The sequence below is a fragment of the Mauremys reevesii genome, linkage group 5 (assembly GCF_016161935.1).
Source record: "Mauremys reevesii isolate NIE-2019 linkage group 5, ASM1616193v1, whole genome shotgun sequence".
Classification (NCBI taxonomy): domain Eukaryota; kingdom Metazoa; phylum Chordata; order Testudines; family Geoemydidae; genus Mauremys; species Mauremys reevesii.
Window position 1 is genome coordinate 88,345,302 of NC_052627.1, and position 72,089 is coordinate 88,417,390.

Here is a 72,089-nt window from a genome sequence, read left to right on the forward strand (position 1 = left end):
CCTTTGTAGTGATAATCAGGATGGCCCATTTCCAACAGTTGACAAGAAGGTGTGAGTAACAGTAGGGGAAAAATTAGCATGGGGAAATAGGTTTTACCTTGTGTAATGACCCATCCACGCCCAGTCTTTATTCAAGCCTAATTTAATGGTGTCAAGTTCGCAAATTAATTCCTATTCTGCAGTTTCTCATTGGAGTCTGTTTTTGAAGTTTTTTTGTTGAAGTATTGCAACTTTGAGGTCTGTAATTGAGTGACACAAGTACTCCTCATTCTTTTTGCTGATACATACTAACATGGCTACCACTCTGAAACCAGAAACAAGGAAGAAAATGCAATGTTTACTTACAGCATTGGTTAGTTCTAATAAAATTAATTTTCACTTTCAGAATTGTCATTTGGATGAAGCTCAATCAGCAGTATGCCATGGCTGATCTATTTACAGTTTCCTTGAGAATTTAAATGGAATTAAAAGCCAATGAGACATGTGCTCCTAAATCACTCAAGCACTTAAGAATCACCCCTATATCATTGCTCTATTATCTATGCAGAAAATATTATTTCTAATAAATATGAACTTCTGCATGTGACTTGTATCAGAATTCAAATCTTTAAAGGCTAGATTGCACCTGAAGGGGCAGCTCTGAGCAAGGGGTGTGTGAGTTGCAGCATCCCAGGTGTAGACATGGGAGTCATTGTGCTTTTAGAGACAACTCTCAGGCACAATTTTTTTGCTTCCGTTTGCTCCAGGGAGAGATTGGTAGGAATTGTCACTGGTCTGTAGCAAATTATGTCCCCCACTCCTTATGCGGGTTCAGTTGTGCAGCTCAGCAGAAGTCATGGCTGTTCCCTTCCCCATCCGTCTTCTCTGACTGAGAATGTGCCTTTTTACTCCTGTATGCCTGGCCTCAATGTCCATGTTAGCCCAGGCAGGAGTTAAGGGTTGGGGTTTTTTTTGTCTTCTGTGTAGGTGTGTAGTACTAGTCACAATCTAGCCCAAAGTCACCACAGTTGAGTCTTCATTAGACAGATATCTATGTTTCCCTCGAGGTATTCATCACTAATATATAAATATACACCTCATTTGACAACCAACCACAGCAGTGGTCTGATATTTAGCAGTCACACCCAGAGATTTCACGATCACTTAGAAGTGCCTCTAACCCCACCTATGGGATAATGAAGATGTCTTTAAAAAAGGCTGCAGATTTCCTGGCCTAACATAATAAAGTGCTGTCAGGAGAATAACAGTACATTTTGTTCGAGTGTTGCTCACTTCACTCTCTTTGATTTATGTGTTTCTTCTTTTACTTGTAATATGTTTCGTTGGATCTGTGTGCAGAAATCAATATAGAAATTTAGCTGCTCTCACGCTGTCTTTCAGTGAGCTGCAGGGGAACAATCTCAATGGAAATTGTATTGATCTCCAAAACCAGTAAAATACAGTAAAACAGCTAGAATTCCTGGCTCATTCACTAATTCCTTTGCTCTGAGTATTACATGCAGATTTGTTAGTAAGTAGACTAATGCAAAAGGTATATGGCTAAAAATTTCCATAAACGTGCATTTGTTTCCCCAAAAGAGGATCTTTTGTAAAAGAATTGCCAACATTTACTTTAATGCAAGTGTATCAATAATCTCTAAAAAATGCTTTTGCTATCACTCCCATTTTGTATTTTATGTATGCAGAAAAACATATTTTAACAGCTTGGAGATGCTTTTCACCACCTGAATATCACTATATCCATAGTCAGTAGTGGACCAAAAACCTGCAAGGCTTATTAAAGACAACCATCCCATTAGTGTCAATGATATTGCTGTCTGAGTAAAAAGAACTTGATTTGGTCATTAGTGAAAATGGGAAATAGTTTAATCTGGCTGGAAATATCACAGTCCTGGTACAATTAATTAAAACATCAGGGATGTACTAGACACATTGAGGAAATACTGAAATTATACCAGATCCAAGAACATATATACTGCCATATGCAGTCAGTAGTGAATAGCGGGACACCTGAACCATAAGAATACACATACATCTAACTATACATATATAGGGGCCACCACCAGCTAAATGTGCTGGAGCTCCTTTGTGAAGTTTTTGATTTAAAGAATCTGCAGGATCAGCCAAATGCTTTAAGAGACCAATGCACCACTCCCAGTTTGAAGGCAGAGGAGGTGAGAGTCGGAGGTGAGGTCCCCCATATAAAAGACCAGCTGAGTGTTACAAGCTGGGAGCGAAGGGCAGGGCTGGGATGCTGCCTTGGGCTTGTCACAAGCAGAATGGACTACACGGGACTGAGCGGACACGTGCGCCCCAGGTCCCCTGTGGGGGCGGAGCCAGGGGAAGGGGGGCGGGTCCGCAGGAGTCTGACTCCTCCCCCTGCACAAAGTAGAGGCGCGGCGGGCTGGCGGGCGGCTGCGATGCTTGGCAAAGCCCCCGGCTCGCACGGAGCGATCGTTCCCGCACCCCGGGCGCAGCAGCGGCTCGCCCCAGTAGCAGCCCTGCCCGCGGGGCTCGGATTACCGCTTGGCGGAGAAGGCACCCGCGTGCAGCCCGGGCAGCAGCCGGAGCCCGTGTCCGGGCGTGGGGACCCCCGGCCCCAGGGCTGCGATGGAGCGCAGGGTGGTGCTGGCGCTGCTGCTGTGGCTGGGGACCCGGCCGGCTCCAGGTAAGGGGCGCTGGGCTGGAGCAGCCGGTGCAGCGGCTCGGGACACCTCCCCTGGGGCGAGGGGCCAGTGGGGCGCAGATGCTGGGACACGAGGCCCCGGGGCAGCTGCTCTGAGGGGGCAGGGCGAGGGCCATCCCCGGAGCCCCCCCGGGATGCGATGGGAGTTTTGTTTCTGCCCCCGAAGCGAGCAGGCTCGGAGGAGCCATACTCCGGACACAGGGGCGGGGGCAGGGGAGAATAATCCTGCCCCTATTGAAGTCAATGGGAGTTTTGCTCTTGACTTCAGTAAGGCAAAGATTTCACCCCGAATCCATGGATTGTGTTTGCTGGTGGCCTGGGGACGATCCTCAGCTGGGGTGAATTGTGATAGGGAAGTCAATGGAAGCTAGCACCATTTACACCTCCAGTTGAGGATCTGCCCCAGAGCTATTTTTGTTGTTAAAGGTGTTAGCCTTGGCCATGCCCTCCTCCTTCCCCTGAGGGCTCCAGAGGAAGGCTGCTCCTTATCACAGTTCAGGTGCTGCAAAGGGCAGGACATCCTGACTGGTCACTCCTCGCATGAGAGAGTAGGCAGGTGCACAGGCTATTGCTTTACAAGGAGAATTTGGAGAGACCACGAAGTCTGATTAGCATATCGGGCGTTGGAGCCATAATTTCACCCCTGAATCTTTTCTAGAAAACACAGGAAGCCAGGGACAGTTCTGCCAAACTTTCCCAGGCCCAAAGCAAATCTTAATGAAAGGAAAGAAACAAGAGAGAAAAAAAAAAGGAGTTGCCTTCTATCTGCGGAGAGTTAATAATATGCTGTGCAAGACACAGCGCAACCAACCCCTGCCTCTACAGCCTCTGCAAGACTAATTCCAGTGGCTGGACACATCCCCAGTTCATTATACCACTGGATGGGGAATAAGTGGTACAAAATCCTTTACATTCAGCCTGATACCTTAGTTCTATCCTCTGTCCTGTTAGTGGAGGTTACAGAAACTGAGAATAAGCCAAGTGAAAACAATCATATTGAGGTTAATATGTTAGCAGAAATTGCATTTTAAATATATAGGGATGAATTTTAAAATTAATTAAAATAATGCCTATGCTTGGAGCAAAAATAAACATTTTGACTATTATAATACAGATATTAATTTAATGTCAGACACTTGGATTTTTATCCAATAAATAATGCTATTTTATTGATCCTAGTGTTAGTACATCATGGGTTTTTAAAATGCATACATAAGTTAATGCATTTTCTTTTGGAATAGCCTCCTTAGAGATATGCATACGAGCAATTGTATTTAATAGCATAATGTTCTACCTTGAAGAAAATAATCTAGACAGAGATTGGTCACAGTTTGATTGAGACTGAACATCCTTGACTAAATGGAGCTTATCTTTAGCTTAGTTTTTAGGTCTAACTAAGCAACACTTAATGAGGGGGAAAAAATCTCAGTTTTAATACAGGCCATATTCTGCTTTTATTTTGTAAGCTAGTCTCGTTGAAGGCATGGGAGCTATAGGCATGCAGATGGGAGCAGGATTTGGTCCAGGAAGATTTAATCCTGTTTACTTGATAGTTAGATTAGATAAGTCATGATTTGCAATGCCTATGATAGAGAATAAGATGCATATCTTGATTTTGATTTGATTTCCCGTCCTAATTAAAGTTTTTACATTAGTGGTGGCTTTCTAGAGTAAAGTGCAACAGAAATCAATTATCTGAAGCCTACTGTCAATAAAGAATCTCCTTAGGAAGGGTTTGATAAAAATATAATGAAATCCTGAAAAATATTGAAGCCCCTACCTAGCTCTAGGATGACTTTACTGTCATTGATACCAACTCTATTGCCATTCATCAGAGCTGTCTCTCTATATAATCATGGACTTTTGAATCGTATCAGAAGCATTGAAACGAGGAAAAAAGGGAAATGAGAAAAGAAGGCTGTAGAAGAAATTCCTGTTCATAATGAAGAAATAATTCTTGCATTTTAAAACATGTTCCTCTTATTAGATGGGCTTGTCTGCTAGGTATAGAAACATTTGTTTAATTTTAGTACTGAGAGATTGCACTATTTATGGCTGTTGTGATGACTGGCAAACATAACAGGCCTAATTCTTTACAACATTATGCCAATGTAACTTCACTAAAGATATTGCACTTACACTGGCATAAAACTGGTGCAACACAATGGAGAATCAGACTCAGTATACATCCTCAGACTTTACAATTACTGTATTAGCTACATTTAGTTATGGAGACTAGTCTGTTTCTTCCAGACAGTTAAAAGATTAATGAAATGTGTCCCGATATGCTAGTACCATCACTGTTCATTTTCTTGTGTAAGTTCACTCACTGACTCCTTGTACATCCGTATTTGCATCAATTCTTCTGTTGTACAAGTGCTCCGCGTTGTCTGGCCAAGGTAATGTTTCAGAACTGACTCAGATCTCTGTACTCATCCTTTATGGACACAGAACTCCCAAAGGGAGTGAGCATAGTAATAAATGCCGAAAACATCTCATTGTGTTCTTTGAAAGTTTGCGCAGACTGCCATACTGAACAGTTACGTCAGAACAAATATTGGAAATGATCTTGCAAGCTTTAACTGACATGAGTATTCTCACTGAATGCAATGGAACCAATCACACAAGTAAAGTTTGATAGGAACAGGTTTTCTTAGGGTTTCAGGCAACAAAGGAAACACATTAGAAAATATGATAAAGGAAAACAAGACTGGGTCAGATGACCTTGAGTTCATGATGCACTATGCAAAATAACTCTTAGCAGAATTTGTTAATCAACAGCCTTGGCAAATTTATTATTTAATTTATTATAAGACCTTTCCCAAGGGAGTGAGATCATCAGATGAAGGTTCACTTTATTTCAATGTCCCATATCCTCTTGTTAGACCTTGAAGTTGGTAATGCAGAACAACAGGAACTCCACCCGAGCTTTATGAATTGCAGAGCTATTCTGCTAGCTCATGACCATCTGCCCATTCTTCCTGTTATGACAGAGCTCTTGAACTTCTACTGGGATATGTGGAAAGCAGTAGAACAGTTTAACACATTAAGCAAATAGGTCAACTTAAAACATGCTACATACATATACATTAATACAGTGCTTTTCTAATTGAATCTGATATGTTTTTGGCACATTCATTTATTGATTTTATTTTTGCAGGCTTGTTCATTTCTCCGGATCAACCAAGTCTTAGCATCCAAAAAGATATTCTTACAATAACTGCAAATGATACTCTAAATATTACTTGCAGGTAAGGGCAACTTTGGCCTGCGTTATGATGATGAGAATGATTTATTAATTTAATTTGGATATAGAGGTGGACCCTTCCTTCTACTCCCTCTTTCCTTGTTCCCCCATCCCCTTCTCCACTGCAGGCCTTGGGCTGAGTATTAGAGGGTTACATCATGAGGGGATTAAAGAACAAAACAAAAGCTATTGGCTAATCAGGGGATGTTCTCAAGAGTCTAGTGTGTCAGGTGTGTTAAGGTAGTCCCTGGGTAGTCCTAGCTACTCCCCTGTGTGGGAAAGATGGGGTGCAAACAGCAGGGATTGGGGAGAGTACTCTGGAACATAGTGGAGTTTGCTAGGGGTTAAGCAGAGCCCTTGTCACCTCGATTACTCCCTTTTTTGAGTCTTTGTGTGGCTTATATTCATCACCTCTTAATATGCAAATGAAGAAACTTTCTTGTAGCTTTGCGGAATTGAGCATCTCACACTCATTTATCAGATTTAGCATGTTTCTTAATGTTAAATAATTAAGTTTGTCTAATAGCTATTTCTCCTGAAGTTAAAATGGACCATTCAAGAATGAGTAGGACTGAGTTTTCCTGGCATGGTGATAGCAAGCCCCATTTGCCCTAATACATCTCCCTCCTTTGTTTTGCTAGTGGTCAAAGAGCTTTGGAGTGGTTGTTGCCTAACAATCAGAGCAGTTCTGAGAAACATGTTGCAGTGACGGACTGCAGAGACGGCCCCTATTGTAAGATGCTCACTCTTACAAAAGTAATAGGGAATGACACTGGGGACTACAAGTGCTTTTACAGGGACACCCAGGCAACTACAAGCATTTATGTCTATGTTCAAGGTAGGTGGTTACAAGATTCTTATGGGATTCCTACCTATCACTACGATTAAAAAGAAACAATGGTGTAACAGGCATTTCAAAAAGCTTTGTTCTGAAGTAATGTTCATTGGATTACCCACACAAAAGCCTATTTGGCAAAGCATATGCCTCAAGATCAACAGTTGTAAGCTGGAGACTATCAGCTTAAGAAGAAAGCAGTTACCAGTCCACTTTTCCTCAAGGTTTTAAGGAAAACAAGAATATAAATATACATCCATTCTATAGGTGCCAGATCCTGCAGTCTCTCCTTTCATTGAACTCCAACTGAAGTTTATGGCCATTCTATATAGTAAATAACTGCAGAAACTGTCCCTTGAAGTGCCGATAAGTGGTTAAAGTAGATTGAATCAGGAGAGGGAACTCTCATCATAACAGTCAAGGAAGAGATCAGGCTTCTTTCATGAGACTTCTAGCATTTCCCATTTGATCAAGCTACAAAGTTTACATAGCAGAATGGCATCTCATGGTTTTTCAATATGTCCATTTCCAGCCGAAATGTGGAAACACAATTTGTGCGCAAAAATATATACAAAAAGCCAGCCAAATGTATTTGACTCTCAAAAAACAACTTTTTCTCAGTTTGTATTTTACATTATCCTTATTAGTTCTATGCAGATCGTATCACAGAGATACATTTGCCTACACCATATAAATTTGTGTGGGTGAAACAGTAAACAGAACAATGGAACAGCAGAAACTTAGCATATATTTTAGCTGTGATGGTAGGAACATTTTTCTATAGTAAACTGTGAGATCTTTGATCACAGCTTTTCTTCTCAGTGGCAGCTTTTGGAGATATTTTTCAGGTATGGTACAAATGATCACCTTAAGTTGTAAGTGAGGCATTTGCATCACATAAAAGATTATTTCATGCTGAGCTTGGCCTCCTGTCTTTCAGCTTCCAAATGTTTACGTGCCTGCAGCTCTTCCTCCTGTCCTGCTGACCAGGCTGACTTTACAATTAAAATTGGGACCAATTTCCTGATATTGGAATTCTTGGCCTTGTGAAATTGACATTCTGTATGCAAATTTTTGTGTGGAATAACTACATGTCAATATGCTACTTACCATAAATAGAAAAGTCCCTGTTCTCATAATTAATAAAATCTATATGTGCAGCAAGTAGCCTAATTTACTTCTCCAGATCCTAGCCCACATATCAATACTGGGATCTGATTTGTTTGCATGCAGAACTACTGTAGACTTCAGTAGGAGTTTCACACATGCAAGGGTTATAGGGTATTTGTATATAGCACTCACATTTGTATTATCTAACAGGACAATGTTCAGATCAAGTCTGAAATTTGGTCTGCCTTACAGCTGTTGAACTCTGATGAGGAAATCCAGATAGACTTCAAGAACTAAGTTTTCAAAACTCATGCTTTCAGTTGTGCCCATATAAAATGCATGTGGATGCAACTGCAAAGCCTTCGGTTATGCATGCAGTTTAGATAGCTACACACACAGAACGGCATTAGACTAAGCCCCTGACTATTTTCACTGCTGATTATCTGACATCAATTATCTGTGCATGCCTGCATGCACTGGTTTGTTACTACAATTTATGGTCAGAATTTTGAAAAGTTGGTCGATAATATATAGGTTTGTTTATAAAGCCGCTTATTTATTGTTGAGAATTTAAAAAAGAATAGCCATTATTTTATTTTATTATTATTTGATTGGCCTCTTACAGTTGGTATGGGTACTTTCACCTTTTCATGTTCTCTGTATGTATAAATACCTTCTGTCTGTGTGGTCCACTCTATGCATCTGAAGAAGTGGGCTGTAGCCCACGAAAGCTTATGCTGAAATAAATTTGTTAGTCTCTAAGGTGCCACAAGTACTCCTGTTCTTTTTGCATTATTTTAGGGGTTGTGAAGCACTTAGCTACTGATAACTAATATTGGAATCCATTCCTATAGTCCTTACACAGGCAGAAGTCACACTGACTTAAACTGGAGTTTTGACTGAGTAAAGACTTCAGGGTCAGGCACCCAGAATTATGTTGACTCCATTAATGTGTATTTGGGCATGATGGTACTGTAAAAAGAGGAGGAGTTAATCTTAATAGTGATGTCAATTTCATCTCCATTCACATACAAGAAAATACAAATGTTTGCCAAATAGAAAAGGACTACATAGATAGGAAAGGAAAGAAAAATAAGAGGGGAAAAACTAGCATGCTGTGTCCTTTCAAATGAAAAGATTATAACAAATGCAAATCAAATATTCTTTTAGATTACAGATCTCCATTTGTGACTTCAGTTAGTGACCAACTTGATGTTATATACATTACTGGGAACAAAACAGTGGTGATTCCATGTCTTGGATCCATATCAAATCTCAATGTATCACTTTATGCGGTAAGAAAAAAGTCAAATATTTCATTACTTATCTCTAGAATTAGCTAAATGTCAATTTACATAAATACAGTGGATTAAAATAGATATCTTAAAAAGAGCTTCTCATCTTTGGAAATTATGAAACTTACGAACAGAATGGGAATGCTATAACTATACTAACAAATGACACTTCTTCTGTAAAGATCTGTTGACTGCAGTGAGAATGTGGCCTGAGTCAGGATGGCAAGTCTGGATCCAGAATGTTGTAGTAAATAGTAGACTTACAATATGCATTTGTTTAGTTTTGGAATTATGCTGAATGTTTTATTGATCTTTTAACAGAGGTATCCAGAAAAGTTATTTGTTCCTGATGGTAAATCAATCTCATGGGATAATAAAAAAGGCTTCACTATACCCAGTAACCTGATCAGCTATGCAGGCATGGTCTTCTGTGAAGCTAAAATAGATGATGAAAGTTACCAGTCTGTGATGTACATAGTTGTGGTTTTAGGTAAGCCAAAGATTACTCTCCATGGTCATTGTTTTAGGCAGTGCTATTTTGCTTGGTGCAACATATTGAGCAGTTACATTTGATTGGACTGTAGATCAGGAATACTGAAAATACAATTAACATAAAATGCATGTTTTAATATGTATTCCTTTGGAAAAAAACAACACTTGAATTTAAAGGGAAAATGTTATTGTGTTCTGTTTCGGGTGGATCACCGGCATCTGTGCTTGGGATTTTACCTGATCTTCCTTGATGCTGCTTTTTTCAATCATGCAGGGTTTTATTTTTCCTAAACGTCTGCTCTTTTGTAATGAATGTCAGCATAGAGTGAACAGGCACCCCAAAGTATCACTAGAAGCTCAGGAAAGAAGACAAAATTCTAGCTTGCTATGAGGAGAAACAGGGGAGCATGTCACACTAGAAATGCAAAACCTGGCCTGACCCCAAGAAATTCTTGTTTCCCTGCACACTAATATCCTGGGCCTAACTGGATGAATACGGCTCTGACACATTGAAGTTACCTGCTCCTCCAGGGTAACGTGAGGACTCCTCTTAGGCCCCCACCCATGCTGAGACTGCAATGACCTCCTCCTGGACTGTTGAGCACACTCCTAGCTCCAGGGTTGGAAGAGGCCAATCCCCCACCTCCCGAGCCTCATTGTGACACTGAGGCTTTGGCAAGGTAGGATCAGCACATTCTCATCTAGACGCGGAGATTCCTAAAGAGAGGAAGAGAAAAATAGGGAGTATTTCACCACCCCATCTCCCTTTAGGGGCAGCAGTTTCCCCACAATTCATCATCTTCTGTCTGGTTTTGAGTCATTTGGGATTTTTGGATATGTTTTGTCATATTTTACATTTTTTATTACAGGTTTTATGCCTTGGACAGTTTTGCTAATGCCAAATTGTTGGTGGTGGCAAAGTTCCAAGCACATAAACTGATGCCCACTTTTGGTCTATCATAATATTTGGGGAGTGGGGTTTGTTTCCATGCTATTGTGAATTTTGTGGTTCACCATTGAGGTTCTCCTCTGAGTATTCTCTAACATTGCAAGGGGCCAAGAAACCCTTCCATAAGAGTTGAGGATGCTTAGCATCTCCCAGGATCTGGTCCAAACATCTCTGTCTGACTCCAGCTTAGAAGTACTGATGTCTCACCATGTCAGCTTCTTTTATCTTACTGTGTCTGACCATGAGGGAGCTTCTGGCAAATGGCCTCACAGTAGCCCACTCACTCTGCATGTGCTAAAATCTGAAAGTAGACTGTACTTGCCTGAGCCCCATTGTGTGTCAGTACAACTTTTGGGCACCCTTACCCTTTTCATCTCCACTTTTGAAATTGGGTGTATCCCCATCTCCCCACTGCACTCAAGCTTCTGGCATTTCTGCTGTGTGGGTGTAACTCCTAAGGGAGAGAGTAAATGCCATTGGGAAAGCAGCATCCTTACGTCATTCAGCAGAATGTTTTTTCAAACTCTGTTCCTTTTGCTTCTTCCAGGATACAGAATTTATGACTTAACTATGAACCCTCATCACCAAATAGAGCTGGCAGCAGGGGAGAAACTAGTTCTAAATTGTACTGTGAGGACGGAGCCAAATGTTGGAATTGATTTCAAGTGGGACTACCCTTCTGTTAAGGTAAAACAATCATTTCCTAATACCGTGCCCTAGAGCCCTGAAAGAAGCAACCTCTTGCTAGAAATACAAAAGGATGCTCCTGTGTTTTAGCTTCCATGGTTATTTTAGCTTCCAAATGGTTGGGGCGTGGGAGCTTGCCCCGCTCTGCCTGCCCAGCGCTACTGCTGGGGAGTGGGGTTGGAGTGTGAGGGCTTCTCCTGCTCCCCGGAAGGAGTTCCAGGTGGAGTGGGTCAGGGTGTAGGGGTGTCCATTTTTCCGGGGGCCCCCAATTGGCTGGGGCCCCTGGGCACGGTCCCCATTGGCCAGTGGCTAATCTGCCACTGGTGTGGAGGATTGGGGGAAGGGTTGGAATGAACTGCTTCTTAGAGCTTTTACTCTGTTACAGGGAAAATGTGCTACAGTCAGAGACTTAAAAACATCATCAGGGAATGAGCCGAAGAAGTTCATAAGCACTCTTACCATAGACCATGTGACCTTAAATGATAGAGGCCGGTACAACTGCACAGCATTCAGTGGCCTTATGACTAAGAAAAACAGCACGTATGTCATTGTCCATGGTATGGAATTCTCTGATTTAATTCTGGATATTTATAGGTGGGGATTGTTGGGATGGAAAATGCATAAGTTGAAAGCAATTAGCTGCACAGTATGTCAATCAAAACGTTTGTCGTATAAACAGGCTGCTTTGAATTGTCAGCCACAGTGTTTCCATTGCTTCTAGTTGTTTTTAGTAGCATTGTTATAGCTCAAGGTTTTTCTATTTTAATGTTAAAGGGTTTTCTCTTAGGACCTTATATGTGATTATCACTGAAAGCTGTTACGTAGTCTAGAGAAAGTGACACTAAAACAAAGAATGGCTGGTGGTCCCTCTATTTAATCTCTCCCTATGTGGTACTGTAATGTTGAAACTGTATATTTCGGGTCAGATTCTGCCACTCTTCCTCATACTGAATAGTACCTGACTCCACAGGTAGTTCCATTGATTCCATTGTGGCTACCTGCAGAGAAAGGTGTTACTTGCATGAGTAAGGGTGGCACAATCCAGCCCTGGGCTTTTTGCATTCTGAAAATTGGATTCAGCTTTACTTTTGGTCATAAGGAAATGACTCAGAGGAAATGACTCTGGCCAAATCGTATCCTTCCTCAGTCCTCAATCAGGCAAAACTCCGTTGGCTACAAAAAGCTGATTTTTTTTTTTTTGAATGAGTGAGAAAGAATTGCAGGATTTGGTCCAATATTAACTAGTGCAGCAGTACTGCTAGTTATGGATGTACAGTATGTCTTACGCAGGAGCATTAAGGCTGACTTGAAGTTGTGACTAAGTCTGACTTTCAGCATCAGCATTTTGATTTTTTCAGTTCAAACTGACCATAGTCCATTCTTCTGCCAGGACAAGAAACAGTTCTGCCTTCTCTGTCACAGCTGTATCAGATATTAAACGGATACTCTATTTGATCTTAGCCAAAAGGCCAATCGTGCTGTTGGGCTGATTACAATTTTGCTTTCTGTGGTTGCAGAAAAGTAGTGTAAATCCTTTCAGAATTGTGGGATTTTTGGCGTTGCAGAACTTCAGATAGATAGCTTCAATCTCTGCCCAATTATGTAATTGTATCACGTGCAGTTTTGAATACTGTTATGTGCTGAAATGGAAAAATTGAGCCCTTTTTGTCTGACTGTGTAAGTGGAAACCTTGGAGAGGTTTAAATGCGATATTGTGTTACCCAACACATACTTTACAGCACTTGGTTTGCATTGCTTCTTTTGTTACACGGCAACAGTGGCTAGGGAGGACAGAGCATTGGGACTGAGAGTTGAGGTGTGGAGCTGAGAGCAAACTCTTGCCTCTAATGCAGTCGAGAGTCCCCTGGTAGTAGAATTAGTCCACTTTTCTGTGCAAGGGGTGAAGGAGAAGGCATGGTCAGAGGAGAGGGGCTACCTACCCTGGGTGGCACAGAGCATCCCTACGGATGTGACATGGGCCAGAGGCAGGTTGGGGCTGGAGGATCCACTGCTATGTATGTTGTCCTGTCCTGTTCTTCCCACACAGGAGTGCTCCATTGCTTCACTGCCTCAGAACCGCTCTGAAGCCTGTGGAGGATTCCCTCCTCCCCTTTGCCCTAGTGGATCTCCCTAGTGCTCAACCCCAGTAGTTATGCTAGGCCCTGGACTGAGGATTTACCTCATGGACTGTAATATTGCAAGTGCCTGTGCAGGTACATGGGCCACTTTGTCATTTACATCTGCTGCCTTTCATCTCCAATTAAACACTAAACCAAATGGGAGACAGTTTACATTTCTGGCAATATGGAAAGGCAATGTTTTGTTTCAAGCCCATCAATTAATTTCTTGCAGAAAAACCTTTTATCCTTTTGGACAGAATGGGGTCTGTGGTGGAGACAAGGGTAGGAGACCAAGTCAAAATCCCTGTGAGATTTACAGGCTATCCTCCACCAGAAGCAAAATGGTAAGAGTCAGAATGTGATGCCTTTAAAACAGATTGTGGTATTATATGTCAAGCTGACTCTCTAAAGTATTCAAGTTACCATGTATTTTGTTTAGGTATAAAAATGGAAAAGCCATCAGCACAAATCATACCATTAAACTTGGTTACACATTAACAATTACTGAGGCAAGTGAAAAGGATGCTGGGAATTACACCATTGTGCTTACAAATCCCGTTAACAAGGAGCAACAGAGACACACATTTCACCTGGTTGTGAATGGTAAGTGAGATATAAACAGTGCCTTTTCCTCTTTTGTTGTATATGTGTGTGTAGAGAGTACTAACTCTTCCTTGACAGAAAGAGCTGGTAGGAGTCCTGTCTCTTAGAGCCGTATGCTCCCCTTAATCTGTGTACTATCCAGATTTAAATTTGGCAAAAAAAAAAATAAGGAGGTGATTCAAAACCACCAAGTCCGGGGAATGCAGGAAAGAAGTCCCATCTCAAACCTTGCCTGGACATTGCTTCAACCATCCACTGAATCTGTCTCCAGCTGGATCCTCATGCTGTATTTTACAACTCAGGAGGTTTCAGGTTTTCCTTGTTGTTGGATAAAAGGATTTTTGTTTTCTATTTTCTGTGTATTATTTCTTTGCCTCTGTGTCTTGCTCTTTTCCTGTCCTCTGTGCTCTCTCCTGCTGCTTTTGTATCATGAGTCTTCCCCGCCATCGTCATCTGCCTTGCCCATCCTTCCTGCCACTGTCAGCTCTGTTCTGGCCTCCCCTTCCTCCCCTCCCCCATCCCCCACCATTCCCCTCTCCCAGGCACCCCTCCTCCACACTGCTCCTCAGGAAACATACTCGTCTAGATGCTTCCAAAATAGTAGGTCTTCAAAAGAACAGCTCTGCTAAGTACAGTGCGGTTTAGGTGGGGGCACAATGGGAAATGGAGGCCAGTCACCTAAGGCTGGAAGTAATATAAATTTCTTGGCTGGGGATGGTGATGGAAGGAAAGGGCTGTCTGAAGGGTAATTTGTAAGGGGTAGTTGTAAGTAAGCAACGGAAGGATTGCTGAACATTCGGCTTGTATTGAAGCTACTCCGTGAAGTCGGCGCACTTCTTCCTTGATTCTTTTGCTCCCTGCTGAGGTCAGTGGGAGTTGTGGGAACTCAGCACCATGCAGGAGACTCAGAATCACACAGGCTCAGACCCTGCAAGGCTTATGGGAGTTACAGTGAGAGAGAAGCCCCCGTGAAAGAGACTTTGTACATTGCAGAACAAACTGTGTTCTTGTTAGCAAGAGACAATGGCACAAGGCAAAGAATGTCGCTCCTTTATGATGGTCTGTGCATGTAACATGCAGGTTTTTCCTACAGTTCCACCTCAGATTGGGGAGAATGCTTTGTTGGCTCCTGTTGATTCCTACAAGTATGCGACTACTCAAGTCCTAACCTGCACAGTCTATGCCATTCCGACCCCAGTCAATATCCAGTGGTACTGGCAGTTAGAGGAACAGTGTACTTTCCGCCCTAAGTAAGTACATGATTTGCCAGTTAATCTGCACCACTTCATTTCTGTAACTAGTCACAGATTTTTTAAAGTGCTGTAGGCTCTTTACAAAAATATAAAAATGCACAAAATCAAACACTAAGCAGCCAAGCCCCTGGGTAGCACTTTGATAGTGCAAAAGGGTTATAAATCCAATTTAATTTGGAGATTCCTCAATGTAAGGGGACTCCCTGGGTGGTGGTGAGTCAGTTTAGTGGCTTTATATCACCCCTCTTGCAGCCCTGCACAGGTGGTGTGATCAAGGGAAAGGGGGAATGGCTGGAGCCATTTCAGTGCTTTGATTATCTCCCCCTCTCCCCCTGCACTGAAACAGCCTCTCTGGGCCATTGGCAGCTGGGCATGGGTTAGAGCAGCTCTAAGGCTGCTCTAACTTCTGCTAGGGTCATCTCTGGGATTGGCGAGCTACAGATGTGGTGTAAAGCCACCTTTCCTTGCACTGATGCGACTCAGCCAGACTGGAGAATGAGGGGCATTTTGTACCCTGATTTTTGTCAGGTGTAAATGACTAAATGAGGTGTCAGCCACAGAACCACGCTCAGTAACTGTTGCTGCTGGACAATGTTTGCAGACAAAATTCCCATTTTGCTTCCATTTAAGTCAAGCTCTTATGTATTACAGCAAATAGGCCCAAACTGCCCTCAGGTTGTCAAACATAGTCAAAATGAGCTAGATGTAGGTAGCATTACATGGAGACCGCCAGACTTGGAGTCTGGTGGGCTGTTGCACGGAGTGAATTCCACAGGCCAGGGCTAACCACGGATGAAACTCTGCCACTGTTGTTTCTTGGGTTTGATGCTTTTTTGGCTGGCATCTTGCCTCGTTGGATTCCAAAGATGTCTGTGGGCCCCGTCAGTCAAACCTTGTTGGGCAGTAGCAAGTACAAACACACAACACCACACACAGGAAATTTGCTGTTTATGCGACTTGCAGTTCTCTGTGGGGTGTTTTGTTTTTTTTTTTTTACACCAATCAGCTGCTGAATACGATGCTGCTTGTTATCTATGTAAAAGTGTATCTCAAAGGAACTGCACTGATTGATGGTAGCCAATGATAGAGAGAGCTCCTGACCAAGATACATGCAGCTTCCCTTATCTGGGCCTAGCACAAGGCCAGACTTCCTTTAAAAAAAAAAAAAAGCGTTCTGCTTTCCTGTTGTTTATAAAATGACTTCCATTAGCTTCTTTTGGTGCCTGGTCACTTCCTACACAAGAGCCACTGTCCTAAAGACATTCTTTTAAGGAGTCCAGTGATTTCTATGTCTCTCTGTCTTCTTTTGAATGAAATTAACTTGAATTGTCAATTTATGACTGGAGGTTTGTTCCCAAAATAGCTGCTTCCCTCCAAGTATCCTGACTGGGCTGACTTACGCAGATTAATTAGGCTATTTACCTCTAGGCCTGGGAATTCCTAGTTTTATAAAGGACAAAGGTCTTGGAAGGTTGTATGTACAATTACACAGAAAAGTTTTCAGGAACATTTCCCAGTTTTATAACATGGCCATTGTTCCATCTCTGATATTTTTTTCTAAACTGAACAGAAATGGTCTCTTGAAGGTTGAGATTTTCCGTACCTAAAATGTATCTCTCTGTCTATTTCTCAGTCAAGTTGGTTTGGGAATCAATCCTTATGCATGTAAGAAATGGAAAGACATCACGGACAGAAAGGGCGGAAATCGGATTGAAAGAATTAAAAATCAGTTTGTTGCTATTGCTGGGAAAATGAAGGTGAGCTAATGTTCCTTTTTCTTAGTTAGGAATGACCAGTTTTTGAGAGTTCCGTTCAGCATTTCATGTATTTGTGAACATTATATCAACTGTGTTTAACTGTAATAGAGAAAGGCCTGGAGATTAATGAGCAGAAAAAAATGTGGGAACCTACTGCTAATTTTAGTATAACACAGTTTAAAAATACTTATATAGAAATCTACATATAGATGGCTGTTAAAAGGAGAGAGAGAGAAAAAAATTTCTTAACCACTGAGGATAGGACAAGAAGCAATGATCTTAAATTGCAGCAAGGGAGGTTTAGGTTGGACATTAGGAAAAACTTTAATATCACATCAACCTCCAGTATGACCTGGGTACCAGAAACACCATTGATTTGTATTGTGCAGGAATTTACAGTGGCAAGGCACCCATCTCTTTTATGGTTTGACTCATTTAAGCCCTTTGGCACTAATGTGGTATGAAATTGCTTGGTTTGTTCTCTTGTAGACTGTCAGCACCCTTGTGATTCAAGCAGCAAACGTGTCAGCTTTGTACAGATGCGTGGCTACTAACAAAGCTGGAGTGGGTGAGAGGGTTATCTCCTTTCATGTTACCAGTAAGTATAGCTTGTTGATTGCATAGCTGCATTAAATTAATCTCATTCCCGCTGCTTCACTAGTGATACCAGCTTCAACACATCATTTGTCTGATTCAAACCCCTCATGATGACCCATCTCTGTTATGCTTACTAAATATGGTCCTTATTCAGCATTGAAACAAATGTCTAACTTTAAACATGACAAGGTGGGTGAGGTAATATCTTTTGTTGGCTCAACTTCTGTTGGTGAGAGAGAGAGACAAGCTTTTGCGCTTACACAGAGCTCAAAAGCGTGTCTCTTTCACCAAGAGAAGTTGATCCCATGAAATATATTACCTCACACAACTTATCTCTCTAACATCCTGGGACCAACAAGGCTACAGCAACACTGCAAATAACTTTATGTATATGAGCAGTTCCATTAAAGTCAATGGAGTTATAGTAGTGTGAAAACTGGTATAAAGTGAGATCCAAATCAGGATCTTTGGTTGCACTGTTGGTTAGGCATTTACAGCTATAAAGACCTACAAACAAGAGAAAAATTAAACAGTATTATGAAATTAACAGAATCCATACAATCAGTTGCACACATACAAAATGAAAAATGACTGCCTAGGAAGGAGTACTGCGGAAAGGGATCTGGGGGTCATAGTGGATCACAAGCTAAATATGAGTCAACAGTGTAACAGCGTTGCAAAAAAAGCAGACATCATTCTGGGATGTATTAGCAGGAGTGTTGTAAGCAAGACACGAGAAGTAATTCTTCTGCTCTACTCCACGCTGATTAGGCCTCAACTGGAGTATTGTGTCCAGTTCTGGGTGCCACATTTCAGGAAAGATGTGGACAAATTGGAGAGAGTCCAGAGAAGAGCAACAAAAATGATTAAAGGTCCAGAAAACATGACCTATGAGGGAAGATTGAAAAAATTGGGTTATTCTAGTCTGGAGAAGAGAAGACTGAGAGGAGACATGATAACAGTTTTCAAGTACATAAAAGGTTATTACAAACAGGAGGGAGAAAAATTGTTCTTCTTAACCTGTGAGGATAGGACAAGAAGCAATGGGCTTAAATTTCAGCAAGCGAGGTTTAGGTTGGACATTAGGAAAAACCTCCTAACTGTCAGAGTGGTTAAGCACTGGAATAAATTGCCTAGGGAAGTTGTGGAATCTCCATCATTGGGGATTTTTAAGAGCAAGTTGAACAAACACCTTTCAGGAATGGTCTAGACAATATTAAGTCCTGCCTTATGTGCAGGGGACTGGACTAGATGACCTCTCAAGGTCTCTTCCAGGTCTATGATTCTATAAAAACTAAGATCCAGATTTTCAAAACTGGGTGACTTCAGTGAGAGCTGCTAGCTTCTCAGGACCCTGGAAAATCAGATCATATATTTATGTGCCTAAATATGGATTTAGGAACTTAGCTTTAGGCATTCATTTTTGAAAATCTTGGTCTAAATGATATTTTTAATCCAGTCACAAAAATTGGCAGTTAATGCTGAGGATAGTGCAAGGTTGCATAGGACAAGTCTATTAATTACATAGACCTTCGTTGGGCTTTGCTTGTGTGTGATTTTGTTGTTGTTGTTGTTAACGTGAATGATGGGCCTGATTCTCCAGTGCCTGGTGAAGTCATTTATGCCTGGGCAAAGTGAGTGTAAAACAAGGTGCAAAGCACTGGAGAGTCAAATCCAATAAGTCTGTGAATGCTGATTTTCAAAATGGCTTTTTCTAATCGATATAAAAGGAAAGAAATTTATTAATATAACAAATGCACTATTTAATGAACTATTTTTAATTTGCAGGGGGTCTTGAAATTAACCTTCAACCTAGAAACCAACCCACTGAAAAGGATAACATGTCCTTGCAGTGCACTGCGGACAAATTCACCTTTGAAAACCTGACCTGGTATAAACTGAGTCCTCGCACCTCACAGAGGCCCCTTGGAGGGTTGCCAATGCCTGTGTGCAAGAACCCGAATGACCTTCTGAAGCTGAATGCCACAGTTTCCAATAGCAATGGTGAAAATGTTACCTTAGAGCTTATCCTCCATAACATTTCTCTTCGAGATCGAGGGGATTACGTTTGCATAGCCCAGGACAAAAAGACTAAAACGCAACACTGTCTTGTCAAGCACCTCACTGTTCAAGGTATGAACCCACTTACATATACCAAAGTAGATGGTTATATGCACAGACTGGGTATAGCCGGAAACAAAGATACTGCAGTCGCAGGAATCCTCAAGTGCTGTAGGACCTAGCGTGTTACCAAATTAAAGGTGTGCTCACTTGAAGAAGGGATTTAAGCAGTTGCTAATAATGAGACTGCCTTTAACGTGTCAAGTGCATGAGGTCAAGTCCAGGCAGAATGTATCTGCTGTGCTGATGAACTGGCTAGGCACACTTAGTATTCCATTATTATGGAACAGCAATGGAAGGGTTAATAGGCCTGGTGTGGAAAAGCAGAGAATTGTGCTGTGCAAGCAAATGAAGTGTCTTTATTGATCGGCACAAACAGTGGCACAAATTGCTAGCTCCACATCTATGATCTCTTTATACTTGTGACTTAAGGTTTGACTGAACCTTTGGGTTTGAAAATGTGGTCATGCTTTAAAATTGTTATAAAAGCAGGGCAGCATTTCAGCACAAACAATGCCGGTGGCTGGCTTTGGATGCAAACACAAGTGATCTTGCATAGAGGTCTTGCAATCCTGGCTTGGCAACTTAGGCCCTGATTCAGGAAAGTACTTTAGCACATGCTTATGGGCAGTCCTGAATACAGATGCTTTCCTGAATCAGCACCTCAAGCACTATTAATATCACCCTTCTTGCAGTGGGGTTGGAGATGGAGACATGAGGGGAGGCAATTCCTGGCAAGTTCCTTCTTCTCCATTAGCCTGGGGGCGAGTCTCTAAATCATAAAACCAGACTCATGTAAAAGACAAAGGACTTCTCCTTATAATGTTTTCTTAGCTATTGTGCTTGTCTCATGTATCATGGAAGATTAAATATGATCTTTCCATGAACACCATGATTGGTGCTATTGCAGTAAGGCCATGGGACTACATTAGTGACTCAAACTTGTAAAGTGGCAGCGAGTGCTAAGGCATCACAAAAATGATTATACTTGGAAACTCTCAATAACTTTATTTTCATGCAAACAGAGCCTGTGGCCCCCACATTGGTAGAGAGCCTGGAGAATCAAACAGCAAACATTGGTGAAACAATAGAAGTATCATGCCCAGCAAATGGAATTCCTCCTCCACACATCACATGGTTTAAAAACAATGAAACCCTTGTCGAAGACTCAGGTGAGGAACTGCTCCTTCAGTATGACTTATTTCACTTGTCATCTGTTTTACGCAGGACTCCCTATTGATTTCACTGCAGAGTTCAAGTGCGGAGTGGGGGCAGAATGTGGCCCTGTGTATTTTATACATTGTGTGAGGGTTGGGTATGCAAAAGTATAGCTAAAATAATTGCAACTATTGAATTCTTAACAACAGCCAGAGCCAACACAAATAGCAGAATTAAGAACAATTCCTTTTTTCAGGTATTGTTGTGAAGGATGGGAACAAAACTCTAACCATACGCAGGATAAGGAAAGAAGATGGAGGTCTCTACACCTGCCTTGCCTGCAACGTCCTTGGATGCAAAAAAGCAGTAACTTTTTTTGCAGTAGAAGGTCAGTACAGATTTGCTTCTCTTATTTATTTGTGCTTGAAATGATAACTGCTAAAAAGGAAGCCTATGCATCATGTCTTGGTCACAGTTTAGAAAATGTACTAGAAGTGCCTTTGCTGAAAGTTTCCTTATGCCAAAGTGGATCAGATTCATTTATTGATAAGGCTCCTAATCAAGCTCGAAATGGGTGAGGTCACACCAAGCTGGCAACCCAGTGGTTTTGGTTTTTGAGGCTGATATCTTGGTCTCCAGAATCACAGCTTTCATTATGAAATCACAGCTGGCCATTGTGGTGGTAGAGAAAAACCTGAAAACGTAGAGTGAGTGCAAATCAAGGCAATAACACCTGCATCTGAGTCTGAGTCTGCAGAGAGCCTAGCACACTTCAGTGGGTATTAATGAGGATACTTAACAATGCTGACAGTTAAATTATTTCACTGCTGTCAAGGCATCTAAGAAAGGGGAGGAAAGGAGGAAGGATCATGCACAATCTCCAGTGAATGGTGTCCCATTTTGGTGGCATGAGTGGATGGCACTTGCAGGTACCCTCCCACATCCCCTCCCTCTACCTGTCCTGTGGAGATAAAAGGACAGAAGGAAAGGGAATAGCCTTGAGGGCCTCCAAGCCTCACCAATGGGGTTTCAATGTATAGCGTTCAGGGGCATCCAAGTTTCACATCCATCCAGCATTCACTACTCTGGTGGTGGGTATGCGGCCACGCAGCTTCCTCCCTGACTCTAGTGGCTGCTGCTCCTCCCTCTACCAGAGGTTGTCTGCAGACTCATTGCAGTGGTTACACGTGGGTCATGTTTTCAAACTCATCTATGCAACCATTAGGGCTGAAAACACCCATGAGTCAAGCATGTGGCGGGAGCTTGGGAGAGGACCACTGTTTCTCTCCTCCCCAGTCGGAACCCTGGGTCATAGTCTTTGACTCAGCAAAGCCCTTAAGCATGTGCTTACCTTTAGGCATTTACTTAAGTTGCAATGAAGTCAATGGGACTTAACCATATGCTTAAAGTTATGTACGTGTTTACATGCTTTGCCAAATAGGTGTGGACTAAAATGTGCTTAAAAGGTAAGTACGCCTGTGAGTTCTTTGCTGAATTAGGGTCTAACTGTTGGGCTTAGTGCCTAGATTGAAGCTACTCCTCGTGATAAGCACTGCGCCCTGGCAGTTAATGTTTGTTCCATTACCGTCATTCCAAAACTGACTACATGGTGTGAAAATTCAACCCTAACAAGTGGTCAAACTATTTTGCGACAAAACCAAACCGCTCTTCGCCTTCCACCAACAGTAAGGATGCTGCCAATTAATGATCAGGTGCTCCTTGCTTTCATTATTAGTATGTTACCTATATATGTGTATGAAAATAGTCACTAAATACTTCAGGAATCTCTGTCTCGTAAATCAGGGCGATCAACACTTTGTTATTCTGAGCTAGTGAAAGCTATCGCCTGTTGTTCTCGAGTTCTCATTAGGTTATGGAGTTGATCTCTTGGGCAACACATTTTTGTTGGGTGCAAATTATCTGTAAATAACCCTAATGTAAATACTTGCTCTCAGCTGGTCTAATAAATGTGATTGTTCAGGGTATGTTCAGGCAAGTCTGTGAAAACTGGAAACACATTTATGACATTGTTTCATGTTAAGGAAGTCATGATGCAGCCCATCGTGGGCCATATAATGGAAAAACCCAGTGTGCTATTGTGTGGGAGAACCTATGTGATGCCAGGGCTAAAATGTACAGGAACACACTTTGAGAAATGGGGGTGGGACAGAACGGAATTCCTCTGGTGCTTGTTATCAAATATTCAAGTGGTACCATGCTTAAACCTGTAATAAGGATTCCAGTTCATGGATATATTGTCTCAGGACCACAAGAACCACAAACAGTCCATATTTTCATATCCCATTTTAAGAAGTTAAAGAAATGTTAGAAATGTTGTTTCATAATACAGGGGCTCATTCTTGCAACATCTTATTTCCTATATAGCATAATCACTTTTTTCTTTGCATGAGAAAAAGTTATTCATTTCTGGGTACTCAACATTCATCTAGATTTTGTGTTTTCGAAAATAGCAATTTCTTTTAAAATATAAGATTTCACCTTTTATTTCTTAATTGCAAAGGGCCAAATTCTTCCCTCGATTATGCACATTCAGCCTCATCAAAACAAGGTTGTCTTCAACCTTGCATGTGTGTAACTAAGGGAAAAAATTGGCCATAAGAGTCTGACTAGTCCTTGCTGCCATTTCATTGTGCACTAATTTGTAGGAATCAGAAGGCTTACGAGAAAACAATGGATCAAATCCTGTGCTGACATATCTCATGCAAAATTCTATTCCTCATTGTCTTGAGTGGGGTTTCACGGTGTGTAATTCAGTATGGAACTTGGCCCAATATTCCCACCTATAAGAAACAAGCGTTGCCTTAGTTGGCTGCTACATGGGGCACTTTTAAAATGAACCTTCGGAACAAGGAATTTTATGCAGTCCTTTAACTGATGACCTAAACCAATAAGCTTTCAGCTATCAATGAGATATTCATTTGTTTCTCCCCAGGCGCCGAAGAGAAAATGAACCTGGAGCTCATTATCCTGGTTGGGACTGCAGTGATTGCCATGTTCTTCTGGTTGCTTCTTGTAATCATTCTCCGGACCGTTAAACGGGTAACGAAACCATTCTTTTACTATCCCACCAGCATTGGTCTTGCATGACAAATGAAAACTGACTATGGCTCTTTTGTGTTGTTTCTTTCCATTGTTCTTAAACCAACAGGCACATTTTTTCTCTCAATACCATAACATTCCTGCCTGGAATTGAGGGCGCAGAAATTTGGTTTTAATTGACCAGGCATTCGGAGGAAAAAATGCTTGAACTGCTTTTGATTATTAAAAGTGCAAGGATCCGTGTTCACACTCATAATGATGTAGTTAGAGGAGACTACAGACTTGAATTTCTGTGAAATTTTAAAACCCTGAGGAGGGAGAAGTTAGTACATGTGACTGCCTCATTCCAGCCAACACGTACCATTTATGTGACTAGAACTGATATTGTTTTCCAGGCCAGTGGAGGGGAACTAAAGACTGGCTACTTGTCAATCATCATGGATCCTGATGAAGTCCCTATGGATGAGCAGTGTGAACGTCTCCCCTATGATGCCAGCAAGTGGGAGTTTCCTAGAGACCGGCTAAAGCTAGGTGTGCTTTCACTATCTTGCATGGGGGCTGAGGAAAGACTACACCGCACAGGGAGCCTGTGGAGGAATTCTGACTGGCACACACAGAATTGCCCCAGAAACTACATCACACTCTGATAGGATGCAGTGGGTGTTCCCTCTGTGATGGCTCAGTCCTTTGGGCCAGTGCAGGAGATGGCTGGATCATGGCCTCTCCTAACCCCACCCTGCAGGAAAAGCTAGCTTGGCCTAGTTATTGTGTTTCCTGACCCCACTTTCCCCCCATACATAGGCTCAGCCCCGTGTGTGTCAAACCATCATTCCCAACATGGGGGTTGATTCAGTTAATGATTGGCCTACCTTTTGTCCACTGCTTTGACAATAAGTCTAAATCTGTTCATCTTTTCATACCAGGTAAACCCCTGGGGCGTGGAGCATTTGGCCAAGTCATAGAAGCAGATGCATTTGGAATTGACAAAACTGCTACCTGCAAAACTGTTGCAGTAAAAATGCTGAAAGGTAAATATGAAGACTAAAAGCCTCCTGAAAAGACATAATGTATTTGTATTTCCAGTCTTGTATCTAGAAGCCAACAAAGCATGTTGAACAATCAGAATTTCTGTACCGATGCCCTAGAAGGGTTTAGTTAACTATTGCTGTGAGAATAATGTAACTTATGTCTAACTGTAAGGAGGATGCTCTTTAGAGCTCCTTTACCATTACTTTATAGAGCTACCAAGATGCAGATGTTAAATTTGCTCCTACAAGTAATCCTACACAAGTGTTGATTTCTGCAGTGTTTACATACTGTACCTGCAGTGTGAGCTTTCTGTCAAACACTAAACAATGACTTAGATGTTATCGGAGGTGGGGGGGAGAAATGATTAAGCTAGCTTACTCCTTGGCTGATTTTAAAGAGCTCTGCAATATTATTGTCAGTGATGTGGATGTTTTGACATTAAAGACAAAGCTGAGATCCCAGAATCGTTCCTCCTTCCCAGGACTCTGAAACAATTGAACAAGGTTCTCTGCACTCAGAGAATCCATCCCAGGTTTCACACTAAGACCAGTGAATAATGGGAAAGGACTTTGGGAGTTTTGTCAGTGCTGCATGAGTAGTCACACAATACAGGTACTGCCAATAAAGCTCATTGTTTATGTGCCATGCTGTCAAGTCTCCTGGTATAAGGACATAACATTAATAGGATGGGTCCCCAAGCAAAATAAGAGAAGACCCCAACCACCTACATAAGTTCCTGGCGGTCACCAAATCTGCTGAATGCTGCCTTCTGCTCACCCGCACCTCCCCTCAGATATTGGCTGCTGCTGCCTCCTCTGCATGTTCAGAATGCTGACAAATCATCCAGTGGCTGTTCTCATTGATTGGGTGAGAGGCTGTGCAGCCCCCAACCCCTGCCCCGTGTCCTCCCTTTCACAGGCCAGTCTAGTGCCACAGGACAAGTGGTAGCCCCTGGCACTCAGACACCACATGGGGTAATGGTTATACCTCTGGTAACTGAAAACGCAACAGACTCTGCTTAAAATGTTGCATAGAGCAGAGAAGATTCCATGCAGTAATACACTGATTATCTCTCCAGTCTGACATTTTACCTTTTGGCAGCATTCAGGAACTGTTTCAAAATAAAGGAAAACCAACTCTGTAACTCTACAGCTCACCAGTGCCAGAGCATAGTGAGGAGGAATGTGTGTTTTGTCTTTCACTTGAGAACCCTAGCCTAGGTTAACCTACAAAAACATTTACTCGATTTGCCGAAATACTAATCGATGTGGTTGGCAAAGGGAAAAACTTTTATTTCTGTTATGCTGATCAGTTATATAATTTTTATCTTGACAGAGGGTGCTACACATAGTGAACACCGAGCACTTATGTCAGAGCTCAAGATCCTCATTCATATTGGCCATCATCTAAATGTTGTCAATTTACTTGGTGCCTGCACAAAACCAGGAGGTGAGTGACTGATTGAGAGTCCTTGTTGCTCTCTGGGTATAGAATGCCTATTCAGTGATTGGACGCACTACCAGAAATTCAGTAAGACCATTTCCGATTAGTGGAGAATTGAGTTTCATCATTAGCAAGACTCTGATTTTCCATTATAGTTATTCCAAGGCTGTTCATTAGAAGAGTCAGCATGATCCAGTGGCTAGATTAGGGGATGGGAAGGCTGGAGTTCAATCTGTCAGGTCTGTCACTGATGTGCTGTGTCACCTTGAGGAAGTCACTTTACCTTTTGTACCTCAGTTCAGCTCCCCCATCCGTAAAATGGGGTAATAATGCTTGCACACTGTTAGCAAAGTTAGCACACTAAGTGCAGGTACAATATTATTTTTCTTTATGGTGTGGACCATTCATATTCCTCACATGAAAGACTCAAACACTGTGTAGTTGTCCAAAGGAGGAGTAAACATAGTTATAATTAGAAATAGGCCTAAAACAGAATTCTGAAAGCAAACACATTTGTGAGGTTTGGAATCCGAATCTATATCCAAATGCCACAGGTAGCCTCTATGTCTCTAATGGACTAAAGCAAAACCACAAATTGTAACACTCTCCTCAGCTCTGGGATAAAAGGTGATTATGAGTCTGGATCCAAATTTGGATGATTAAATCTATCTTACTTATAATTGCAACAATTTTGGTCCAGCAAGCCCAGCATCGTTCACTAGTTTGGAAGATATTTAGAACAGGTAACTTTGTAATAACTTGCCAAAGAAGTTGATTCAGTTGTGAGTTTAGTATTAACACAGTTAGGCTAAGAATTTCCTTCATGCAGTTCCATAACTATAGTACAGTACTGGGAAGAAGAAGAATTCCATAAATCTTTCTAAAGGTAGACATAGGGGCCAATTATTAATTGTAGATGCAGGGGCGGCTCTAGGTATTTTGCCGCCCCAAGCATGGCAAGCAGGCTGCCTTCGGCGGCTTGCCTGTGGGAGTTCCTTGGTCCCGCGGATTCGGCGGCGTGCCTGCGGGAGGTCTACCGAAGCCACGGGACCAGCGGACCCTCCGCAGGCATGCCGCCAAAGACAACCTGCCTGCTGCCCTCGCGGTGACCGGCAGAGTGCCCCCCCCGTGGCTTGCCGCCCCAGGCACGCACTTGGCGTGCTGGTGCCTGGAACCACCCCTTTGTAGATGCCATAATAAGAAGCCAACATCCAATACCTGGACTTTAGATCAGCATTTCCAAATGTCCAAATAACCCAATTTGAGCATCGGCATTCAACATTTGGGCAGCTCATCAGCGTATCTGTGTTTGCAAATTGGGTTTTAAGGACCAAATATTTTAAAACATGGAGATTCAGCTCCATGCACAAAGATGCATGAACAGTTATGTGTACATGAAAGTAGTTTACTGCACTTGGGTGGTTAATTGCATGACTGTGCATGCAAACATCAGTGTAGATGGATATTTGCATACACAGTGAACCAAATTTGCATGTGTTGTCATAGCCACTTGCACATATAAATATAAGCACACAATTTCATACACATTTTCACATGCAAAGTAAGGTCTCTGCTTTTTGAAAAATTTGGCCTGAAATGTTATTTCCTCCCATCCAACATGTTAATCAGAAAAGGTGTCACTTTCCTTCTTTGAACAGATTTTTACTGTCTATATTGTGGATATTCTCTTTAAAATGATTTGGAAAGACAGTGGAATGATTTTTAAAAGAATTCATATTTTTATCTGGGCTGAACTGGGAAATAGATAGCCTTTCTAATTAATTGGTTCTTGTTTTATGCAGGCCCACTTATGGTGATTGTGGAATACTGCAAGTTTGGAAACTTGTCTACTTACTTAAGGAGCAAGAGAAGTGAATTTGTTCCATACAAGGTACAGTCTGCTGCCATCGTCAAAATTAAAAATAGAGGCTAAGGAGTGACGAAACTTTATTTTTAAAACTCTTTTTATGTTCTGAGTGGAAAGCTTGAGAATTATTGGGGATGTATCTTTGTATTAATATTAATTATGATCATCTTTAGCACTTACCACAGAAATTCAATATAGAAAAGGCATTACAGGTCATCTAGTCAATCCCCATGCCCATACAATATAGTTAGTTTCTTATTCTACGCTTTAAATGTGCAAAGAGGAGGCATCTACCATTTCTCTTGGCGGACTATTCTACAGTCTGCCGTATCTGCCAGGGAGTTTTTCCTGATAATCTACCTAATTTTTTTCTTTAATTTCAGCTCTTTCCTCTTAGTTAAACCAGCTTGTACCACCTTAAATCACTTCACTCCCTGCTTATGTTTATACCCTTCTGTAGACTGCTATCATGTCCCCCTTGTTCATTGTTTAGCCAGGCTAGACATATACAGCGCTTTTAATCTTCCCTCTTAAATCAATTTCTCCATCCAATTTATGTCACGCTTTTCATCTTCAAAGCTTTCTCCAAAGATCTAACTAATCCTCACTGCGCCTTTTTGAGATCCCTACTTTAAGGATGGGGAAATGGAGCCAGAGAAATGAAGACTAGCGTCTAAATTTGGGCCCTTATGTCAGTGGCCTGATTTTTCTGAAGAAGTTGGTAGTGTCCATCGCCTTTGAGAATCAGGCCACTTCTGGGGGACATGAATATATATGGCTTTAGGTTCTCCTTGTAGAACATTTTGGCCAAGGAGACTTACCCAGAGCCCCAGAAGGAGCCAATGTTAAGGGGATTAGAAACTCTGGAGAGGTGCCTTGCAGTTTGCAGGTCATATGTCTTTCTTCCTACATCAGAGCCTCCTTTAACAGTATCACTTTCCTGAGGGTTTTTTCCCTGTATCTTTGGGGGCAGGGAAAGGAGAGTTTTATATTGGTGAGTGCAATCTACTGCTCCCTCTCTTGAGAGTTAGGAGGGTTAAATGGGATCAACAGGAATCTGTTGTGTCTGGTTATGGTGCAGAGAGAAAGGAGGATGAAGAAAGGGGATGGGTTTTAAGAGGGTGTTGAACGTTGCAGATAAGCAATGGGGATTATAGGGATGGGAATCTGTGAGGATGGGAAAGCAGTGTTGTTTGGCAAGAATATAGCAAAAGTGAAGCAGGTGAGACTGGATTTGTGTTGGCAGAAGTCTGTGTGGGTTTAGTACAGGGGTTCCCAAACTTGGTTTGCAGCTTGTTCAGGGTAAGCCCCTGGTGGGCCGCGAGATGCTTTGTTTACCTGAGCGTCTGCAGGAACGGCCGCTTGCAGCTCCCAGTGGCCGCGGTTTGCCATTCCCGGCCAATGAGAGCTGCGGGAAGCGGCGCGGGTTTAGGACTATCTCCAGAGGTATTTGGTGGCATAAGAGCAGAAGCAGGTAAATGAGATGCTTGGGTTTGTGGGGGTAGGATGGACTTTGCAGTGGGAGAAGAGGCAAAGGAATGAATAGTGGCATGAGCAGTAAAGTGGAGGGATTCGGTAACAGAGTGAAGGGGAAGTCACATGACAACATACTAGTTCAGCAAGCTACAGAATGTAGTAGCACCTGCTTATAAGTGCTACTGACCGACATATGAAGGTGGAGGGCTGCTGCAGCCCCGTGGAGAGGACCACGAGCAGGTTAAGTGCCTCCTCCATGCCTTCTCTCTCCCTCTGATGCTCAGTGACATCCCTGACTTATACACTGTGAGATATCACTTCGCCTTGGAAAACCTCTGATTATTTTTCCTTTCTAGACTAAAAATGCCAGATTTAGGCAGGGAAAAGAAAACTACGTTGGTGAAATCTCAGAGGACTTGAAGCGCCGCTTAGACAGCATCACAAGCAGCCAGAGCTCGACGAGCTCGGGCTTTGTGGAGGAGAGATCCCTTAGTGACGTAGAGGAAGAAGAAGGTAGGATTTGTGCTCACTTAGTTTTGGGCCATTTGTCATTGGGAGAGGCTGCCTTAAGGCTCAGCACTCTGATCAGGCTCATCTGGAGGGAGGCCACAGTTCAACTATATGTAGGCTTGGCAGAATTCAACTTTATTTGATGTATAATTTCAAGGGAATCAGGGTTTATTTTAAAACTTTTTTTCTATTTTTATTTAAGTTTTGCATAGTTATGAGGGGATTCTGACAATTTAATCACAGACGCTGAGATTCAAAAAGTTAAGCTGTATAACCCTTAAAACACAAGTTGTCAAAACATACAAAGTAAATATCCTTAAATCAAACCCTAGTAAGTACTCAGGCAGCATTTGCTTATTTTGCCTAGCTGTACATTTCTATTATTATTGATGGAAATATGGTTTAGCTGGATTTTGTGTGTATGGTAAAATCAGTGTTTACTGATAAAGTTCTAATCCTTTCAAGCCTAACTATACAGGGGCGGGATTGGAGTTCTAATCAGATCATTCTACCCAGTATAGAAGTTCTTACTCAGCAAATATCCTAATGATGTCAGGACTGAGCAAGAACTGGCTGTTAGTAGGTATGGTTATGGACCGTACCCCTCCAGTTTGCTAGAGGGTGAGATTAAATGTCTCCCTTCTTTAAGTAACAATTTTTCTATGATCCACAAATATTTTTACCTTTGTGCTTTTTTTCCCTAATGGGGGTGGAATCAGAACTCCCTTAGCTCATCCACTGGGATTGCTGAAAGACTTTCCTTTTGCTAGGAACTACATGAGCTGATTTTTGCAACTCTCCCAGCTCTTGTAAACTCTGGAAACAAATAATCAAGCCTGAGAGTTGAACATGGGTCTCGTGTACAGTAATGTAAAGTGCTGACTACAGGTCACGGGATTTGGCAATGTATTTTAAATAATAAACATCCGTGGGTGAAATCTGAAATAGAGAACATGTTTAACTGATGTCATCTTGCTCCTTCCAGCAGCTTCTGAAGACCTTTGCAAGAACCCTCTGAGCATGGAGGACCTTATCTGTTATAGCTTCCAGGTGGCCAGGGGGATGGAATTCTTGGCTTCACGCAAAGTAAGAATCTTTTCAGGGAAATGGCATTTTTCATATGATTAACTATTGTAGAAAATGATGCTACAGGTTTATAGATGGAAGTGATGTGTTTGTCATTGGACTGGCAACCATCCACAGCATTTTTTGATTGCTCCAAAAAACACCAGAGCCATTAATATGACAAAGTTAAACAGCCCATGTGAGGTGCTTTAATATATATGAATGTTAGCAATTTGTATAAGGTTCATTGTTCACTGATTCATAATAGAATGATAAAGTGACTGGAGGGAATGACATTTGAGGAAAGATTAAAAGGAACTAGGGACCAATTCGTGATAAGTGGAGCCAAGTTGGAATAAAAAGGCTTTGCGCTGAAGAAATTGCTATGTAGGGCGATGGGAAGGATGGAAGTCCCTGTTCATAATACTGCACAGAGACATTGTAGAGTAAGAGATGCATGTGTGTGGGCACTGTGAATCTCTCCTTGATGGATCTCCATCTGACCTGCTAACACAAAAGGAACACCACATTTCCCCTGCATTTCAGCCCTGAACAGATGCCCCATCGGGATTTGATCCTAACTTTGTAAAACTGGTCCAAACAATAGCTAATCATTCGCAAATATTCTGAAGGCTGTAAACATCAGAAAGAAAGAGGAATTATTAATGGTGGCTCAGGGCATAAAACAAGGAATACTAGGTAATATGTAAAGGCAGAATTAGGTGGTATCTGTTAGAATGTAGAATAGTCTCCCAAGGAAAGATTGGAGAGTCCCTTTGTTTTAGTCATTTAAAAGTTCATTTGTCAAGGCCTGAAAAATATACTGCAAAGAACAATCCTGCATGTGTAACTTACCGGTCAGGTAGGGTGTGTGTGGTCTCCCTCTCTGTGCCTGATCTACAGAGCATAAGCATTGGCTACAGACCCCAGCTCCAGAGCCTGCAGGTCACGCTTTAGAGAGGCCCGTGAGTTTAGCTCTGGAAATCCCTGGTGCATTGGCCAAGATGGCGGCTGTCATACAGGCAGAGATAGAGAGATGTACTTTTCCATCTTTAATTGTTTCCAGCAGAGAATAATCTCAACATTGGGCCTGTCATATAACATTTTTCACCTAAGTATATTAAAAAGGGTGAAGTGTCATAGATGTGATGGGGAACGTGGATTTGAATATAACCAAAGTAAATCTGTGGTAATCAGATCCGAACGTGTTTTGCATCAGCTTCCTGGGATAATTAATTGGCTAACCTCAAGGGCCATGGCTGCTTATTGGTTAAACAGATGTGTGTTTGGACTTGGCTCAGAAAGACTTTTGTTTTCAGGTCAGTTACAATTATAAAAAAAGCCACTTAAAAATCAGTAACTCTGTTGACGTTGGGATTTATTTTACTTAATAGGATTTAAGAAATATCTGGCTTCTGAGAGTGAGGTCAGCACAGATGTGAAATAGATCAACTCTCTGAGCAGAGTTGCAACAACAGCCAACCTATAAACTTGTTTTCTTCCCTTTGCAGTGCATCCATAGGGACCTGGCTGCTCGTAATATCCTCTTATCACAGAATAACGTGGTCAAAATCTGTGATTTTGGCTTGGCGCGAGACATCTACAAAGACCCAGATTATGTCAGGAAAGGAGATGTAAGTTTTGGAGAATAAATGTTGGAGACCTTTAATTTGAAGTGATACTAACTATTCTATTTTAACATATTGTTTTTGGAAACAGTGTTCTCTTTTTTCTGTCTCGTATTAAGCTTAATTATTTTTTTTAAATGCTTTCAGGCCAGATTACCCCTAAAATGGATGGCACCAGAAACCATTTTTGACAGAGTATATACCATTCAGAGTGATGTATGGTCCTTTGGCATTCTGCTATGGGAGATATTTTCATTAGGTAAGTCACTTTTATTTGCCACTGAACCTCTAAGTTTAACAGTAGAGAGGGTGGAAAAAAACAGTGAAATATTTTTGAAAGTTTTGACTTTGCATGCGCAATTACCCAATTTGCATGCAAACATCTCTAATTGCCTGACTTGTTCATATAACAGCAGTTATTTCATGTACAAATCATTTGGTTGAAAATCAGACCCAGAATTTTAAATGTCTTCTTAAAAAAAGGTGCATCCATTATCATTTTAGGAGCTTCACCATATCCTGGTGTAAAAATTGATGAGGAGTTTTGTAGAAGACTGAAAGAAGGAACAAGGATGAGAGCACCAGACTATACAACACCAGAAATGTAGGAACTTACAAATATGCTTTATGGTAATAGCAATCATCTGAGTAGGTAGAATATGCCCTCCTCATTGCCCTGATATTGTCATGGTTTTATCCCACTAGATATCAGACAATGCTGGACTGCTGGCATGGAGAACCTAAGCAAAGACCTACTTTTTCTGAATTAGTGGAGCACCTGGGAAACTTACTGCAAGCCAATGTTCGTCAGGTATGTGAAATATAGATATTGTACCAATACTACAGTATTCTGAAGTGGTGCCTTGTTGGGCCATCGTTAGACCACATCACCTTGGGGAGTTGAGGCAGATGGCTGAATAGGATGGCCTAGGGTCACAGAGATTTGTGATAGCAAAACCTGGTCCATGGCTACCCCTCCTTCACAGCAAGGCTTCCCACTGCCCCCACAGATTGTCCATATGGAAAGCTTTGGAGTTAGTCCAGGGAGCCAGCTGTATTCTGTACCCCACTTCATTGGTTCAGGCCCCACTGACTGCTTGGTGCTTGGTAACTACACACATGCCAGTGGTACGGGCTTTAGCTTAGAATTCAGGGGACGTGGGTTCAGTTCCCTCCTCTACTGCAGACTTCCTGTGGGACCGTAAGCAAGTCAGTTAGTTTCTCTGTGACTCAGTTCTCCATTTGTAAAATGGGGGTAGTAGCACTTCCCTGCCTCTCAGTGGTGTTGGGAGGAGAAATATATTAAAGACTGTGAGGTGTTCAGATACTGTGATAATGGGACCATATAAGTAACTAAAATAGATAGACAGACAGACACACACTCATTTCTGTGGATTTTCTGCCACTTGCCTTGTGTGTGTGTGTGTGTGTGTGTGTGTGTGTATATATATATATATATATATATATTTATAAATTCAGATGAGAAATCATGAAAGAAAATATTATAATCATCTAGGCCAATTTACTTTAAAGAATATAATCGTTTTTAACACACTGCATATAATTGGTTTATCTTTTGTACTTAAATGAATTATACATTCCTTATCAAAATAATTTGCCATCAGTGAGGAGACTTCAGCAACTAGAAATTCAGCAACTAAAAATTATCTGTGACTATTATTATCTGACGGGTACACTGTCAATAAAATTCATTTTTAAAAATCCTTATTGTTACTTATATCATTTTAGACTATTTAACACTGAAATTTTTTTTTTAATCGCTGCTTATTGTTCACGTTCTGCATTTCACTCAGATTGGATAATTCACATAGATTGGTCAGTTTCCCTTTCAGTTTATGGCCAGTTTTCCTTTCCAGTTCTCATGCTCTAGAACAGTGGTTCTCAACCAGGGGTCCAAGGCCCCCTGGGGGGCTGCGGGCAGGTTTCAGGGGATCTGCCAAGCATGGCCAACTTTAGACATGCTAGGGCCTGGGCAGAAAGCCAAAGCACAATAGGAAGCTTACATTTGTAACTGAAATAAAAAATTAAAAAGTAAACGTTTGATTGCGTACTCAGATATGTAAAACCATTAGAATGTCTACATTTTGGTCTAAAACGCTTTGACACTGTCCCTTTAAGTTAAAATCTTTTGCTATATGCTCTAGCAAATATAATATACTGTTTATAGTCAAAAAGCAGCCCACCATAGCTTTAATTTTCATTGTAAGAATTCTTATTTACAATGTGTATATATATTTTACTCTGACTTTTTTCATTGTATTCTACAGGATGGTAAAGATTACATTGTCCTTCCTCTAACGGTATCACTGAACATGGATGAGGATTCTGGACTCTCTTTGCCAACCTCACCTGTTTCCTGTATGGCGGAAGAGGAAGTCTGCGATCCTAAATTCCATTATGACAACACAGCAGGAATTAGGTATTTTATATGGTGAACATCCCATCGCGGCCTCTAGGCAGTTGTGTTCAGGTTGGGGGAGGAAAAATGAGAGGAAGAGATTTCAGCTGCTCTGGTCCATATTTAACTTTGTCCATAGGGATAAGAATAAAGCCATAGCTATAGTCTCTATAGGAGGATCTGCAAAACACTAGTTTCTTAGCTTCTGAAACACTTGTGATAACCTACATTTCCCCCCGCCACCCTCTAAAGAGTTCAGTCTCTCGTCCAAAAGTGCTGCGATAGTATTGGTAGCCAGCCTTTAGAAAATGTCTAGTCATTCTTTTCTGTTCTGTTCATATTCTTGTAACACACCCTGATGTGGTAAGGGTGATATATCTAGTGATAGATTCATTAACAAAAGCCTAGCTTTAAACAAGCCCCCTGATATTTCTACCCAGAAAATGAGCACATTGTTAGGTGGGTCATGAACTGATGACTAATGGAAGTTTAGTTAAACGGCACTGTTACTGATCATACTTATTTATTATGTATTACTTGTGTTCTGGTATCACCTAGGGGCATGAGTCATGGATCAGGGTTCTGTTGTGTTAGGCACTGTAAAAACATGTACCAAAGAGACGATTCCTGCTGCAGAGCGTGTGCAATCTTATTCAACAGTGTACAGTGGAGGCTTACTTAAGCCCAAACTCCAGAACCTGCACCTAGCTTGTGCATATGGGCTTAGAGAAGGGCTTATCTGCCTAGGTTGTGGGGGAGGAAGGAATTTTCTCACCTAGGCGTCTCTGTGGTTCCTACTGCAGCCTCAAGAGTTCAGGATGCCAGGGATGGTTGCCAGTGTCTTTCTGCTGCCTCAGAGGAAGCAGGGGTGACTTTGAGGGATTTGTTGCAAGAGACAAGAGCAGAGATAGAATCCACTGAAGAATTTCATATAAGAACCAGAAAGCCCTCTTCAGACCACTCTGCCCCAGTTTAATTACTGCAGGGGTACTGATTCTGCATCCATCAAAGTCAATGACAAAGCTCCCCTCCCATTGACTTTGTTGGTGCAGGATCAAGGCCCTACGCTGCTTTTGTATAGGGCTATGGAAAATAATGGATAGGAACAGTGCACTTAGGACTTCAGTTGAAATCAAGGTACTATAACTAGATACCTAAATACCATGTTTTAATAGTGTGATGGTCGATAATATTTACATTTAAAAGATGAAAACATTTGATATCATTGAAAGCGTTGCTCTCATTTTCCATTTGTAACACTTCCTATATGCCTTTCCCAACCCACTCTTCCTGTTATTCAGTAATGACTGAAAGGAAAAAAAACAACATTGGTAATATATGTTTTAAAGGGGCCTTCCACATTTTTTTTTAATCTGTTCTGATGAAACAGCAGTGGGAGCGCTGCCCTAAGAGGCGCAGAGCGGGGAATATGAAACATGACTTTGGATAGATTTATTTTTATGGTCCTGGAGCTGGAAGCATTTTGCAGCCAACAAAGCAGACTAGGATCTCACTGTAGCATACCGAGATGCCTTTTGTCCCATTGACTCCCCCTCTTCCAGAAGTAAAGTTGGTGTGGTCAATTCCTAGGTCCCAGCCAGTATTGCTGCAGCTCTTGTATCAGTTTTAGGTAGGATAGCTTGGAAACAAAGTACATTTCATTACACTTATGTAGAGAGGGAACTCTAAGGTTGCTGCTGATTTGGGCATCTGTGACCTCCATGATAGGCCACTGCTGTTTTCTTTGTCACTGGGTTACTGAACTCCTCCTGCTTGGAGGGCTTCTTTTGGAGAAGAGCCTTCAAGAAAGGGGAGATGTGGAACATGTAGTTCCAACTTCCACATTTTAACAGGAGACAGATTGCTCTGTCTGCTGTTGGTGACTCGGGTCCAAGTAAGAGTCTCAGAAGTACAGTCCAAAGAAAGAGACATACGATTGTGATCCAAGCTTCTCTGTTTTTTAGACTTCTACATGGAGTTTGCAGGAAATGAAACTTGCAGCATCACTCAGAAAAGGAGGTGGTTGCTTTTTAAAAAGGTGTTTCTTAGGATTTGCTTGGGAATCAAGGTTTTAGCAGCTGCAGGTCAGAAACATGCCACTTTCTAGCCAGTTTCCCCTTTTCAGTTGAGGTTTGTATAATATGTTTTGACAAATGATTAACTTTGTTATTGAAAGATAAAGGAGTCTGATATCATCTGTGTCTTTTTCACCCAAACAACGGCTCATGCAAACAAATCCATTCTTCTCTTTACAGTCCGTACCGACAAGGTAGTAAAAGAAAAAGCCGACCTGTGAGTGTGAAAACATTTGAAGATGTGCCCTTGGTACCTGCTGTAAAAGTTGTTCAAGATGTAAGTCTGTCTTTTGTTATATCCCTTCATATTCCTAGTGCTGCTTTTCCATTTTTGTGTGTGTTTCCATCTGATCAATTTCTGGCCTGTCTTTGGCTCTTTAAAGGACAATCAGACAGACAGTGGGATGGTTCTTGCATCTGAAGAGCTGAAGACACTGGAAGACAGAGCTCAGCAAGTGACAGTTCCCTTTAGGTAAGGGCCAGCCAGCAAATATGATGGAATAAGACTATCCAGTTTACAGAAGATGCTTAGGCTATGAGTTGTCTCAAAAGACAGATTCTTCTCTGAATGGCCTCAGTGTGCCATATAAAGTACAGAAAATAACCCACTGCACGCCTGGCTGTCTGTGTCTTGTAATAAGTCCAAGGTCTCCTAGGACTTTGTAGCTGTCACTGTGCTGTACACCACAGCTATTCAGAACGTCAAGCAGCAGCACAGGGAGAACTTGTACTATTTTGCTCCATCTTTACCCTACCAACTAGAGACTGCTGGGCCAATGGCACACATTTGAGTGGTTCTGATTCTAGCCTGTTCATAACAGTTTTAAGGGTTTCTATATTTAAAAGCAGACCCATGATTTTCAATGAGCTGGAAGAACATAAGGGGTAAATTTCAGCGCATTGTACGGGATTTTAGTTATGAGACTCACCTAAAAGTCAGTGGGATTCACACAGCTAAAGCCTCACCTACCCCTGTGAAAACCCCTCTAAGGGTCTTATTTTTCTAGGACAACTTCATTCCAAGCAAAGGTCCACTGTAATTACAATTGCAACCTCACACTGCAATGCACTGCCACATTTCCAAGCTTTCATTCCACTTCACTGTCAGAGGCCACAGTTTAAATCCCACAGTCAGCCTGTACTGCCATAAGAATGCTCCCTGTACAGGATGCATATTACATGTCATAGGGGAGTGAAAGGGAAAACCATCTCTCCTATAATCCGGTGCAAGTTTAAAAAAGCTTTTATATCGGTGTACAAGCCACCCTTGCTAACTACAACTCTGCTCTGCTTCATGCTGGTATTGGAGAAGAGTTGTTTGTATAAGTTGATGTGCCTAATGATGGCCTCCAAAGGAAACTCTCTGAGAAGTTATTTCAATGTTGTTTGTATTTCTCTTGCAGTGTGCTGGTGCCCAGTAAAAGTAATGAATCTGTCATGTCTGAAGCCTCAAACCAGACGAGTGGCTACCAGTCAGGATATCATTCTGATGACATGGACACCACAGTTTACTCTAGTGAAGAGACAGAACTATTGAGCATCAGAGAGGACACACCTCAAACGTGCTGCACACAGACACTTACCTACGACACCAGTGTTCCACTCAGCTCACCTACTGTTTAGAACAAAACAAACAACAGGAAATCATATGGAACGTTCCTGTATTTCTTAGACTGGTTGTATTCAGGGCTTATGCACAGGACACCTGCTTTCACAAGAAGGACACGAGAATCACGTAGCAAATTGAGCAGTGATGAGCCACAAGACGCTTGTTCAAGAGACATCAGTAGCTCATGTTAAGTTGCAGAGTGCTGTCGTTGCCGTGAACATATGTATTTTGTTTCTCTGATTACAAAGTCGGGATGTGGACTTTGAGACCCAAATGAAACACATGTTGACACTAAGTGTCTATCCAATAGTGTAAAGACTACATGCAATGGTATAGCATTCAGCAGGGCACTTTGTGCTTCCAATTATATGAAATAAAGCTCCAGCCATGCCTTTTGTTTTTTCTTGCGGCTGGGCTCCAGGAAGGAAATATCACTGTGCTGGTTTCTTGTTTCAGAATTATTTTTTACTCAGATCTCTACAAAAAAAACAACAACCTTCCGATTTAAGCTAATTGAAGGTTTCTGACTAAATATAGACTGAATTAAACAAAGACAAGGTTGACAGTTGCTCTCCTTGACAGAAAACACATTTGCCTTGGTAAGACCTGATGAGCTGTATTTCTCTGGGTAAGAGTTTCCCAGTGAAGTCAGTAAATTTGGACCTGATCCAACAACTGCCTAAAGTATATGCAAATAATTCTCATGGACTTTAATAGACAATGGATCAGGCCCTGTAACAGGTAGAAATGAAAGAAGAAGTTACCTAAGGCTAATAGGGATCTATAACTTATTTTTAAACTCTTTTTCCTCCCATAGAAGGTCAAATTCTGTGCTGGTATAAACTTACACAACTCCAATGTACAGCAGTTGAGAATTTGACCCATAAACTCTTGAGTATCAATGATTTATTACATGGCAGCTCAAATTTCTATGAGTGGTGATTTTTCAACGTAATTAATTGTTGGAGAGGCTTTTAACTGTGTTCGTGTAGCCCAGAGCTGTAACGATAACACTGTATATGTACAAGATTTTTAAAATGTACAGCTATTTCTACTGAGTTTCTTTATGTATTTTATTTTTTTTAAGGTTGTTTTGTACTATAATGTCAAAAGCTGGGAACCACAAGTATAAGGCAGATATGGCACATATAATATTTATAGCCTGTTTATGTAGAAATAAATATAATATATTAAAATATAAATATATATATTATATATATATATATATACTGAACATTGTTCTATTCACATTTTGTATCAGTATTTTGTAGCATTACAAGGGTCACAAAGTTTTTTATAATAGCTGAAGCATCTCACTTTATTAAAAGGGATTGGAAAACATAAAAGACAAGGGGACTTTGAGTAGATCTCTTTTCTCCTCTTCATGTTCTTATACTCTGCCCCTCATCACACTAGCTGAATGCTGCCAGTTAGTTCTACTACAGAAGAGCAAATCATGGGGAAACAACAGTAAGCTTACTTGTGTTTTACTACAAGTAAACATAGATAAAGGTATATTCTATGTGTCTAGCCATTTATCTATGCACCACTATTGTGTATAAATGTTTGAGTGCATACTGCTGATAGTAAAATATTGGCTATGCTAATAACTGGAAAAACAATAGCGTTCAATGGAATTGTCAGTGGGACAGAATATTAGCGCCTACAGAGTCTTCTGAGAAACTTTCCTTGCAGTTGGGAGGGGAAATAGAAGTCTAAACAGACAAATTAATGTTCCATATAAATGCTGTTTGTAATAAACTGCATTTTCATGCAAGGTGTTTGAAGCTTTCCACACATTTCTCCCACAAATGGAGTACTGTAGTGTTCTCATATTTTCTTTTACCTGTGTGCTCACAAAATGGAAGAAGCAGGCACAGAGGAAGGACTGGGTGTGGAGGGGGCTGTGCCCACTCAGACCAAAGCAGAGCTTGTATGGTTGGTCTAATTTTACTCTGAGGAGAGGATATGTTCTTTAATGTAGCCCACTTTCTCCCATGGTGTCGTATTCCTGTTTTTTCCATGTTGCTTTCTACATCTAGAATGTTGTCCCCATTCTTGTGCACCAAGCATCTCCATGCTCTTCCTTCAAATCCAGCCTCAGAATCTCTCTTTTTTTTTTTTACACCTTTCTTTACACTGCTGACCACCTCTTCTGTTCCATCTGCTCCTCCTCTCTTGCTCATTAGCAAGATTCAAAGATTGGACATTTATAGGGACATCAGGAATATCCAGAGTTAATGCTGAAAAAAGTGTAGGGGGTAGAAAGCCTCATGCTTCAGGTTTTAAGACTATCACTAATTAGTAGAGTTTAGGAGGAATCCTTCAGGGGAGCAAATTAACCCACTTCTACCTGCAGTGGGTTCTTATACTTTCCTCCAAAGCATTTGGTGCTGGCCACTTCCGGATCCTGAAGTCTGATCCAAAATGGCAATTCCTATGTTCCATTTAAAATCTGTTTAAAAATATAAAACTATAGGAGTCCTTCACATAAAAGACACATCATTTGCTTTAACACTAGTCTCTCAGATCCATGCTTCTTCATCTGTTCTCTTCATGTTCTATCACTGCTTAATTTAAGACCAGATCCTGATACCTTTATGCACGCAGAGTAGAACCTTACCACAAGAAGTCTTACTAAATTCAGTGGGACTGCTTGTGGTTTAAGGTATTATTCAGTCTGACTAAGGCTATTGCTGTCTTAGATTGCAAACTCTTTGGGGTAAGGATCATCGTCCTTTTAATCTCAGGAAAGCACCATACATATTTCTGGTGTTCTATAAATGTTAATAGTAACACCACCAGAAAGAATAATAGATAAATAAAGTTGAAAATAATCCCTCCCTGAGACCATGCCAATGGAGCCAAAGTGGTTTTTCACTTAAATCCTATGATGGCTTTCCTTTGAATTATATTGTTGTAATGTATATTTGTTATTTTTTATATAAGGAAGGATTTCACTTTTATATAATGTAGGATTTATATAATGTAGCATTTTGTTTTGACTATGTTCCGAGCCATATTCTGACATAAATGTACATCTGTCAACACACAGAACATCACATTCCTGAATGACAATTTTTACACAATCAGGTGAAGATAGCAAGTGTTGTGTTATAGACCCAGTCATACAATATTGTATCTGACAGGTGCCTAGAATGTACGTTGCTGATCTTTGCATGGAGGAGTCCCTGCAGAAACTAATCTAATGCCCGAGGGGAAATGAGGGTGTACCATCACTGCAGCACCGTCTCCTCCAGATTTAAAATGCTCCAGACAATGGGAGTTTTGAAATCTGGATCTAAATGTTGCAATCTCGGTCCATCCCCAGTTCTGGTCTAATATATATGAACCACAGTGGTGTGTCAGTGGTACTCTTCCAGCATCTGAGGTGCACATATAACAAATAGAGTATTAAATGTATTAATACCCTTTAAAAATGGCAACTTAAATATTTTGGCTAAGGACTTTTGACCAGTAATGATACAGCTCCTTGCCAGCCAATCAGATTGTTCCATGGGTCCAAGTCATTTTATGAATGACTAAGAAATGCAGGAACGAGCCCCCACCTCCTTTAGGACAGGAAATCAGCCTCTTTCTTTATTTTTACATATATTCAGTTTCAGGAACAAGAAAAGCTGTTATAAATGTGTTCGCATATTTGGCACATAGTTCCATAATTCTTTTCTGCAGCCATAGCAATTACATCCTTAAAGACACCTGGGCTTTTTATTATATTCTGAATGCAGCATACTTGGCTAGACATAGTCAGGTCACATCTGCCTTGGCAGATGGTTTACATTCTAAAATACATGTTTTTAAGAGACTCACATCTCAAACAGCCCTGGCAAAGCTATGATGCCCCAGAGGCACAACCCCTCCCTATGCTCATCTAAGTCTCAAAATTGGATCTGCATCCAAATCCTTGAAGTTCAGGAGTGTTTCCATTATGGAGTTTTGGTTCAGTCCCATTGTAAATACTGGGCCAGTTGCAAGGTTCGGGTTTTGAATGCTCCCAGAAGTCAGGAATGTTCAAACACAGGGTCTGGGTCCAGCTCTAGTCAAAAGATTTCTAATTTTGGGGGAAATCTCTTTGAAACACAGTCCATGCATAAGTTTTACCTATGAACTTTTCCTCCCTCAAAAGCAACTACACTTCATGAAGTGATGGGCAGCTCAGTTGGCCAGCTAAGGCTGACCCCTGTATCATGCACTCCGCTCCATTCTCCTGAACTGTACAGCACCATGTTGAGGCCTGCAGGAATTGGGTACTGGAAATAGCAGGCCACTGATTTAGCTAATACCAGATAGTCATTTATTCCTTTGTCCACCCCTCTCCCCCCCAAAAAGGCAAGAAGCTGTACTGCAAGTGATAGTTTTCCCCTGGGTGCTGCTGCTCCAGTGGGAGGCTATTGTCAGGGGCTTAAATCATCTCCATCCTGCTGTAAGACCAGTCTACCGATGGGAAAACTTTACAGCTTTGTTTCTCAGAATTAATTAATGAATTTGTCAGACTGCTTTATAACGGCTAAACTGGTAATAAAGCAGGATAAACACACTCTTAGTTTTCTTTCTAGGCTCCCAAACAGCCACACCCACAAGTGATCAATCACACTTCAGCGACCTACCTGTCACCTATGCAGCTGCACACTATGTCACAAAGAAAAGCCTGTGCAAAAATGTTCTGTTCCCAAAGGAAAACCCAGGTAGCTGAGGAATAGCAATGCTACCTGAAAGTGAGGGCCATCGTGCCCACCACCACAGGGCTGGGGCAGAAAGAGCAGGCATGGCTTGTTGTCTCCTTAGTTTGGGCTTACATCCCAATGGCTTTGTGCAGTACACGTCCGTGCTGTCAGACTTCCCACAATTCCTCCTGTCTGAGTGCAACTGTATGCTACCACATGCAAGTCTCTCTACTGGTCTGCCTCCCATACTTCAGAAACATAACATTTCCACAGCATTTGGGCCCTTCTTCGGGTGCATGGGGTTTTGTCCCTGGAAGTATCATCCTACAGTACTTACTCAGACAATGCTCCCAGTGGTGTAAAAGCTCCAATGTGGGCTTTGGCTGAGCAAAACCAGTAAACGTAGGCCCCAAAGCTTTGGCATTCAGAGGGATTAAGCTGTGGAAGTCTCCCTATGGAGGTGGCAGAACTCCATTACATTGGTCATTTAAAACGAGTATGGAGAAAGCATTAGAAATGTACTCTTGGGACAATCCTGCAATGGCAGGGGGCTGGATTGGCAAACCTAACAGGTCATTTCCAGCTCTTAGGTCAGTGGTTCTATGTATAGTGTGTTCAGAAAGTGTGGATAACCTGAAGAGAAGAAGATGGACTTTGGCATTTTCCTATGACTGAAGCCAAACCATGATTCATTTGAGGTTCACCCATCACTAATATAAAGGATGAATACATGCACTGTATTACATCGCAGCATTGTGTATAGCAATAACAGAGAAAACAAATTTAACAATTGTGAAATTATCTGACAAATTTATTAGGTATAAAAGCTAGATTATGAAGACCTTTTCTTTGGATTTCAGACTTGGGTTTAAACTCTGCTTGGCTGAATGATGTGTTGTAAGTCACGAGCTATGTCCTCAACTCCTGCCCGCCTGACATTTCAGCCAAATTAAATCCTAGAAGGCTTCCCTGGGGTCATCTGGAAACATAGCAGGAGTTCTTAACATATGGTGCTGATAAGCATCGCAACATCTGAGATAAGGAGCTGTTTAATGGAATCTTAGGAAGCTTGGGTTTTGTTACTATAAAACTACAACGTAAACCATAATCCCTACACAGATGTAATTAGCTGTTAAGCATATCAGATTCATGACGAGAGGTGTTCTGGTAGCCCATAAATTATTCACTGACTGCCACCAGTGGGTTAAAATGTGAAGTATCTCAGACTTGCATCTTGTTAGGATGATAGATTATGATGAATGATGAGGTTTGCTTTGGTAGCAGTTTTACTAAGCTTGAAAAATCAAACATATGTACCTGCCACTCCGTCTAAAGTGAAACAGAAACTCTGGTGTCATAACAGTGATCACAGAAAAGTATCAGCGCCATTTGATTTTTTAAAACTAGAATGAATAAAACTATTCAATTTTTCTTTCTGTGAACTATTTTGGTTAGATTTTATGGGCCTAATTTTACTGTTCAGTGGGAGTTGAGGCTACTCAACATCTCACGTGGCTGGCTCCCTAGTTTGTATAGTGCTCTCCAGCTCTGAGGACGTTTTGAGGAAAATTAAAAACATGAATTTTTCATTGAGCTTTGAAACTCAGTTGCTGCCCCACTGTGCAAGATGAAATGGAAATTTGTGCGCCTTTAGTTTTATTTTCTTAGGAACAAATTGTGCCATGATGCGAGTTACCTCCATGTGGATTTTTACTGGAGAATCAGAACTTTGGGGCATACTACACTGAGAAAGACAAGACAACAAAAAGGAGAATTAACTGACACTCCTTCCTACTTGGGGTGTATATAACTCTCTCATCAGCTCTCAAACGTTGCTAGGCAATAGTGTCCTGCTCTCAGGATCACTGATGAACCACTGATGATTTCTTTGGAAGATATAGTGCTTCTGAATTCTGTTCCATTGGCTGAATATGTGCCATTACATCCTGCTGAGGAATGATGTTGGGATGGAATGGAATTAGTGCTTTCTAGCTTCCTTGTGTAATTTTCAATTAAGAGCTGGTGAATTAAACTACTTAATAAACTCAGTGGGTAAAATCCTGGTTTTATTGAGGTCAATGGCAAAACTCCCATAAATTTCACTAGGGCCAGGATGCCACCCAAAGCTTCTAATTTACATCTAGGTTTTCAAATAAATGTTATCACAAACTTCACAAGCAAAATTCACCCTGGGTGAAATGACTCAATATCTGAGTTTTGAACAATTTGATATGAACTTCAAAAGTCAGTCAATTTCACCAGAAAAAGTACTACATTTCAAGAATGAAAAATGTTTTCAAAATTTGAAACTCAAATTTTCACATTTTTGATGCAAAAATAACCTTATTGTCAATTTTCTTTTTAAAATGATACGTAAGCAGCAGGGGCACACCCAAAGCAAAATGGTGAACATTTTCTTGAGACATTTCATGGGCAAGTTTTCAATAATTGTATGTAGGTCTACCCATTTTCAATGCACTAATTTCTATATTAAGTCAGTAATGCCTCTTGACATGCCTCTGAGAAATAATCTTGTCTATGAAGATAGTTGACGGATTGTTAAACCATAGTGAAATGCATTGTTTTATTTTTGCTTCACTGCCGCTTGCTTCACTTAGTAATAGTTTGGTATAAATTTAATTTCTTTGTTAGATACAGCCTAGAATTTTTTGGGGGGAGTTTATGTCCCTTCAGTTCTTAGTCATGCAAAATTTGTACTGAAGTCAATGGGAATTTTGCATATGGTGGGTAGCAGGATAAAAGTCCTTGTTGCATTTTGTTATTGCCAGAACAGTCGTTTTAGAGAATGTATTCCTGTTATGCCTTTGAATAGGTTTGATATGACAGAAGCCAGACAACAAAAGAATATGAGCGTGTTAAACAAAAGGTTATACGGCTGTTACCGTTCTGTAACAGGAGATTGTCTGAACCCACCATTCCCCAGTCGCTATCCAGCACTCCCCTCTGTGATGCAGTTTTTTGGCATTACCAAAGGCTGAAGCATCTGGGGTCTGTATGGGCCACAAGGAGTCCAGGTCAAACCTGTGCCTGCTTCTTTTTTTGCTTTTCAGGTGTCTATTAAAAATATGACTAATTAAAAAAAAATACCCAACGTTGCTGGAACCACGTGCACTTGGCAATATTATAAACTTCAGGTTGGCACTAATGTTTCTGACTGGACGGCAGGTTTTGCTGTTGATTGACACAAGGCTTATATTACTCCTCTGCTTAGATTTAAGAGCCTGCTCCAAAGTCCACTGAAGTTGATGGAAAGGTACTCACTGCCGGCTGACTTCAATGGGGGTTGAGGCCTAGTCAGCACTTTCATTTGGCCACCATGCCAGGATGTAGTTGATTCTGTTTCCATTCATGTCAGTGTAGGGTGACCAGATGTCCCGATTTTATAGGGACAGTCCTGATTTTTGAGTCTTTTTTTTATATAGGCTCCTATTACCCCCCACCCCCGTCCCGATTTTTCACACTTGCTGTCTGTCAGTGCCAAAACTCCCATTGACTTCATGGGAGAAGGACTGTGCCATTGTTTGAATAGGTAAAACAACACACTAGCCAGATATACCCCCAAAGCTTGCAAATACTAGTCAGTGCTAGTATGACCTTTGTACCCGACTCACTGGTTTCACCTCAGCACTGATGCTTCCAGGTTTGAGCTGAGGTTGCTCCCTATGTGTTCATAATAGCCAAGTTTCCTGACAATTTGAGGTGGCTCCTGCCTGGCTGCATGGTGGGATAAGATGTGAAACTACATTGCTGGAATACAGCACAAACAGCAGCACCATTTACTAGGGCAGACCAGCAGAACTGAGTGAAAACATAGCCTATCTTATCAGTTACTTAGTGAGCTAAGACTCAGGGGTATAACAAAATCTATTTAAACTCTGGGTATTACTTATGAACACAGCCCTCGGGAGATAACTTCACAATAGGAACTTTTTGGGTGCACTTATGTGTCGTTTTCAATTACAATCACAAAGACATCTTTATATTTTCTGATAAAGGTCTTAATCTGGCAACAACTATTTAGCATTACAGTTTAGCTAAGTACTAAAGCAGCAGGGAGTGTGTAGATAAAGCAGTACAATTATAAACGTACAGATTGGTAATGTTATAAAAACAATTGCTCTAGACATTTCAAACCATGTTATCATACTAATGCTGCTATTTATTTATGAGGCTAATTCAGTTTTATTATCAATTTGCACCTCAGTATAATTATATTAGAGAAATCAACATTGTATAATGTACATTTTCATGATGACTATACATTAGGCTGGGTCTGTTAGGTGAGGCCAGTTTAAAAGTCGATTTATGCAGAACTGTTCATCATGAAATGGCGACATCATCCCAACCCCTCAGATTTTTGAGAGGGATTGTAAAATCTGGCCCTAACCTTGCATTCCAACTTCACAATGATAATTTGAGGTATATGACATGATAAATTGCAGAATAATGTGATAATTGCATTCATTTTGTACATTTACCCATATCTGTTGTGCTAGGCATTATACAGACATAAGCGAAGAGATTGTCTGTCTTGTCTATTAGATGATAGGCTCTTCAGGACTAAGGATAGGGGATGCAAGTAGAGAAGGACTAGAACATACAGGCAGAGTGAACAATGTGATGCTCTGCAAATGTTATCTCAGTTCCACCATTTTTTGTTGTTTCTGGTTTCTGCGTTAAACTTTTTGTTTTGGGGGAGTGTGATTGTGCTGGGAGAGGATTAGCTAAACATACAGACAAAAGGAGGGAGTGGGGACACTGAGGGAAAATAAGAGGAGCAAATAGGACACATGGAAAGATTGAAGAGGATGTGAGGTGGGTGGGGGGGAAGAGGGAATTGAAGCAAACAGCCCATTGGTAGAAGGTAAAGACAATGCAGAGGGACCACCACTGGCAATAAGGGTATTAGTTATCGTAGGATATTATAGCACTTCTACTGTATACAGTATCTTCCTTCAAGGCCAGTATAGTTGGACTCACGAGGCTAATGCAGCCTGGCTTTACATACGAAATAGTATCAATAAAATTTTTGAAACCTTCTCTTAAAACATTTCTGAGGCCTGGTTTACACTACAGAGTTAGGTCCACATAAGGCAGCTTGTGCTGACCTAATAAGGTCAGCATCTACACTACAAGGCCCCTCCCACCAATGTAACTCACCTGCTATGTCAACTTTATAATGCCAGCTCAGCGAGAGGCGTAGCGCTCAAGTTGATGTAGTTAGGTCAATACAGTGACCTAACTACACTATAAACAGTGTGTTGCTTATGTTGATTCATGGGAGGCAGGTATCAGGGGCGGCTCTAGAAAGTAGGCTGCCCCAGGCAGCGCGGTGTGCTGCGCCGCCCTTCCCCAGTCCCGCGGCGGGTCCCCTCTTCCCGCGGCTCCGGTTGAGCTCCCGCGGCAGGTCCACCGGAGCCCCGGGACGAGCGGACCTGCCGCAGGCATGACTGCGGGAGCTCCACCGGAGCCGCGGGCACGGCTGCGGACGGTTCGCGGGTCCGGCGGCTCCGCTTGAGCTGCCGCAGTCATGCCTGCGGGAGGTCCAGCCGAGCCGCAGGACGAGCGCCCCCTCCGCAGTCATGCCTGCGGCAGGTCCGGTCGTCCGCGGCTCGGCTGGACCTCCCGCAGGCATGACTGCGGCAGGTCCACCGGCCCAGCCTGCCGCCCCCTAGATTTGGCCGCCCTAGGCACCAGCTTGGTTTGCTGGTGCCTAGAGCCGCCCCTGGCAGGTATAATAAGCCAGGGGAAGCTCGCCACTGCCTCTGGACACCTGGTTGCAGGTTTCAGGGGAAGTTTTTCCTTTATTATACCACATGCAGGTTCCAGGGCATTGGAGGAGCTGGTATGTGCTATTCAGTTTCCTGGGTTCATCAATAATCTCCCTGGACTCCAGAGAGATTACTGATGAACCCAGGAAGCTGAGTAACACATACTGCCACCCCAGAACCTGCATGAGACATAGCAAAGCTCAGGTTCTTCTTCTGAAAGAAATGCTATCATGTTGCGGCTTTTCCCAGGTGACTTGGGGTCTGGGGAGGGAAGGCATGACTGGCTTGGGGCTCCTCTGGACACGTGGGGAGGCCCGAGGCCAGCTCTACAGTTTTCGCCGCCCCAAGCAGCGCACCGAATAGCCGCCGTGGGCAGCGGGGACAGTCCGTGTGCCCTTAGGGCGGCAGGTGCATTTCCGCAGCAGCGGCAATTCGACGGCAGCTTCTATGTTTAGTTGAAGCCGCTGTGGACAGCTAAACATAGAAGCTGCTGCCGAATTGCTGCCACCGCGGAGTGCCCTAAGGGCACACGGAGTGCCCCAGCTGTCCATGGCGGCAATTCGGCGCGCTGCTTGGGGGCAAAACAACAGGGACTGCTGCCCCTTGCAGAATGCCGCCCCAAGCACCAGCTTGGAATGCTGGTGCCTGGAGCCGGCCCTGGGGAGGCCTCAGGGCTTTTGCTAGCCTGGGGCTCCTCTGGCCGAGGTGGGGGGCGCTCATTGCTCTGGCCGGGGAGGGACAGGGGGGCTTGGGGCTCTGGACCAGGGGGAGCACGGGCGGAAGGGGTGAAGCCGGGGGCTAGTCTCCCCGAAGTCACTTGCCGCCCATGTGTTGACCTAAGTGACCTCCAAGAGGTGTGCCACAATGCCCACCATTACCGCTCTGGTCACCGTTTTGAACTCCACTGCCCTGCCACCAGGTACACAGGTATGCGCCCCTTCCCTCATATAGCCCCGGGAAGTTTTGAACTTACTCTTCTTGCCTGCTGCCCAGCTGACCATGTCTGCTCCACGCAGCAACCACACTCTGCCTGAAGTACATGGAGGTGGTGGATCTCCTGGGTCTGTGGAGAGAGGAGGCTGTGCAGTCACAGCTCTGCTCCAGCTGCAGGAACTTTGGTATCTATGGCCAGATTGCTCAGGGCATGGAGGAGAAGGGCTACAATAGGGACATGTAAAAATCAAAGAGCTGCAGCAGGCCTACCAGAAGGCAAGGGAGGCAAAGAGTCGCTCTGATGCGGAGCTGCAGACATGTCACTTCTACAAGGAGAGGGCTCGGGTCAGGGTGGTGGTGTATGGGTGGAGGGCTAGTGGAGGGAGCAGTAAGGGTTGGGGTCAGGGTGTTTAGGCTGTAGGAGAAGAGGGAATGGTTTTAAGGAAGAATGAAAAGAAAGAGAATTAAAACTCTCTCTGAACCAGTAAAAAACAGTGGTACAAGTAGGGTGGTACAGTCCAGTATGTCATACCAGTCAGTTATTTATAGCTGTACCGCCCCCAATCCTTCCACGCAGGTGCATGCCTGCATCTCCTGTCTGGGGTCCATACAGCAGCCCCGCTGGAGGACAGGGCTGGGGGCAGAGCTGCCCCACCTGAGGAGCTGCCGGCATGGGGCTGTCCGGTGGTCCCATGTTCTGCTCTTTTTGCAACTGCGATTCAGGGCTCTCCCAGGAATTGCAGTGGCGAAAGGAGCAAAACCCCACGCTGGCTGCTTCTTCAGTGCCTCCAGCCCTGTCCTCTGGCAGGGCTGCTGTACAGACACCAGACAGGAGAGGCAGGCACGCAACTGTGTGGAAGCGCTGGGAACCGTACAGCTGCGCCAGAGGAGCTGCCAGAGTGGGGATCAGTTGCCAGCGTGTCTGAAAAAAAAAATTCTCTGCTGTCAGAGGGAGCTGGGTTGAAGCTCTTCTGCTGGCAATTCCCAAAGCAGGTGTGTCTGTGAACTGGCTATTGTTCCAGAGAGCAAGCTCTCCTCTTCTCTTAGCAGTCCACACAACAGATGTGCTGTGTCCACCGACTGGGAGCGCTCCCCCCTGCCAGGTAAAGTGGGATGGATCATGGGAAGGGGAGAGAGAGAGCGCAGGGCTCCAGGCTGGGAGCGGGGGTCACATGAGGAGTCATGTGGGGAGGTCATGGGACCCCCACTCCCCTTTAGCTGGTACAGCGTACGGATAAGAAATGAATTCTACTTGCACCAGTGGTAAAAACAGATACAGCTGGCATTCACTTTCTCATATCAATGTAAATTGCAGATACAAAGGTAAACATAAGTATGGGCATAGACTAAAAATCTACTAAATGTTTAGATAAACTTAAAAGAAAAGATAAACTAAAAGAAAGATAATTTATCTTTATTATTCGCCATCACATGGTGGCTGCTGCTAACATTCACAGACAATAGCAATAGGTGCATGTGCATTGTTAGAGTCGGGCACGCACAGCAATCATTACAAGATTCATAGCATCCTGCCAACAAACAATGCCAGGCTCAGCACACTACAGCAACACGCATTCCTGGGCTCATTGTTAAAATGCTCCTTCCAGGCCTCCCTCACCCTGAAATACTGCAGGATCTGGCGCACTGAGTTCATAACACACAGCACAATACTGAAGAGCACTGCAGGATCCATGCTTTCTAACAGAGATGGCTGACACGCAGGTTTACCAGGGCAGTTGAAAAACTGCACAAAAGATATACCTTGCAGATATTGAAAACCTCAAGAGTGGGGGTTCTCTGCCCGAAGGGATATCAGGCTTGATTCATTATTATACTGCATAGCATTAATGAAGAAAAATGGTGGGAGAAGTTGGCTAATTCTTCACACAAGCAAAACACCAAGTTAATTTAAACATTATTGTCTAAGCAAAGTAGTTCTTTACTAGCTGAGTCTCAGAGCGTATGTGAAGAATGATAAAAGCCTAGGGGACAGCATTTTAAAACATGCGCTAAAAGTGGAAATGACTTTCACCTGAACTGCATAGCGAAAGTTAATAGTGAGATCTACTAAAATTGCTCCATTTTGGCAAAAGGTTTTTGGAGATCACTGTGCCCCACCATGGAGAAGGTGCAGATATTGCATAAAACACGATTATGCGCTGATGTGAATAGTTCTTCAGCACCATAAATATACTACATACAAGACAGTATTTGGACTGCTTGTACAGTACTTCAGGTGCTTATTTGACAGCCACCCAGGAGATCTCATGGGAGAATTTAGGCCTCGATTTTCAGTCTTTTGGCTGCAAATGAACAATGCATTCCTAACATTTCAAGTATACAGTAAGGACATCACTAGCTATACCATGCCTATGACAAGTGATACAAAGGAAATCTTCTACAGTATCAGGAACTGAGGTATTTCCTACACATTCTGAACGGATTGGAGAATGCTATATATAGATATCCTGCAAATTTCTACTGGCTTGCCAAACAAGACAAGGAAACCTGTTTACTCTGTTTTTTTTTTAACTGAGAGAAAAATAAGAAAATTCCTTTAATGTAAAATGGCTAAAGTGAAAAAATAAACATGCATTTTTTTCATTTTCCATTCTGCATTTGTATTTCCAAACTGTTGACTTTAGTAAATACTAAATCAAGAAAAACCAGGCAGTGCCTACTCTGGGAAAGCTTACTGATGCCACTAAGAAATTTTCTCTGGCATGGGCTTTATAAGGGACATTGTCAAAAGGCCCAAGAGGGCTGGTCAGTGTCTAACACTCATTGAAAGTCAATGGGAGTTGAGCACCTAATTCACTTTTGTGCCTTTAAAAATCTCTGAACCATATTAATATTTGAGAGATGCTCAGATATGATGATGCTAGAAAAGCCCACAAGTAAACAAACAAGCAAGGCTAAAAGCTCAATCCTGTGAGTTGCAGACTGTCTTCTCTGCAAGATCTGTGCACCCTCAACTTCCATGCAAATCAACAAGACACTGAGTCTGATCCTGAATAAGGACTTGTTGATTTGACACTCGTAGATAAAAACAGAATGTGGCTCAGTGACTTTAAGTGACATCTATGCAAAATAAACCCAAGAAAGAAACCAACAGGACTCCACTGGCCATCACATACAGTCCCCAGCTAAAACCCCTCCAGCGCATCATCAGGGATCTACAACCCATCCTGGAGAATGATCCCACACTTTCACAGGCCTTGGGTGGCAGGCCAGTCCTCGCCCACAGACAACCTGCCAACCTGAAGCATATTCTCACCAGTAACTGCACACCGCACCATAGTAACTCTAGCTCAGGAACCAACCCATGCAACAAACCTCGATGCCAACTCTGCCCACATATCTACACCAGCAACACCATCACAGGACCAAACCAGATCAGCCACACCATCACCGGTTCATTCACCTGCACGTCCACCAATGTAATATATGCCATCATATGCCAGCAATGCCCCTCTGCTATGTACATCGGCCAAACTGGACAGTCTCTAAGGAAAAGGATAAATGGACACAAATCAGATATTAGGAATGGCAATATACAAAAACCTGTAGGAGAACACTTCAACTTCCCTGGCCACACAATAGCAGATCTTAAGGTGGCCATCCTGCAGCAAAAAAACTTCAGGACCAGACTTCAAAGAGAAACTGCTGAGCTCCAGTTCATCTGCAAATTTGACACCATCAGCTCAGGATTAAACAAAGACTGTGAATGGCTTGCCAATTACAGAACCAGTTTCTCCTCCCTTGGTTTTCACACCTCAACTGCTAGAACAGGGCCTCATCCTCCCTGATTGAACTAACCTTGTTATCTCTAGCTTGCTTCTTGCTTGCATATATAAACCTGCCCCTGGAAATTTCCACCACTTGCATCCGAAGAAGTGGGTATTCACCCACGAAAGCTCATGCTGCAAAACGTCTGTTAGTCTATAAGGTGCCACAGGATTCTTTGTTGCTTTTACAGATCCAGACTAACACGGCTACCCCTCTGATACTATGCAAAATATGTTCACTTTAGTGAAGCTGCAAGAGTGTAACTGGACAGAATTTGACCCCATGATTTTATAATCCATGCACTGTGCACATTTGTAGTAGATTTCCACAGTGTTATATGGCAGCAGGTAGTCATTGTCTGATCTCTTGCACATTTTTTTAAATAGTACTGAAGGAGCTGACCAGATCTCCTTATAAAATTGCACTCAATAGAGGTCAGTTCTTTGTTTTGATTTAGAGCTCTATTTCTGCTTGTTGCCTTCCTTGTATTTATCATGGTCATTCTGCCTGTTGGTACTCTGCTGAACCCAATTCAGGAAGCTATCCACAAACAGCAGTTCAGTAATAGAGGATATAGACCCTTATCAGGAACGACATCCAATCGATTTTAAAACTGTTTTCCCTGGGTGATTGGCAAATATCAAGTGGTTTGCAAGTTTTCCCAGGGAGCACAAAAAAACCTTGGATGCATACCGGAACTGACTGATCCTATTGGCTGCACAAATCTTGGCTAGAAATCTTGCAAAACCAATATCTCATGAGGTTTCTGCAACTTTCTGCTTTTGACCCTGGGCACAGCTTGACGAGTGTAGGCAATCAAAATGGAAAAATGACAGGAAGAGTTTAAAATTTGTCATTAATCACCTTTTCCTCCACTTCCTCCATCTCCACCTTCAGTATGTTTTGTCTACAGATTGTAGCCTTGACTGTAAGCTCATTGGGGCAGAGACTGTCTTTTTAATAAGTGTTTTTACTATATGGTGCTTGGAACAATGGGGTCTCAATCCTGATGGCGCCCTTAGATGCTATTGCAATACAAATAAATTGTTGTTTATTATTGTTAGTGTTATTAAAACCATTTATAAAAGTATATTTTCAATGCATTGTACAAAGGCTTCCAGATAGCTCATTCATTTCAAATATGCCTCAAAACTTGTGAGCTCATGTGATGAATGTGGGAATTTTCTGTAATCTTTTAATGAACTGTCTGTGTGACTTTGTTCTTATCCCCTTGACATTGCTACTTCACGGGGGGAAAGAATTTATTTTCTCCATGGGACCTGGGTGAGTAGACTAGTTATTTGAGATATATAGCCACTAGGATTATCTGGCCTGGAATCAACACATTTGACTGGAAGACCCTACAGAAACAATGGGAACCCCAGTGACTGAAAATTAGCACCTAGCTGAAGAGGCAGCTGAGCATGAGACCACAACATGGCTGTGTCTGGACAAGAGTCAGGGTTAAGAAAAGCAGGGTATACAGACATGGGGGTGCAGGAAGCTCTCTGGGGATTGGGAGATAAAGAGGACAGAGAACAGAGATGGGGCTCAGAGAAGCAGGCTATGGCAAACTCCTGGCTTCCACCTAGCTTCTGCCTCTCTCATGCTAACACAAGAACTTTCAGATTCTATAGTCCAGGAGACTAATAAATTGTTACCTTGTTTTGGAAGAGGCTGTCTGGTGTCGCTGCAGATACTTATTGGAAGCACTGAAGCCTGAAGGGGTAGAAAAAGTCTCCTGTGGGAGTCTGGCATGGCTGGACTCACTACAGGGAGCCACGGAGCAAGAAGGGGATTGTTGGTGCCCAAAGGCCCAGTTTTGGAGTCGTGGAGGCTATGGGTCTGCCCCTGCAGAACCAGTGGGATCCTTGAAGACCAGCACACTAACAAGGTGCTCCCAAGAGTCGGGTTAAAGGCCAGAGCATAGATTAGACCCCATGAATCCATGACCATTCCTAAATGGTTTCCCATTAAAAATGGCATGCCCTGCTGGCTGGAAATTTGTAAAATATTCAGTGAAGAAGGGCAACATTTTCAAATTATATTTTCCCCATTTTTCAGTCAGCTCTAAGACAACTGGGCAAATGTCTGGAGGGCAATGAAAGATCCCAGCACCCCTCCCAGAAACAATCTTCTATTGCCCCCTGGAACCCAGAGCCTGAAGACAGTTCCTGCCTGCCTCCTGCTGAGACTCAGCCACGCTCTATGTGGCAGTGGGCCATAGAAGCCACCTGTCCTGCATTCAGCAGCTCCAGTCAGTGCTAATTGCCGCCGCAAGTATTATGTTTTCCATACATTTTAATTTTAGATAAAAGAAAATAATAATCATGAAAAGAACATATATACAAATTTCCATGAGCTAGAGACTGAGAGAAGACGAAGTCCCTGCCATAAAAAGATTTCAAATTTTCAGTGGAAGCAGGATCATTCTCTGGGGCAGTGGTCCCCACACTGTGGGGGCACGGTGGACCATTCAGAGGGAGCATGGTGGGGCCTGGCCCAGCCCCCACAAGGGGTGGGAACTGAGTGCCACCCAGCACTGTTCTGCCCCCAACTGTGCTCCAGCCCTGTCCCCAGTCGGGGCCCCAACTCCTGGCTGCATGCCCGGCTTCATCCCCCCATATCAGCCCCTGACTGTGGCCTGGCCACAGCCTCAGCCCCCGGCCGCAGTCCCGCTCCTGGCCCCAGACCAGCCCTGAGTTGCGGCACCAGCCTCGGCCTCCTTATGGCTCTCTGAAGCCCATCCCCTCCCCAGGAACCTTGGCCCCCACTAGGGGCAGGGCTAGAGCACAGCTTTAGAGCTTGATCCAAAGCCCATTAAAGTCAGTGGAAAGGTTTCAATTAACTTCAGAAGGGTTTAGATGGGTTTGTTTAGCTGATAGCTCATTGAAGCTGGAACCATGTCTTTTATCTGTCTGGACAATGCTACTCTCCCTTACTGTGCATCATCATTGTTAGCTTCATTAATAAAGATGGGTCGGTGGCCATATCTACATATTGAATTGCAAGCTCATTGTGCTGTCTTCAGAAAAATATCAGGCATACTTCTGAAAATGTAACGCAAGGCAACAAGGTGAAATAAGCTCAAATGAACGGAAAGCAGTCATGGGGATGCATGCGGCAGCAAAAAAGGATTGTGAATAAAGTGAACAGCATTTCAATATGCAACTTAACACAATTTCATACTTCTATATTTTATTATTTTCACTGTTGTATCTTATGACCAATGAAAAGTTTTGTGTCTTCTGTTCAGTACATCAGATTTTTGCAACATCTACAAATGTTATCTCTGCAGGGACTAATGTCTTGTATTGAATATTGGATGAAATTCTGGCCCTATTTAAGTCAATGGGAGTTTTGCTGTTGACTTAAATGGAGCCAGGATTTCACTCATTGCTTTGATTTCTCTACCGGATCTCACAAACTCCACAGAGAAAAATCACCTTTCAGTGGGTCTCACAGTATTTGAAGCCCGTGGGACATTCTCTGTGGAAAAAACAACAATGCAAATTAGACAATTAGCCAGGCTTCTCTCTACACGTCTTATCCAACTAAAGGAAGCAACAAGCCATATGAGGAAGGTAAACTTGGAATCCAAAAGGAAAGGATTTCTGGTATTTATAAAAATAAGAAGTTCACACGGAAATGTAATTACAACAGTACTCCTCCCAAGTCTATTTTAGGATGCACAGCATCTTGTTGCCTTGCACATACAGGTTTATTCCTGTTTAATGTTGGAATGTCTCTTGGTTTCATCACTCTTAATGTTGAAATCCTCACATTGTCATTTAGTAGTGCTCAGTATCCAAAGATAATAAACTTATAGAATCAAAGAGCCAAATCCTGAAAGTCCACTGAATTGAATGGTAGTTTTGCCTGGGCTTCATTCAGTCACCTTCCCTGTGGTGACTGAATGAAGCAAATTTTTATCAAGCAGATATTTGAGTAATTTTGTTTGCTTTTGTTTTTATTGATTGTTAGTACTAGCAACCTGGAGTATCTTGGCCATAACAGTGCTAAAAGATTGGCAAACAGGATGCTAGAATTAAAATGAGACTGACGGGTCCCTGGAGTGCCACCTGAAACTGAGATACCACTGAGCTCCCTGACCCACCTTTACACCATGTACTACTGTGCAGCCTGCCAAGCCCTCTCCCAGGCTTCAGACTGCACTTTACCAGCACACATATAGGTAGGGAGACACCCAGGTGCAGAAACACCCACGTGCTGAAATCAGCTCTGCAAGGGAAGGCTCAGCTAAGGAACTGCCCAGTATTCAAGTGCACACCCCTGTCTAGAGGGTAAATCCAAAATTATACTGTCTTGCACTGCACAGAGATCTGTACAGCATAAGCTCATGAAATTCACCCCCTCCCTCAATGTGGAGAGGAATATGCACAGCTTTCTGCCCCAAGTTACGATTTTCACAAACACACTGGTCTTAGCCAAAACAAAACAAGTTTATTAACAATAAAGGATAGATTTTAAGTGATTATAAGGAAAGCAAACAGATCAAATCAGATTACTTAGAAAACAAACATGCAATTTAAACTTAATATACTAAAGAAATTGGATTGTGTAGCAAATTCTCACCCTAAATGTTGTTTTAGGCAGATTTCAGAGATTCTTGAAGGCAAGCTGCACTGCTTGCCACTTAAAACTCCATTTATTCCTTTTACAGGCTAGACAACCTTCTAGCCTGGGTTCAGCCCTTCTCCCCTAGTTCAGTCTATTTGTTTCTCAGGTGTTTCCAGCAGTCTTCTTTCTTGGGCAGGGAGTCAGTGAAGAATGAACCACGATGATGTCACTCACCTGCCTTAAGTATCTTTTGCATATGGCGGGAACCTTTTGTCTCCCAGTTTGATTCCCATGCTCAGTCAGTGGAAAAACACTAGTATTATCATGGAATCCAATACAAGGTGACTTGGTCACATGTCCCTGTATGGCCACTGCAACTATGACTCAGAGGCTGTTTGTTTGCAGCAGCCTCTGGAAGGCTTCCCAGGAAGGCTCCCTGGTGGGAGATTAGCATCTTCTAAGACCTATAGTTCTCCCTAATGGCCCTTCCCAGCCAGCCCTCTAGACTGATTGCATTCTTTCTAGTGGGCGTTCCCCAGGTGTAAACACATTTGTAATAGAGGCATAGACAATATTTCTAATATCGGATACCAAAAGATACCTGCATACAAGTAGGATAATCATATTCAGTAAATCATAACCATTCCAATGATATCCCACATGCTTTATCTTACACAAAATACATCATAATTACACCATACTCGTATCATAATAATATTACTATGAAGAACATGGGGCATAATGCCAAGAGAAATATAAACAGACTTTCACTGTGGCAATGAATGATTACAACCTTGATTCTAATAGCCACAAAAACATAACTAAAGTAAAGAGCAATCTCATCATCCTGTAATTTTAACTTCTGAATGTTCTGAATATTGCCCCCCTAACTAGCTGATGCCTAATAATAAAAAATTATTCTCACGTGATTTTGACCATTTTATCCTGAACAAGGTGGGGAGTAATATCACATATACAATCTAGGCTGTTAGTAGGGTAGTTAGTAGTAGTATATTGTTTTTTAGCACTTCCTTGCACTAGCTACCACCTAAAGCTCTGAATGTCCTTGGACCTATTTATGTGAAACTCCATATAGCATCCCATACCCAATCATTAGAGCCAAGACAACTAGCAAGTGATTACTGTCAGAATCTAAATTTGGTCACTCCATTGATCTCACACTGGTTTAAATCAACAGTAACTCCACCAGCAAGTTTGAAGTTTAGAGTCCTGTTAGACTGGATGGCTTAGGTGACAGCCATGGACAAAAGTGCTTCCCGCCCCCAATCTACCTGGTGAAATGATTGCCACTATTTCTTTTGGATGCAACCTTGTTGCCATTTTTAAATGCACAACCTTGTTACCATTATATTAAAGGCACAATGGCAAACCATCCCAATGCAAAGGAAAGACAGGAAGAATAGTAAAAGGCTAATATGGTTCCATCAGCAGCTCTTCAATGACCTGAAAATCCAAAGGGAATCCTACAAAAGTGGAAGAATAGAACAAGCATGCAAAGACAAAATCTGAGGCACAAAATGAGTTACACTTAGCAAGTGACATAAAAGGCAATAAGAAGAGATTCTTTAAATACTTTAGGAGCAAGAGAAATATGAAGCAAAATGTAGGTCCTCTACTTAGTGGGGAAGGAGAGCTAACGACTGAGGACTTCAAGAAGGCTAAAGTGTTTAATGCCTGTTTTGCTTCTATCTTCACCAAAAAGCTTAATGGTGACTCAATATAATTAATATTAACAACAAGGGGGAAGGAATAAAAGCCAAAATAGGGAAACAACAGGTTAAAATATTTAAATAAGTTAGATGTATTAAGTTGGCAGGCCCTGATTAAATTCAGCCTAGTGTATTTAGGGAACTAGCTGAAGCAATCTCAGAACTGTTAGAATAATCTTTGAGAATTCCTGGAGGACAGGTGAGGTGCCAGAGGACTGAAGAAGGGTGAACATAGTACCTAGCTTTAAGAAGAGGAAGAAAGAGGACCCAAGGAATTTAAGACCAGTCAGTCTAACTTGGATACCTGGGAAGACAATGGAACAAATTATTAAAAAATCAGTTTGTAAGCACCTGCAGGATATAGGGTTATAAGGAATAGCAATCATGGATTTGTCAGGAACAAATCATATCAGACCAGCCTAACGTCCTTCTTTGACAGGGTTACTTGGTTAGTGGATGGGGGAAGAAGTAGATGTGCTAGATCTTGATTTTAATAAGGGTGTTGACACATGATAGTCTCATAAGCAAACTAGGGAAATGTGATGTAGTTGAAATTACTATAAAATTGATCTAGAACTGGTTGAAAGAACTTACTCAACCAGTAGTTCTCAGGGGCTTGCTGAGAGGGCATATCTAGTGGGGTTCCAGAGGGGTCAGTCCTGTATCCAGTACCATTCAGTATTTTCATTGATTTGGACAACAGAGTGGAGAGTAAGTTTATAAAATTTGTGGATGACACCAATCTGAGAGAGGTTGCAAGCACTTTGGAGGACAGGATTAGAATTCAAAACAACTTTGACAAATTGGTCTAAATTCAACACGATGAAATCAAAACAACCTTGACAAATTGGTGAATTGGTCTAAATTCAACAAGATGCACTTCAGTAAAGATAAGTGCAAAATACTTCACTTAGGAAGGAAAAATAAAATACACAACTACAAAATGGGGAATAACTGTCTAGGTGGTAGCACTGCTGAAAAGGATCTGGGGATTAGAGTGGATCACATATTGAATACTAGTCAACAATCTGATGCAGTTGGAAAAAAGGCTAATATTATTCTGCGGTGTATTAACAGGAGTATAGTGTGTAAGATACAGGAGGTAACTGTCCTACTCTAGAAGCAGCAAAGACTCCTGTGGCACCTTATAGACTAACAGATGTTTTGTAGCATGAGCTTTCGTGGGTGAACACATCCGAAGAAGTGGGTGTTCACCCACGAAAGCTCATGCTACAAAACATCTGTTAGTCTATAAGGTGCCACAGGATTCTTTGCTGCTTCTACAGAACCAGACTAACACGGCTACCCCTCTGATACTTGTCCTACTCTACTTAGCACTGGTACTCAGCTGGAATATTGTGTGTCTAATTCTGGGCACCATGGTTTAGGAAAGATGTAGACAAATTGGGGATAGTCCAGAGAAGAGCAACAAAACTGATAAAAGGTTTAGAAAACCAGATCTATGAAGAAAGGTTAAAAACACTGGGCTTGTATAGTTTTGATAAAAGAAGACTAAGGGGACACCTGATAACAGTCTTCAAATATGTTAAGGGCTGTTATAAAGAGGACAGTGATCAATTGTCCTCCATGTCCGCTGCACACAGGACAAGTAGTAATGGTCTTAATCTGCAACAAGGGAGATTTAGGTTAGATAGCAGGAAACCTTTCTATCTATATGGGTAGTAAACTTCTGGCACAGGCGTCAAGGGAATTGTGGAATCCCCATCACTGGAGGTTTTTGAGAACAGGCTAGACAAACAACTGTCAGGGATGGTCTAGGTTTACTTGGTCCTACCTCTGTACAGCGGGCTGGTTTTGGTGACTTCTCAAGGTCCCTTCTAGCCCTACATTTCTATAATTATCCATGTCTGTGTGACCTTGAGGTTAGACTGTAATGTGCTCTACATGGTTCCGCATCTTTAGACATCTCAGAAACTGAAGCTAGTGCTGCCTACCGTGCAGCCCATCACACCAGTGCTAAATGAACGGTAATAGCAGTCTTTCAGATTCTGGGTCGAGTTCAAGGCCCATATTTTGACGTTTAGGCCTGGTCTACACTTAAAAATTAGAGTGACCAAGCTACTTACTCCAGGGCTATGAAAAAATTAATGCTCTGGGTGCCATGGTTAGGTCAACTTAACTCCCAATACAGCTGCAGCTAGGTTGGTAGCTACTATCTCTTGGAGAGGTGGATTAACTACATCAATGTAAAAAAACCTTTCCTTTGATGAAAGAAGCGTCTACACTACAATTCTACAGTGACACAAATGCAGCACTGTAGCTATGCTGCTGTAGTGTAGGAACTCAAGCTGTTTTGATTTAAATGTGTGGTAGATCATGTAAATAAATTTAGGGTGGTCATGCATACATGCAGGAGGGCAAATGAAAGTTGGGTGAGTCAAAGGGCGAGTAAGTGCTTGGCCATTATGTAGAGAATTTCCTAACTTTTAATTCTAATCCATAGCTTTGTGTTAAAGTACTTTTTATTATTGTTAATCTTTTTTTTTGGTGGGGGGGCTTGTGGATTGATACAAATTGTTTATTAATTACCCCCAGCACATAGGTTATTCTTGATTGCACAAGTACCTATAACACAGTTGCTAAACCAGTTCTCATGAAACTAGCCAACCCCCTTTCCTTTTCAGAATCCTTCTTAAGCCTGGTTAATATAAGCCCTTCATTTTCCTCCACAAATTACTTTGAACTTTCTAAGCAGAGGTTAAACCTGCTTTTCAGTAACTATCTACATTATCTCACTGATGTCATTCCAGCTCTAAGGATATGCTCCATTCTAAGCAGGATTTTTCAGATTGCTAGTTACACCTGTTTATTATCTGAAATAAGAAAAGATGCATGAACCTCTTTGTAACAGCACTATGTTTATTTGCAAGGCTCAAGCTCTAGATCGTGAGATTCTCAAGAGACTGAATTTCAACTTGCTATCCTGATCCGTGGCCTCTGGGTGTTTGCTTTAAAAACAAAACTGTCACTGATGTCCCTAGAAAACAGAGCTCTGTGCTTTAATTACGTTGTAGCAGTTACCTGATATTACAACTAAAATGAGTGTGCATGTCAGTGTTAATTGAGGTCAGCTTCAGATGTGTTTTATTGGTTTCTAATTGCTATTATTACACCCATTATTACTACTGGTTACCTTTCTATAACCTCCTTTGGTCTAAGTCCATCAAGTGGGTTCCTTTCCATCATGGTAAACAGGGAGTGAGAGAGAGAAAAGAGAGGGCCTGCTCTTGCTCTCTCTGCAGATGAATATAAACAAATGACAAGTATTTAGGTACAAAATTAGAAAGGCCAAGGCACAAAACTAGATAAAACTAGCTAGGGACATAAAGGGTAACAAGAAAACATGCTACAAATACATTAGAAGCTAGTGGAAGACCAAGGACAGGGTAGGCCCGTTAGTCAATGAGCGGGGAAAAACAATAACTGAAAATGTGGAAATGGCAGAGGTGCTTAATGACTTCTTTGTTTCGGTTTAACCTCTGAGGATTGGATATCAAACATAGTGAAAGCCAGTGAAAATGAGGTAGGATCAGAGGCTAAACTAGGGAAAGAACAAGTTAAAAATTACTTAGACAAGTTAGATGTCTTCAAGTCACCACGGCCTGATGAAATGCATCCTAGAATAGTCAAGGAGCTGACTGAGGAGATATCTGAGCCATTAGCAATTATGTTTGAAAAGTCATGGAAGATGGAAGAGATTCCAGAAGACTGGAAAAGTCCAAATATAGTGCCAAATAAAAAGGGAAATAAGGACAACCCAGGGAATTACAGACCACTCAGCTTAACTTCTGCCCTGGAAAGATAATGGAGCAAAAAAATAAGCAATCAATTTGCAAACATCTAGAAGATAATAAGATGATAAGTAACACTCAGCATGGATTTGTCAAGAACAAATCATGGCAAACCAACCTGATAGCTTTCTTTGACAGGAGAACAAGCCTTGGGATGGGGGAGAAGTGGTAGACGAGGTATATCTTGACTTTAGTAAAGCTTTTGATACTGTCTTGCATGACTTTCTTATAAACAAACTAGAGAAATTCAACCTAGATGGAGCTACTATAAGGTGGGTGCAAAACTGGTTGGAAAACCATTCCCAGACAGTAGTTATCAGTGGTTCAGTGTTATGCTGGAAGGGCATATGAGTGGGGTCCCTCAGAGATTAGTTCTGGGTCCGGTTCTGTTCAAGATCTTCATCAATGATTTAGATAATGACATAGAGAGCATACTTATAAAGTTTGCGGATGATACCAAGATGGGAGGGGTGGCAGGTGCTTTGGAGGATAGGATTATCATTCAAAATGATCTGGACAAACTGGAGAAATGGTCGGAAGTAAATAGGATGAAATTCAATTAGGACAAATGCAAAGTACTCCACTTAGAAAGGAACAATTAGTTGCACACATACAAAATGGGAAATGACTGCCTAGGAAAGAGTATTGCAGAAAGGGATCTGGGGGTCATAATGGATCACAAGCTAAATATGCATCAACAGTGTAATACACAAAGCGAACATCCTTCTGGGATGTATTAGCAGGTGTGTTGTAAGCAAGACACGAGAAGTAATTCTTCTGCTCTACTCCGCGCTGATTAGGCCTCAACTGGAGTACTGTGTCCAGTTCTGGGTGCCACATTTCAGGAAAGATGTGGACAAATTGGAGAAAGTCCAGCGAAGAGCAACAAAAAATATTATAAGTCTAGAAAACATGACCTATGAGAGAATATTGAAAAAAATTGGGTTTGTTTAGTCTGGAAAAGTAATAACTAACAGTTTTCAAGTACATAAAGGGTTGTTACAAGGAGGAGAGAGAAAAAATTGTTCTTCTTAACCTCTGAGGATAGGACAAGAAGCAATGGGCTTAAATTGCAGAAAGGGAAGTTTAGGTTGGACGTTAGGAAAAACTTCCTAACTGTCAGGGTGGTTAAGCACTGGAATAAATTGCCTAGGGAGGTTGTGGAATCTCCGATATTGGATATTTTTAAGAGAAGGTTAGACAAACCCCTGTCAGGGATGATCTAGATAATACTTACTCCTGCCATGAGTTCAGGGGACTGAACTAGATGACCTCTCGAGATCCTTTCCAGTCCCCAGATTCTATGATGCTAAGTCAATGGGAGTTTTTCTATTTAACCAGAGTAGGACCAGGTGGATAGTGCTCTAAAGAGGTATCATAATGCTCATATGATAAAAAGGTCACACCAGAGCCAGTCTACATTCATGAGATGCATCTGAGTAATTTCTGAAGCTTAAGTTTCTTAGGGCTTTGAGGGAGAGACATCACATAGAATCAAAGAATATTACATAGAAACTATCTAATAGGACATCTAGTCCATCTCCTTGCCAATGCACAATTGTTCCCTGTTGTATGTTAGCTAGTTTTTTGTCCAGGCTCATTTTAAATATTGCAAATTAATTTGTTATGGGTGAGAGCTCCCCAGTGTAAAGACAAAAATAATACATTAGCAAGAGGGAGGGAGAGCACTGTGAATAAAAAGATGAGGGGGGGGGGGGGGAAATTAGATTAAGACAGGTAGCATCTGAAAAGTGCCTGGAAGAAAAAGGAGAGAGAAAACAAGAATGTTTTTTTGGGGAAAAATAAAGTATATTTTTTAAATGAGTAGCCATTGCACCACAAACAGGACTTGCTCTGTCCCACTGGAGGAAAAAAGAGGTAACGCAGGGCCATCCTTAGGCATATGCAGCATACATGGCAGCATAGGGCACCGGAAAATTTGGGGCACCATCGCCTGGACAGCAAGCAGATAAGAACATGTGCTGCGCTGTCTCCTTACCTTAGGGGTCATTGAGCCAAATGTGCCAGCACGGCACATTCTGAGGGAGGGTACTGCTGGGGTCTCTGGGAAGGAGCAGTGGAACTCACCTGTGTGACGCTCTCCCTGCTGCCGTGAGGTGAGGCAGGCCAGGTGTCACCAGCTCCTCAGCGGTAGAGTATCCTTCCTTTGCGTTCTTCTCCCCACCATGCAAAGTGGAGCCCAGCTCCCACTGAACAATGCCTGGAGCCCCCGCCCCCAGCACTGAGCGCAGCCCCCCCCGCGGAGTGGCCAGCCCCCCAGCGTGGCTGGGTGGGGTGCAGGTGCTTGGGCTGTCTGGCTGCTGAGAAAGGAAGTGACTCACTTCCTCTCAGCAGCCAACCCGAGCGCCTCCACCCAAATGGCCGCACGGGGCTGGAATGCGCAGCTGGCTGGGGAGTGCGTCTTGCCTGGTGGCTGGCAGTGATCCGATCCGAGGGGAGCCATGCAGAGCAGGAGCTGCTGCGCCGCCGCGGGTCCCCGAAATACCGCACTTAGCACTTCACTATGAGGCCGGCAGCAGTGGCATGACCTGAGGGTTTCAGTGCTGCTCTTGCCACTCTGCACCCCAAGAGGTGGATTTTAGGGTCCCGCAGCTTTCCTACCTATCTACCTACTGCAGCTATTGGACCAGCAGGCTGGAGGTGAGCCAAGGATGAAAGCAGTGAGTGTTGCCATTGATGAAGCTATGAGCATGATGTTGTTAGCAATAGAGCATTACATTATTATCAGATCAGAGCTATTTTTTTATTATAGATTATTTTCTCTTTACATTTGTTTTTCAACCTTATGTTTTGCGCAGGGTTCAAAATGGACCGGTTTTCCCTTTTTTGCCAGAGTCTTGGTGACATTTTAAATACCTTTATCAGAATCATGTTAGATGGTCATTTAACAACTTTGTTTGCCAAAAATGCTTGTTAACAATCCTGAATCTAATTTCAATGTATTTAAAATAATAATGATAATAATCCCTTAGCCAAAAATAGAAAATTAAGTTGTTGACAATTATTTGTGACAAGGTTGGTTTTGGGGGGGAGTGGGCCAGTTTTCATCAGAGAAACAAAAAATGTTGACAGGCTTTCCTATAGTCCTGTTACTGCTAAATAGAGCCCTCCAACAACTGTAATATGCTCATCGCCTTACTAGTGTACAGAGTGACCATATGTCATACTAAGATTCTCTCGCTTTTTTGTGAGTCAGTATCGTTTTTGCAAGCCCAGAGGTTGGGCAGTCAATGTCTTAAGTTTTCACAATGTTTTGTCCAACTTTCATAAAGTAAATACATGGCTAACATGAGTTAAAAAGGCCAGGGACACTTCCTTATGAAGAATCTGTGCAGCAGATTGTGCTAGAGCTGTGAAAATGTCAGTTTTTGATGGAACTTTAGGGGCAATGATTTATCGTTTATTTCTGGCAGTGCCCAAAATGTGCTGCTAATGTCTTTCCAAACAAAGATAAGGCACAATTTAAGGACTGGACAATGTTAAGGTCAGACGTATGAACAGGCAGAGCTTAGAGGTGTGGGTGCAACACAGAAATATCTCAAAGAACATTTTTTTCTGAATAAGCGCTTGTGATGGAAAAGAGTGGCTTGTCAAGCAGTTGTGCTGCTAGCAGCGTACTCTGATATCTAAAAACTGTCTATTGAGAAGGATTTTGGTCTGATTCCCCAACACGACACGTGGCAAGGTTTGCTTGCACCTGTCCAACTTGAATTGAAACCGCTACCAAATCAGAATAATATTTCACATCCATTTTGCACTTGTGTAAATGACTAGACAAAGTTCAAGCCAATGAGGATTTTTTTTTTTAAATGAAAATGGCCTTGCTCTGGAAACATTTTTTCCCATGACTGACAGCTGGAAATGTGTCCTTCGGCGTGTCATCAACACCTGAAAGCAGACTTTCGCTGATTAGAAGGAGGAGAAAGAGAACATGGGAGGACATGTTCACAGATATAATGAACACCTCTGGGACAGCTGATGCAGAGCTGAGAGCGTGGAGGATTTCACTGTCCAAGAAATTAGACACGGACATGGAGAGCAGGAAAGCTTCCAATGAGCAAGAGCATGTGGTGCAGAATGAGATGCTTTGGATTATGAAGGACTAAGCCAGTGGTCCCCAAACTGGGGTTCATGACCCCTGGAGGTTCGCAAAATGTTACAGGGGGTTCTCAGGAAAAAAATTCCCTAATGGTGGACAGAGCTGTCCCTAAGGACCCTGAGCAGCATGGGGCCAGCAGCCCAGAGCCCCTGGACTTCCCAGAGCTAAGCAGATCAAAGCAAGCATATCTATCAAACTTCAAGACTCCTTATAAGAAATGGAAAGGGAGGTGGATATTTTTTTGCTGTTTTTAAAATTAAAGAGGAAGCTAGTCTGGTTTTTAAAATTATTATGAAAAACAAGTTTAAGCTTTGTTGTAACATGCGTTGTTTGCCTGGACTGCTCAAGACTTGAATGCTTGTGTAGGAGGAACTCTTTGAGTTGGCTTCTTAAATACCTTCCTGCTGTTTCACATCCGATACTCCTTGATGAAACATAGGCGCCTTGTCTGATACCAGGCTTATTCAAAGTGATACAAGCTACGAAATTGAGATCTTGGAAGAGTGTTGCCATTTTCATAATGTAATAAAAATACTGTAATGATAAATAATAATTAATAATAAATAGTGTGTAATAAGCAAGACATAAAAACAAATTTTATATTTGCAAGATCACTGCTTTTATAATTTATACTCAGGTAAAAGCGAAAATCCCTGGAAATATTCATTTTTAGGAGGGGGTTCGTAAGACTTGACATTTTCTGTGAAAGGGGTTCACAGGTTGTTAAAGTTTGGGAACCACTGGACTAAGCAGACATGTTGAGGCGTCTGGTTGAACTGCAGGAACAGAAGCAGGAAGGTAGAGCCTCTCTACAGACCCTGGTGGATAGCCAGCCAGCATCACCTGGTGCAGAATCACCCTCCCGCAAGCATTCCATGGGGCATGGGAGAAAAGTCCATTGTCCCTTTTACTTAAGACAGGGGGAGGGTACAAGGAACAAAAGACGCCCATTCACAGATCTTTGATGGTCTGGAATGCAGTGTTATGTTACACGGCTGAAAATGTTTCTCCTGTTCCAACTTTACAACCCTTTTTCCCCCAGGTTACCCTTTTTTTTCCTGTTCTCCTTCTTTACGTATGTTTCTTAAATAAAGTAAATGGATTCAAGAAATAAATGTTCTCTATTGAGTGGAAGCAGTGGGCTTGGGAGGGGGTTGGCTTTACAGGGATAGTGATACAAGCCAGGTAAAGGTTTGGGAAAGCACAATGCAGACAAGCAACTCACATTACTGTGACTCATTATTGAAATGGCTTTTCAAAGCCTTGCTGATACACAGTGCCCCCTGCTGTGCTCTTCTTATTGCCCTGGTGTCTGGCTGCTCAAAAATGGCTGCCATGTGATTTGTCTCAATTGCCCACTCCTGCAGAAAATTTCCCTCCTTTTTTTCAAAGATATTATGGAGCTCACAGCAGGCAGCTATAACCATGGGGATGTTTTCTTCACTAAGGTCCAACCTTGTTAGTAAACTTCTCCAGCACCCTTTTAAAGGACCAAAGGCACATTCAACCACCATTCTGCACTTGCTGAGCTTATAGTTGAACCATTCCTTACTGCTGTGCAGATAGCTGGTGTATGGTAGGGGTAGGCTGGGTCCCCCAGGATAACTATAGGCATCTCAGCATCATCAATGTTCATTTTGTGGTCTGGAAAGAAAGTCCCGGATTACAGCTTTTTGAACAGACCTGAGTTCCTAAAGATGTGCGCATCATGAATCTTTCCCGATTAACCTCCATTGATGTCAGTGAAACGTCCCCTGTGATGCACCAGCACTTGCAACACCACTGAAAAGCATCCCTTTTAGTTTATGTGCTCTTTGGCAAGGTAGTCTGGTGCCAAGGTGGTGGTATACATGCCATCTATCGCCCTGCAGCAATTAGGGAACCCCCTTGCGGCAAAACCATCTACTATGTCCTGCACATTTCCCAGACGCACTACCCTTCATAGCAGAAGTCGATTAACGGCCCTGCACACTTGGAGCACAGCAGCTCTCATGGTTGATTTACCTACCCAAATTGATTCCCCACTGACCGGTAACTGTCTGGTGTTGCAAGCTTCCAAATAGCAATCGCCACTCAGTTCTCCACTGTGAGAGCAGCTCTCATTTTCGTGTTGCTGAACTGCAGGGCAGGGGAAAGCTCTGCACAAAGTTCCTGGAAGGTGGCCTTCCACATTCGAAAGTTCTGCAGCCACTGCTTATCATCCCATACCTGCAAAACAATGCAGTCCCACCACTCAGTGCTTGTTTCACAGGATCAAAAATGGTGCTTAACAGAGTGCAGCTGCTCTGTGACTACCAGCAGCAACTGTGAATTGTTTTTTTCAATGGCTTGCAACAGGGCTGCTTGCAGGACATCACCTTGTTCTGCATGGAGGACCCTACTTCGGCTCTGGAAATACTGCAGGAGAAGGTGCGAGGTTGTTGAGATGCTCACAGCAAGAGTGCACAACTGAGCAGGCTCCATGCTTCTAGGGTTATGGTGTATGTGTGGCAGTTTTAAGGCACGAAAACCCCTGGGTTGTTTGGCGTTGATATGAGGGAAGGAGCACAGTGTCATGGGATGCTGACGCAATGTTCCCATTCTCCTTTGCGACAATGTTTTGGTCCCATGAGGCATTGCACAAACTTCCCAAAACACACTGCGGCAAGTTGCACTTTGGGATAGCTACCCATGATGCACTGCTTTGTGCATTGATGCAGGCACTGCTAGTGAGGACACCCTCCATCAAGACAATGAGCACGGTGTGGCCACGCACAATCGAATTAATTAATTTGGAGGCTGGAGGATGAATTAGATAAAGTTAATTTTGTAGTTTAGACAAGCCCTTAGAATACCCATAGAAAATCTGTGTGGAAAGGACTATGTGTTTCATAATCAGAAAGCATATGTTATATACACAATGTAACATGCATGAACTGTAATTTATGCAATGGGAATCTTCCATATTTATTCAAGTATGGGAGAAATCATATTGATTGACAAAAATGCCATGTAAAATATATCCTACTTGTATAACCCATGTATACATTACTAGTATTTTTGCTCTACATGGGACAATTGGCTACATTGTCCTCATATGCAGTCTGTTTCAATTTCAAATTGCAAGCCCCTGCAGTTGAAGGGAATGTCTCACTGAACTCATCAGAGAACACATTTGCCTGTTCAGTGATCCATAAAAACTACCATTTTCCCCGCTGTCAGATTCTCAGTTTTGATAAAGGAAGCTGTGCCACTTCCATTTTCTTTTGGAGAAGAGCTTATTATTTGTACTGGTATTTAATGGACCCATAGATCTGCTTTTGGTCTGTTTCAAGGGCCTGGCATTCAGGAATAGCAATATCTTATTTCCTTTGTACAAAATGCTTTTCTTCTCCAATAAAGTTACTATTCCTAACATATAGGATGAAGGTTAGACATATGATAGTGTTGGCTGGAATTGGTATTCTCTTTTGGCTTCTCTTAGGCATTTGGTGAAGTTTCTCCAGGGAAATATGAGCCTCATTCCCATCCAGTGTCAAAGCTCCAGGAAGCCATCCTTCAAGAAAAGCTATGAACT

The 72,089-nt window shown here is 42.2% G+C and overlaps 1 protein-coding gene across 2 annotated transcripts; it reads left to right on the top strand.

Annotated features, from left to right (window-relative positions):
• The first annotated feature begins 2,423 nt into the window (after positions 1-2,423).
• Positions 2,424-40,254, top strand: KDR (kinase insert domain receptor). 2 transcript variants are annotated; one of them, XM_039542067.1, is made up of 30 exons: positions 2,424-2,668; positions 5,847-5,937; positions 6,575-6,771; positions 9,049-9,173; positions 9,495-9,663; positions 11,162-11,301; positions 11,687-11,858; positions 13,654-13,765; positions 13,861-14,024; positions 15,118-15,274; positions 16,911-17,034; positions 17,524-17,632; positions 19,420-19,764; positions 20,778-20,924; positions 21,167-21,298; positions 23,864-23,970; positions 24,366-24,501; positions 24,894-24,998; positions 26,335-26,448; positions 28,245-28,333; positions 30,142-30,298; positions 31,281-31,381; positions 32,872-32,994; positions 33,136-33,247; positions 33,493-33,592; positions 33,694-33,799; positions 35,277-35,428; positions 37,663-37,759; positions 37,866-37,954; positions 38,886-40,254. In XM_039542067.1, the coding sequence occupies exons 1-30, from the start codon at positions 2,611-2,613 to the stop codon at positions 39,103-39,105; spliced, it is 4,050 nt and encodes a 1,349-aa protein (XP_039398001.1). In that variant the 5' UTR covers positions 2,424-2,610; the 3' UTR covers positions 39,106-40,254. The 2 variants fall into 2 exon arrangements, with proteins under 2 accessions (XP_039398001.1, XP_039398002.1); XM_039542068.1 differs by having other exon boundaries at positions 31,284-31,381.
• The last annotated feature ends 31,835 nt before the right edge of the window (positions 40,255-72,089 follow it).

What these genes read in the sequence shown, in the direction of transcription:
- KDR (XM_039542067.1), top strand. Translation starts at nt 2,611, where the DNA reads ATGGAGCGCAGGGTGGTGCTGGCGCTGCTGCTGTGGCTGGGGACCCGG. An exon ending in CTATTGCTGGGAAAATGAAG is followed by an intron (nt 17,035 to 17,523) that starts GTGAGCTAATGT and finishes GTTCTCTTGTAG; the next exon opens with ACTGTCAGCACCCTTGTGAT. An exon ending in TGCAGTAAAAATGCTGAAAG is followed by an intron (nt 24,999 to 26,334) that starts GTAAATATGAAG and finishes TTATCTTGACAG; the next exon opens with AGGGTGCTACACATAGTGAA.